Genomic DNA, 60,948 nt, shown 5'->3' on the forward strand with positions numbered 1-60,948 from the left:
GATATGTGGGTCAATGAACCCAACATCATGGATGTTCCTTTTTTTGCATTCCCCAAGCTTCATTCTGCATAATAGCGTACACAACAATATAGTTAGGACAATATATATAGTGCAGGCAATGAACGAGATGATGTAGAAATAAATCACTTACAGAACGTAGCAACTCAGGATTGATTTGTCGAGCTCGCGCAGATTGAACAGCTGGAACAATTCACTCATAAGAACTTGTACAGAGTACTGTTTGAAGTGATGCTCCTGTCTAACTTCCGCATAAATATATTCTTTGCCGGCCTTATTTTTTATGAAATCTTTGTACCAACGTAGCAGTTTTCGTATTTGTGTTGGTAGACTCGCTTCCTGCGCAGGCTCAACGAGAGGCCCATTCAGCACATATGTAAATGCTACCTCACTTATTGGCGCATCCTCAAGGCCTAACAATGCACGAAGAGTCATACCGAACTCGGCCGCTCTTTCTACGGCACCCGTTACAGTCATTCCCTGTGCTGCCGCAGCTGTTATGATAGCGGGGTCCATTAGTTCAAATTCCTTATCCATATCGGCTCTGAAGGACAACGTCATAGCATCCGGACCGGCTTTCACTATTAGCGGGGGGATCGATTGTTTATTCTGTTCCCCGAGCTGGGCAACTTGTTTCCCGCTTTTTTTACTTTCTTCTTTCTTCTCCTCCAAGGCTTTCTTCTCCTTCTCCGCCAAGGGTTTCTTCTCCGCCTCCGCTTCTTCCAATATTTCAACTTGCCTACGAAATTCACATCCATAGTCGTCTGGCAGATTTCGCTCGACTTGGGACGGTGTCGTCAAAAAATCCTTAGCCCACTTCTTTTGATGCTCAGTAAATACTGGCTTGGGCTCAGGCTCTTTTTTCGCCTTCATATCCGCCTTCCATTTCTCATGATGAGCAGCCGCGGCCACGTTGGTTTCCTCGACACTAAGTTCCCAAGGTCTCGGGAGGAGAGGCTTCAGTGATGGCATTGGTACCTTTGTGGTCTTAGGTACATAAAGGTCCGGGTTAATAGTCCAGGAGGAGGTTGCCTTGCTGTCCGCTTGCTTCTGCTTCTTCGTCAGAGGTGGATTGGGGGGCGGCGTACCCGCCGGAGGAGGACTGGGGGGCGGCGGCTGCTTACCCGCCGGAGGTGGATTGGGGGGCGGCGTCGGCTGACGTGAAGGAGGTGTAGGTGAACCACCACCACCACCACCGCCACCACCACCACCACCACCGGAGGGGGGTGGACTTGTTGGCCTTGGCGCCTCGCCTTGAAACACTATGTACTTCTTTTTCCATAGAATGAACTGGCGCTTGACATCTCCAAGTATTTTCTCCCCTTCGGGTGTAGCATAGTCAATCTCCAGGTCCTCAAACCCTTGGACTATGTCTTCCACCGTGACACGAGCATAGCCATCTTCAATGGGGTTGTTGTGGTGGAGTGCTCCAGGTGTACAGGGTAAAGCACTGCCGATCGCTACCTTCAGGGAAATGTTCCCCACTGGATAATGCAGATCACATTCTTTCATCTCCTTTACATCATCCACGGGGTAGTGAGGCTCCGGTGCACGAATCTCGATCGTCGGTGCATTAGCACCAGCCGGGGTGAAGGGTGCACTAGCACCAGCCGGGGCCAGCAAGGGTGCATTAGCACCAGCCGGGGCCTTCGTGGAAGCCACGCTGCTTCTCCGCTGCTGGCTTCCGACATCCGCTGCATGATCTTCATGCGGCCCTACAGCCGATCTTTCTTTTACTAGTTCATTCACAATCTGCTTCACCTCATGGAGTTCCGATGCCAACTGCCCCACAAGATCTGCATCCCGATCCATCTTTCTCTTACGGCTTCTGTAACGGTACGGGTCATTGTCCTAGGAAAACCCTACTTTCCACGGAATGGGGCCTTTGCCTCGTACACGTCCTGGGTGTTCACGATTCCCGAGGGCTAATGTCAGCGCGTCGTTCTCTCTGTTGAACTTGATCTTCCCCTCTTGAGCTTGGGCCATTGCGTCAATAAGGGCTTGGGTGGGAGTAAACACTTTCTTCTGGTGAACACACCTCCCTGTCTCGGGGTCTAGCGATCCCCCATGCCCGTACCACCAGCTTTTGGCCCTTGGGTCCCATCCCTCTGTACCTAGAGGGATTCCTCGCGCCCTCAGGTCGTTCTCCATCTTCTCCCACTTAGGCTCCGAAAGGCGGTATCCTCCTGGCCCCATAATATGATTGTACTCTTTCTTAGCCGCATTTTCCTTATTTTTTTCCGATATGGCCTTGAAATGCTCCGATTTCTTTTGCCTCACAAATTCTGGCCAATCATCTTTCAGTTTCTCATATTGTCCATTGAAATCCGGAGTCTTGTTCTGGTTGACATAATCACGGGCTAAATTTTTCTTGAAGTTCCGGAATGCTTCGGCCATCTTGTGAAGAGCGAACTCTTTGACTAGCCTCCTCCTCTCACGTCCACCCGGAATCTCGATACCGAATTCATCGCGTTTGTTGAATTCCGGAGGTAGAATGAAATGTTCCATAAGCTTTCTCCAGCAATCCTTTTTCGTTCTCTTGTCAACAAAACTGAAACCAAGACGTGTCTTCTTTGGCTCATTCCATTCCTAGACGGTGATCGGGACATTGTCTCTAACAATGACTCCACATTGGTTGATAAACTTTGTGTAGTGCTGTTGGGGCTCCAGCGGCTTGCCGTGTTCACTGACAACATCGATGGTATATGTTTCTCCTTGTCTCATCATCTTGGTTTTGCCACGCTTTGTCGTACTCGATTTTTTCGACGATCCGGCCGAGGGCTAAAAAAAGAAAGAGAGTCGCGTTAATACATATTTATTCAAATCAGTAAGTTTGTATCACCAGAGGCTCAATGTATATATATACCTCGCCGGAGGTGGTTGCTAATTCGAGATCGTCGTTTGTCGTTTGCCCTCCGGAGGCAAACGTTTCAATAACTTCCTTTCTTCCTTGGTCATCACCTTCTCGACCTTCACCTTCACCTTCACCGTCAAGGTTCAGATAAGAAGAGACATCTTCTTCATCTTCTTCCGGCACATACTCAATATCGCTGTTTATGAGGGCGGTTATATGTGCTTCGGCGACCGGATCATAGCTTCTCAGAATCGGGTCAGCTCTATCGTCCGCCATATGTCACTCCTGAAGACATGTAGTAAAAACTAATTAATTAAGTAAAGAAGGGGGCGGTGGCGGTGGCGAAAGGGGGGCGGCGAAAGGGGGGCGGTGGTGGTGGCGAAAGGGGCGGTGGCGAAAAGGCGAGAGAGAGGAGAGAGAGAAACACCGACTACCCCGCGCATATATGGAGGGGGCGGCGCACAAAGTTGTGTGCCGCCCCTCGCCACCCCTTCCGTATACGCGCGGGGTCGGTGTGTTTCTCTCTCTCTCCTCTCTCGCCTAAAAAAAGTGCGCCGCCCCCTCCGTATACGCGCGGTGGTTACGTTCTCCGATTTTGTTTAAATTTTGTTAAGTTAAATTTTTATTAAGTTAAAAATTTTAAGTCAAGATTTTTAAGTTAAAATTTTATTAAAATTTTGTTAAGTTAAAATTTTGTTAAGTCAAAATTTTATTAAGTTAAACTTTTGTTAAGTTAAAATTTTGTTAAGTTAAATTTTATTAAGTCAAAGATTTTTGTTAAGTTAAATTTTTCTTAAGTAAAAAAAAAAATAGAGAGATCGAATTGAAGGGGCGTCGCCCGTGGTACTGGCCGGCGCGTGCTCCCCTCCATCTCGATCTCGATCTCTGTGGCGGCGGCGCGGCTCGGGCAGGGATGACACGTACGAGGGCGGCGGCGCGCGGCGACGACGAGGGCGGCGACGGCGCGGCGGTTGGCGTACGGTACACGTCGAGGCGCGGCGCGAGAGAAGGCGCGGCGAGAGCGTCGAGGCGCGGCGGCGGTTGGCGACAGAGGGGCGCGACGACGGCGACGACGCGGTGACGACAGTGTCCGCTCGGGCAGCCTAACGGCGTAGAGGGCGCGCTGCAGGGCTGGTTCGGCGGAGAAGATGAGATTGTGGCGCGGCCGTTCGCGCCCGCGCGAATATATAGGGCTCCCCTTTAGTCGCGGTTGGTGAGGCCAACCACTACTAAAGGGTTCAGAAAAATAAAAGTAAATCATTTTAAAATCTAAAAAATACAAATAATATATCCAAAAATTCAGAAAATTGAAACTAATTCACTTCAAAATCTTAAAAATGCAAATAATATATCAATAAATTCAGAAAAATAAAAGTAAATCATTTTAAAATCTTAAAAATACAAATAATATATCAAAAAATTCAGAAAAATAAAACTAATTCATTTCAAAATCTTAAAAATACAAATAATATATCAAAAAAATCAGAAAAATAAAACTAATTCATTTCAAAATCTTAAAAATACAAATAATATATCAAAAAATTCAGAAAAATAAAACTAATTCATTTCAAAATTGAAAAAATACAAATAATATATCAAAAAATTCATAAAAATAAAACTAATTCATTTCAAAATCAGAAAAATACAAATAATTTATCAAAAAATTCAGAAAAAACCATTTCTTCCCGCATCTGTCTTCCTGCCTCCTGTCTTCCCGCCCCCCGCTTCCCACCATTTCTTCCCGTCTCAGTCTTCCCGCCTCATGTCTTCCCGCCCCCTCTTTCCGCCATTTATTCCCGCCTCGGTCTTCCCGCCATTTCTTCCCGCTTCTGTCTTCCCGCGTCTGTCTTTCACGGGAGATTTTCCAACCCTTTTCCCAACACTGTTAGAGGAGATGGAGTCTTTTCACGGGCTTGCAGGAAAATTTTCTCGAGGCATATCGAGGCGTCCACCCACGCGTCCTTATCCTGCCGACAGCTTTAGTCCCGATTACACCCACCAACCGGGACTAAAGCTTACCCAGACGTCCTTATCCCACCGACAGTTTTGTTAGATGACACAAAAACCACCTTTAGTCCCGGTTGCACCCACCAGCCAGGATTAAAGGTTAGATGACCAGCTCTGTCTTCCCGCCTCTGTCTTCCCGCCCATATTTTTTCCCGCCATTTCTTCCCGCCACTGTCTTCCCGCCTCCTGTCTTCCCGCCCACATTTTTTCCCGCCATTTCTCACTCTATATATGTAGCCTGGCTTGGCCAGCATTATCACATCTCTACAATCTCTCATCACTCTCTCATGGCTTCCACCGTACCCACTCTAACCTACCAGCAGGTGGAGGAGCTTTGCGCCTCGAACTACCCTTGTCCACCGGGCTACCGCGTCCCCGCCGGCTGGAGCCTAAGCGCCGGAGTCATGCCGGTCCCTCCCGTCCCTCAGGGTACTGCGCGCCGGGCGGCCATCATGAACCACTACTACCTCGACCTCATGCCGGAGCAGCGGATGAATCCCCGCTGGCATCCCGACAACCAGCAGACTTAGGACGCCTTCTTCATCAATCGGCGTGAGAGGGCGCTCGCCAGGTATGAGGAGGACGGTCGCCTCCTGGGAACTTCCACGAGGCCGGCCGTCGGCTATGGTGGGGCGGCCGGACTCTACAGAGCGTCATGGACTACATCACGGCCGGCGATATCCCCCGCCTGTGGTACCCTCAGTACCAGTCGAGGTTCGAGCCACGAGCGCCGCCCGATGACAGCGACGACGACAGCGACGGCAGCGGCGACGACAGTGGCAACTTAGAAGGCGACGACTACCAGTACAACGGCGGCGACTACGAAGACTACGAGTATGCATATTATAGGCCTAGGCAGGAGTATGACTAAATCAATCCAACATTCGAAGATGTACTCCTAGGCCTTTGGATCATCGCATGATGTACTCGTTTTCTACTTATGTCTTTCACATAGAAAACCTGAGCGACATCTTTAGTCCCGCGTTTCACATAGAAGGCACGGCGCTAGCGCGAGGAACTCCGCCTCCTCCAGCTCCGGCGTGGCACGGCGACGACGGCGGGGTGAGGCACGTGGAGCGGCGGCGACACGTGGCATGGGGAAGCGACACGTGTGGCACGGCGACGGCGGCGGGCCAGTAGAAAAGGGGGCTGATCCAAACACATCACATATAATATAATTCACCTGATCCATACAAAGTTTGGAACAAATTTTCCTCAACAAAGGTTGGTACAATAAATTATTACACATCATTTCTTCCCTTGTGTCCCTTGCTTACGATTGTGCCGTAACCATGGAGCATCCTCATCATTTAACCTAATGCTTGGGTCAGTGTTCACTTTGAAGGGCGGAATTTCACCAAACATATTATAATCTTCTGACATGTCTGTCTTGTCCTCCACTCCCACGATGTTTCTTTTCCCTGAAAGAACAATGTGACGCTTTGGATCATCGCATGATGTACTCGTTTTCTTATCTTTCATTTTCCTCGGTTTGCTACTCATGTCCTTCACATAGAAAACCTGAGCGACATCTTTGGCTAGGACGAATGGTTCGTCAAGGTAACCAAGATTGTTGAAATCCACCATTGTCATTCCGTATTGCTCATCCACCTTTACCCCACCTCCTGTTAGCTTGAACCATTTGCATCGGAACAAAGGGACCTTGAAGGAGGGTCCATAGTCAAGTTCCCATATCTCCTCTATGTAACCATAATATGTGACCTTTTGCCCATTCTCGGTTGCTGCATCAAAACGGACACCACTGTTTTGGTTGGTGCTCTTTTTATCTTGGGCGATCGTGTAAAATGTATTCCCATTTATCTCGTACCCTTGGAAAGTTGTTATAGTCGAAGATGGTGTCTTGGCCAACATGTACAGCTGATCTCCAACATCATTGTCATTCATTAAATGTTTTCGCAACCAACCGCCGAAAGTCTCCATGTGGGCCTTTCTAATCCAGGATTCAGGCTTCCCCGGGTTGTCCGAGCGTAAAATATTCTTGTGTTCCTCGAAGTACGGAGCCACCAAGCTGGAATTTTGTAGAACTGTGTGGTGTGCTTCAGTCATAGAATGGCCGTCCGTACATATCGTTGATTTCCTTCTGATCGTGCCTTTTCCACTTAGTCTTCCCTCGTGCCGCGATTGAGGAAGACCAATCGGCTTAAGGTCTGGAACATAGTCAACACAAAACTCAATTACCTCCTCATTTTCATAGCCCTTGGCGATGCTTCCTTCTGGCCTAGCACGGTTACGAACATATTTCTTTAATACTTCCATGAACCTCTCAAAGGGGAACATATTGTGTAGAAATACAGGACCGAAAATGGAAATCTCTTCGACTAGGTGAACCAGGAGGTGCGTCATAATATTGAAAAAGGATGGTGGGAACACCAACTCGAAACTGACAAGACATTGGACCACATCGTTCTGTAACCGTGGTAGATCTTCTGGATTGATTACCTTCTGAGAGATTGCATTGAGGAATGCATATAGCTTCACAATGGCTACTCGAACATTTTCCGGTAGGAGCCCCCTCAAAGCAATCGGAAGCAATTGCGTCATAATCACGTGGCAGTCGTGAGACTTCAGGTTTTGGAACTTTTTGTCCGCCATATTTATTATTCCCTTTATATTCAACGAGAAGCCAGACGGGACCTTCATACTGTTCAGGCATTCAAAAAAGATGACATTCTCTTCTTTGGTAAGAGCGTAGCTGGCACGACCTTGAAACCATTCCGGATGCCGGTCATCTGGGTCTTTCAAACGTTGCTAGTCCTGCCGTGCTTCCTTTGTATCATTTGTCTTCCCATACACGCCCAAGAAGTTTAGCAGGTTCACGCAAATATTCTTCGTAACATGCATCACGTCGATTGCAGAGCGGACATCTAGGACTTTCTAATATTCTAGCTCCCAAAATATAGATTTCTTCTTCCACATGGGTGCGTGCCCGTCAACTCCCTGCGGAACTGATTGTCCGCCAGGACCCTTTCCAAAGATGACTTTCAAATCCTTGACCATATCAAATACCTCAGCACCAGTACGTTTCGCAGGCTTCGGCCGGTGATCTGCCTTGCCGTTGAAATGCTTGCCTTTCTTTCTTACGTTATGATTTCGGGGAAGAAATCAACGATGCCCCAGGTACACGTTCTTCTTACAATTACCCAAATATATACTTTCAGTCTCATGTAAGCAGTGCGTGCATGCATTGTATCCCTTATTTGTCTGACCCGAAAGGTTACTAAGAGCAGGCCAATCGTTGATGGTTACGAAAAGCAACGCTCGTAGGTCAAATTTCTCTTCTTTGTGCTCATCCCACACACGTACACCAGGTCTGCCCCACAACTGTAAAAGTTCATCAACTAATGGCCTTAGGTACACATCGATGTCGTTGCCGGGTTGCTTCGGACCTTGGATGAGCACTGGCATCATAATGAACTTCCGCTTCATGCACAACCAAGGAGGAAGGTTGTAGATGCATAGAGTCACGGGCCAGGTGCTATGGCTGGAGCTCTGCTCGCCAAAAGGATTCATGCCATCTGTACTTAGACCAAATCTTATGTTCCTTGCGTCAGCTGCAAAATCTTTGAACTCTCTGTCGATCTTTCTCCATTGCGTTCCATCAGCGGGGTGTCTCAACTTCCCGTCCGACTTACGGTCCTCTTTGTGCCATCGCAACAACTTGGCATGCTCTTTGTTCCTAAACAGACGTTTCAACCATGGTATTATAGGAGCATACCACATCACCTTGGCGGGAACCCTCTTCCTGGGTTTCTGGCCCTCAACATCGTCACCAGGGTCATCTCCTCTGATCTTATAACGCAATGCAGTGCATACCGGGCATTCATTCAAATTCTCGTATTCACCGCGGTACAGGATGCAGTCGTTAATGCATGCATGTATCTTCTGAACCTCTAAACCTAGAGGACAGACAACCTTCTTTGCTTCGTACGTACTGGCGGGCAACTCGTTATTTTTTGGAAGCATATTCTACATTATTTTCAGCAACTTTTCAAATCCTGAGTCAGATAGACCTTCCTGTGCCTTCCATTTCAGCAAATCCAGCGTGCAGCCCAGCTTTTTCAGACCATTATCGCATCCTGGGTACAACGACTTTTTGTGATCCTCTAACATGCGATCCAAATTCTCCCTCTCCTTTTCAGTTTCGCAGCCTCTCCATGCATCAGCAATGGTCCGACCAAGATCATCAGCGGGCTCATCACATGCCTCTTCTTCACCTTCCCCTTCACCTCCCCCTCCTTCAGCATCCTCCATGAAAGTATCACCGAAATGATCAGGATAGTTGTCATCGATATCATCCCCTTCTTTATCTTCTTCTATTCTAACACCTCTTTCTCCATGCTTGGTCCAACAATTATAGCTTGTCATGAAACCGTGCCGAAGCAGGTGCACGTGAACGTCTCTTGAGGAAGAGTAACCCTTCTGATTCTTACAGGCAGCACATGGACATATAACAAAATCCCCCTTCTTGTTCGCATTAGCCACTACGAGGAAAATCTTTCAAACCCGTAATGTACTCGCCGGAGAGTCGGTTACCGTACATCCATTGCCGATTCATCTGCATTATTATTATATAAAGTACATAATTAACCAGCATGCATTTGTTGAACTAACTAGCTAGAAATAATAGAAATTAAACAATGAACTACACACATGCATATTTTATCAATGACACATGAAAGGTTCAAGTTGCTAACCGCGATCGAGGAGGAAAAATAAATGAGAAAGTCAAGTGCAGCTCGGACACTTCATATCATGTTTGTTTCATGCTCTCGGGCATTTCATCGAACACCTTATGTGTATAAGAGGATCCAAAAGCAAACCCACCACCCCCTTGTGAATAGAAGTGCTAAATGGCTAAGTGAAGTGTGCTGAAGTGCATTTATAGGGATGGGCCTTTAGTCCCGGTTGACCTGGCCAACCGCGACTAAAGGACTTCGGGCCAGGCCTGAGGACCTTTAGTCGCGGTTGTCCTGGCCAACCGCGACTAAAGCCCCGCCCGTCCACTAGCTGTCGACCGAGCCCGCTGGGCTCAGACCTTCGGTCGCGGGTCGCCTCCCAAACCGCGACTAAAGACCCCTTTAGTCGCGGTTCGAATATTTTGGGAACTAAAGGGGGCGTATGGAAGCCTCTTTTTCTACTAGTGTGAATCTCTCGGTTCTTCAATCTATATGGGCACATTTCTCTCTATGTGCCTCTGCATCTCTCTCCCGGGCAACCCTCCGCCGACCCACTCATCCCCTCCGGCCATCACCTCCCCTTCCACCAGCCTCCTCCCATCCCCGCGTGGCCGGCCAAGGATCGGCAGGATCCCCTTCATCACCTTCCCACCTGTCTCCTCGCATCCCCCGTGTGGCTGGGAGTCTCCCCGAGGTGGCAGTCGTGGGCGCCTGAGTCCCCGTAATAGATATACCAGGACATGCAGGCCCACGACGGACCAAAATACGGAATAGGTTCTCCCGGCCAGCGTGGCGAGAAATTAAACAAACCTAGCTGGATGATCAAGGAACCATATATACGTTGATAGATTGCTTGCTCGATGAGATCGGATCACAGCCCCCGACCCGTCATGGCTACCTCCCCGCATGTGGAGCCGCCGTGCGATGGAGGCTGCAGAGACCGCCTGAGCGACCTCCCGGATGGCGTCCTCGGCACCATCCTCTCCTTCCTCCCCACAAAGGAGGCCGCCCGCGCCGCCGCGCTCGCAAGACGCTGGCGCCGCACGTTCGCCGGCGTCGACACCATCTCCTTCGTGCAGCGCGAGGCCCACGACAACGAAAACTACACCTTCATGAAGGAAGCCTTGGAGCGCCGGAGCCGGAACGGGGACTTCATCGACGAGGTCAACGCCGCGCTCCTCTGCCGCCGCCGCTGCGGCGGCCACGCGGCGCCGCGCGTCTTCTGCGTCAACTTCGGCCGCTACGACTGCTGGGACTGGCCCATGCTTGACCGGTGGCTCTACTACGTCCTCAACCGCAGCGCGCGGGAGCTCCACCTTGACCTGCGCCTCCAGCACGCCCTCGTCGGCGAGCGCTACCTCGGCGAGCCCCGTTACTCCGACGGGGCCGACAGCGACGCTGATTTCCCGGCGTCTAGCGAGTGCAATGCGTACGGCTACGACGCGCATGAGTACAAGCTCCCGCGGAGGCTCTTCTCCTGCGCCGCCATACGGACGCTCTGCCTCGGCGCCTGCTCGCTCCAACCACCGGAGCTCATCGCCCTACCTTTCCTCGAGACGTTGGTTCTTAGCAACATCAGGAGATTGGGTACCAACATCCAGCGCCTCGTCTCTAGTTGCCCACGCCTCATCGATCTCACGCTGGAGAGGTGCGGCGAAGAAGCCAAGTGTTTCAAAACCCCTGCTCCTGACCATAGCTACACCATCACCGTCCTCGATAGGCACCTCCGTAGATTCGCGATACGGTGTTGTCACAACCTGGTCAGAGCCAGCATCGACGCTTCGGAGCTAAGAGAGATTGATTACAGAGGCGCCGTCCCCTCGGAGTCGCACCTCGACCTGCGCGGTGTCGACAAGAAGATCTCTTCGTGCTCCATCGGTTTCTGCGGCACGAAGGTTTACAAGGGGGAGTTTCCCCGGTTCAGAAAGCTCCTTGATAAGTTCACCGGTACGAGACATCTGCATCTAGATTCTACTCATCTCGGATCAGACATCGGGAGTAAATCTTTCGCGGGATTCCCCTCCTTACCCAACCTCGTGCGGCTTGAGCTGTCAGGATACCTTCGAATCGGTAGCATTGAGGCAATGACTAGGATACTCGACCAGGCTCCGAGCGTTGAGGTTTTATCGCTGTTTCTCAAGCCAACCTACCAGGAGAGGTTTGAAACCGACTGGCCGAACTTGCACGAGCTCCGCGCTGAGATTGTGGTTCAGGATATTTCGGTATCATGCTTGCGGAATCGAGTGAGGCGCATCAATCTTGTGAACTACCAGGGCCATAAGGCACAGAGAAAAGTGGCCAAGCTGCTATTTTGCAATGCGTTGGTTCTTGAACAAGGGTGTGTTGTGTTCCCGAGGGGTCCCCATGAGGTGCAGTTAGAACTGAAGAATGAAATTGAAGGATGGGTGGTGAACAAATCCGCAAAGATAATTTTCTAAGCAGGGTTCCAGGGTTCTTTTATTCTAGGATGACAAACGATCATACAACTTGAGCCATCTATTTCAATACTCTTTGATTAGAAATAGAACTAGTTTTTCTAGGAGTGATTATTTCTTACTCGACATAGAAATAATTGTATGTTTCTCCGGTTATAGTCATCTGCTTAATATCGTCTCATTTCTTCCAACTTGCAAGAACCATAACATTTAGATTAGATGGTTATTACCAATGTCCTTGAATATTTACGTCTGTCCCATAAGACAATAATTTATGATAATCTAGACAAAAATAATTATCAATAAACTCTAGCATATGGGATAATCCCTCCTAGCCCTCCCTCACCCCATCCCAGCGTAAACAACACAACGGATCCCTCACCCCATTCCAGCATAAACAACACAACCGAAGTAATGGAGATTTTCAAATCATCAGAATGCTCATTTTATTTAGGACATGTATATGTGCATCTTAGAGCATCTCTAACCGATCCAATATTTTTGGTTTTACTCCTCTAACTGGCAACTAACCGATCCCTTATAACATCGTTGGACGAATACTCAACAACGCCGCGCTCCCTTATATTACCTCGACCAAACGGCGGTCCTAATAATTTATTGGGTCAACACAAGTATTGTGCAAGTTACTGACTGTCAAGTTAGAGTAACCTCTTTAGATGTTTGATGTAGTGCATCACTATTCTAACTTGCTAGGCTTGAAGCAATCTGTCATGGACAAAGTCTGGTAAAGCCAAGCAACAATACAACATAAGAAGTGCAAAAGCTGCAGTGGTTCTATCTATTAAACTCAAGGATTGTTAGCGGAAGTTGTTATGCATAAGACCAGATCCATTCAGCGCATGTGATAGCTATTAACACTTTTGGTAGTTGAGGCAAGTAATAAGTGACAAGAAATTTCTACTAGTCACTTCCCCCTACTGTGTATATTCAGGTCTCTCGAACAATCAAGGACAGATGATGTTCAGAATTTGGCTGTTTACTCGCAGTTCTCCAATTCCCTAACAACTTCACAGCTTTAGTGATCTTTTTTACGCCAGCCTAACAAATAGAGCACTTTATCTGCAAATCTAGCTGCCAATGCCTGAATCTCTACTCAGAAAAAAAATGTCATACATAGTATCATAAGAAAATATTTACAAAGTTCGTTCTCTAAAGCTCACTAGTAGGTAAAAGACTCATCAATGACGCACCAAAAATGTCATTATGTGGCACATGGACAGTGCGCCACAGAATCCATGCTACTAAAATTGGTAATTCTATGACGCACCAGCCCATGCGCCACATAATTCCTATTTTCTGTGGCGCACCGTGGTCTATGCGTTATAGAAATTAAGTTTTAGTGGCGCATGTTATAGTGATGCGCCACAGAAATAGGTGCGCCACATAATTGTTTACCTATGCGCCACAAAATTAGTGACATGTATATACAATTTTTATACTGCCCGTTGTACAAATACATGTATATCACATGTTTTACACAGATTTTATACATGTATAATATAAACAATAATATATTTGACATGGTATATGAAAACAGACACATTACTTTGTCATCACAATATTTAGAGCCCGAGATACATATAGTACCAAGTATCAAATTTTTACACAAGATTTAATTGATACAAAGTGGTCTTCATCCGGTTCCTCCTCCACTCCCTCCTCTCTCCCGCCAGATATCGCGCATATCTATCTTCGGCATCCGCTCTAGTGGGGTATCCTTTGTAACTGTTACCACTAAAACGGTGAACCTGTCTCCGACACTCCTCCCTGCCTCCGACACTCCTCTCAGTCGTCGTAGATTCCGGGAACCTTGCACAAGCCAATGAAACATTAGTATCAGTATCAAACTTTAGGGACACACACAAAACAAAAGGATATGAGGTGCTAGGTGCAATCATAGGTCTTTGCAACGAATAAGAGCAAACTCAAATACGAGCCAAGTAGTATCAACTAAATAATATTCCTCATACTTTGTTGGTCAGATGGAGTAAGTGAGACCAAGTACGATGCACTAGAGATTGATATTTGTGTCATCACACCACGCTCACTTACGCCACCTCCAAGTATATGGTGACCAAACATTTTAATCATCGGCACTCTCTAGAAGAAAGACCAAAGTAAATGAAATGACAAAGCCTCATATAATGACACAAGCAAAACAAAAGGAAATCGGCAAGACCAAATTAAATGCGCAAGAAATTTGCATGGACATATGAAATGGTCTTACCCTATCATTTTGTCATTAGATGGTGCTAGTTGTAATCATCGGCCAATGCAATTAATTACTAAGTGCCAACTCAAATAAGAGCCAGGTAGTATGAACTAAATGGCCTGCCTCATACTTTCTTGGTCGAAACAAATATTAACATCCCGGGACGGTGTAAGCGAGGCTAGGTAGGATACGCAAAAGATTGATATTTGTGCCATCACACCAGACTCGCTTGCACCACCCAGAGTATACTGACCAAACATTTTAATCATCGGCACTATCTCGAAAAAAGACCAAAATAAATAAAGAAGTCCAACTCAAATACGAGCTAAGTAGTATGAACTAAATGGCATGCCTCACGGTGGTCTTCATCTTCGTGGTCGACGACATGGTGATGCTTGTGACGGGCATGAACATCAGTGTCATGGTGGTGTTCTTCTTCGTGGTCGGCGACGTGGTGGTGCTTGTGATTGGTTGTGTCATGGTGGTCTTCGTCTTCGTGGTCGGCAACGTGGTGATGCTTGTGACTGGCGTGAACGATGGTGCCATGGTGGTCTTCATCTTCGTGGTCGGTGACGTGCCCATGCTTGTGACCGGCATGACCGATGGTGTTATGGTGCTCTTCGTTTTTGTGGTCGGCGACGTGGTGATGGTTTTGATCGGCGTGACCGACAGTGCTATGGTGGTGTCTGCCTTCGTGATCGCCGACGTGCCGAAGCTTGTGAACGACGGTGTGAGGCTTTGTAATAGGTCAGAAGGTGAGAGGTAAGGTCTTCATGTGGATAAGTGGCTGTGCTCGTATGAAACCAAAAGAACTGAGTCTCATGTTTCTGCTAGCCAAAAGCTTCAGCCCAGGCTGCCAAACAACAATCTTAAACCTATACCGTAGCCCGTTCAGATTAAAATGGGGCTCCCGCCTCACTGCGCCAGTAGTGCAGAAATCCAGTCCAGGTAACCAAACGCGCTCATCACTGATCTGATGGAGCTCATACTGCCATACATGCATTAGTCGCCTGATCGGTCGATTCGAGCTTAAGTGCTTGTTGACCATGACCGCGATCGCTCCTGCGTGTATTGGACCTACCTTGTACGTGCGACAAGTTCAGCGTCCGGGCCAGCCTGCCTGGACGTGGACGCCGATCCCCATCGATTGTGCAAGTCAACGGCAAAAAACTAAACCGTGTTGCCGAATTAATTTTATCGCCTCACCACCCGTCCATCACTCACGCACGTGATTTTCTAGCCACAGAGATATGGGGCTTGGTCATTATGAAAACCTATATATTGTGGAATGGACTTTTCCGGGAAGGAAAGATACTTCCTTCGCTTCAAAAAAAAGCTTCATGACTTTTTACAGATAAAATATATCTGTATACCTCCGTTCATGGGTAAAGTGGAGAAGTTTTTTTTAGAAACAGAGGAAGTACATATTTACTGACCGATATAATCCCTTTGGAGTGACCGGTGAGTGGTGACATGTAGGCAGTTGTATGTTATTTCTTAAAAAACATGTAGATGTGTATATATGCTACTTACACTACAGGAATGGCCGAGATGCTGATGGACGTGCCCTACGCTGAGGGCCAAGTATCGGGGGCGTCAGCATACGGGCCGGCCAGGCCAGCCCCTCGCAAAACCCCTCGGTGTAGGGTGGGCTAGGCCGACGGCAGCCCTTGGCGCCTCTGTGGCCGTTGGCGTAGGCTTGAGCACGCAGCCCAGCTCAGCCGTGCCCTAACAGCCCTGTAACGGCGTCAGGTCTACGTCGAGGGCCACCGAGGGCTGCAGTCGGCGTAGCCCACCTTTTTTTCTTTTTCCTCCCGCCAGGTGATGTCACAGCCAAGGTATATGCCGAGGGCCACCGTCGGCATAGCCTGATGCTATTTTTTTCTTTTTCCCGCCTGATTTCCGCCAGAGTTTCCCGCTCTTTCTCTTCCGCCCTTTCTCTCCCGCCGTTTCTCTCCCGCCAATCTTTCCCGCCTTTTCTCTCCCGCCCTTTCTCTCCCATCCTTTCTCTCCCACCATTTCTATCCTGCCATTTCTCTCCCGCCATTTCTATCCCGCCCTTTCTCTTCCGCCATTTCTCCCGCCAAGTTTTCCCGCCGTTTGCTCCCACCCATTATCTCCCGCCAAGTTTTCCCGCCATTTCAGCCCCTCGCGTCCCTACATATAGCCATGTATTCTCCTCCGACACAACACCACCAGAAGCACTTCTCTCCTCCAACACTACCACAGAATCCTCTGAGCTCTGCTGCCGTTGAGATGGCTCCTCGTCGCCATAGCAACACGGGCTTCCTCGGCGTTCGCAAGCGTCCTACGGTCCATTTCGCGGTTGAAATCACAGTCGGTGGTGTGTGTGTGTGTGGCTCGGCACCTTCTAAACAAAGGAGGCTGCTGCCCGCGCATACGACGTTGCGGCGTGGAGGTTTGCCCGACCGCATAACGAAATGAACTTCCCGGAGGTCAGGTCTCTGACGGAAGTCTAGAGTCTCGCTCCTGAGCTGCTACTTCACTCGGAGGGGGGAGCGCGGTGGTACATCGATGGTTAGCGACGGATTGCTATCACCGAGGCGGACGAGAAGTTCATGGAGCATTGGCGCAGAGACCATCCCGAAGACGTCCAGGCCACGTGCGCATTCTGGAAGTAGAAGCAGTCGATGAGGAGAGAGAAGAGGGCAGGAAAGTGGCAGAGGAGGTCCGAATATGAAACGGAGTACGCAAAAGGAGAGGCGTCGACATGGTCACCAAATGATGAACGATGGTGAAACAACCTCTCAAGTACCGCTTCACAGGGCACCCCCAGCGAGGAGAAAGATTTCGACAACTGATTAGTATGTGCGTGTCGAGTCCGGGTGTCTAGCTCATCATGTGTCGACCGAGTGTTGAGTGTTTTGTTCGTGTGTGGGTCTAGTTCTTTAAGTGTTTTGGTTCATGTGTGGGTCTAGTTTTTTAAGTGTTTTGGTTCGTGTGTGGGTCTAGTTCTTAAGTGTATGGTTATTGTGTATCTACTTCTTTAAATTCAATATGTTTTTGATCCTAATTTTATATATTATGAGTGGTGTTCTATCGGTTTGTGCATCTTTCTTTGCTCGTTTTCTAACCAAGATAAAATGTAGGCATAAGTCCACTGGCTACACACACATGCGCTGACGGCACGTAGACATGTTCTGGACGTATAGGGGGAATTCCCGGGAGGGGCTAACCGGAGGGAACCTTGAGAGCAAATGGGCTGAATTTTGCCACCACATGTCCCCATGACCTAACCAAGCTCAAACTAAGGCACACTGCCACCACGGTACCGCCGCTGGGGTGTAATCAATGCTATAGACTGTGCGGTCAACGGATTAGGGTTTCCCTGGAAATTGAGCATTGGAGGGTGGGAATGGCCAAAAAAAATGTGTGTGTCCACATGGTGTGTACACAAGTGTGGTGGGATGTTGATGGATCCAATAATGGACCCCTAGGGTTGTCCGGCTTCACGCACATGCGCTGACGGCACTTAGGCAGTTCCAGGACGTATAGGGTGGAACTCCCTGGTGGGGTGAACCAGAGGGAATCTTGAGATAGTACGGATCCATCCTGAAGGGTTCGTTGCATAGAAAACAATTTTTTTTTACTGTGAATAAGAACAAAACCAAGATCCAATCTAGGAAAAGCCAAGATCTAATCTATGAAGATCAGAGCAACGAGAAAGAAGAGAGACTAACTCTCGAAGATCTAAAGCCTAAACGAGATTAGATCTCGTGGTTGATGTAGACGATCATTCCGGTGCTGCAATTCGGTAGCACTTCCATACTCGGTCGCACGTACGGTGTCGATGAATTCCTTCCTCTCCCCATTCCAGCGGGTAGCGGAGGTGTGGTAGATCTCCTCAGAATCCCAGTAGCACGACGGCGTGGTGGTGGTGGTGGAGGAGAAGATTCTGCAGGGCTTCGCCAAGCCGGTGCAGAATTATGTGGAGGAGGGAGAGAGGTGGCTAGGGTTGGAGGATGAAGGAGGTCTGCGCCCCCTGGCCCCTCCCCTCTTTATATTGGGGGAGGTCGGCTAGGGTTGCGCCCCCAAGCCCAAACCCATCTAGGGCCGGCGCAAGGGGGAGGGGGGAAACTTTCCTCCCCCCCAAGCCTTCCAAAATTAGGTTTTTCCCTAAACCCTAGGTGGGGCTGGCCGGCCTGAGCCTTGAGGGCTGGTGTGCCTGGCCCATTAGGGCTAGGCTGCATCCCCTCGGCTCAGGTATCCCCTCCCGGGATCGTGGGCCCATGGGTGGACCCTCCGGAACCTTCTAGAAGCTTCCCGGACTTCCACCGGAAAAATCCCGAACTTTTCCGAACCCCGAAAAATAACTTGCCTTATATGAATCTTATTCTCCGGACCATTCCGGACCTCCTCGTGATGTCCTGTATCCCATCCGAGACTCCGAAAAACATTCGGTCTCCATCTCATATTCCAAATCTACTATACGGCATCGAACCTTAAGTGTGTCACCCTACGGTTCGTGAACTATGCGGACATGATCGAGACTCTTCTCCGATCAATAACCAATAGCGGGACCTGGAGATCCATAATGGCTCCCACATATTCAGCGATAACTTAGTGATCGAATGAACCATTAACATACGATACCAGATCCCTTTGTCGCACGATACTTTACTTATCCGAGGTTTGATCATCGGTATCTCTATACCTAGTTCAACCTCGTTACCGATAAGTACTCTTTACTCATACCGTGGTATGTCATCTCTTGTGACCTTGTCACATGCTTGCAAGCTAATGTAATATCCCAGGTTTAGAGGCTATAAAATGAGATAACACCAAAGTGTGCATTGCATTCATGCATAGAAAATCCGGGTAATTTTCGCGCTTTCAAATAAAACTTACCACAGTAACTGAAGTTTCACTTGACTTGCTGGAATTGAAGTAGCTCATCAAGTCAAGCACTATAAACTTCACTATGATCTTTGCTAAAACCTTGTTTTGGGTAGAGATGATTTGATCTATGGGCTAGATCAAATGGAATTAGCCTTACAATAACAACACCTTAAGTAAGGGTCAACTACAAGATCTTATAAAAGATCTCAACATGACATTCCTTACAACAACACATGAATAATTATTCAATTATAAATCAAAGAACATAATCAATTAAGAAACTATTCTTTACTTAACTTTTCCATGTCTTTTACTAAAGCAATGTTCCAACCATGATTCATATGGTATATCTTATCAACTACAATATTGAATTCATGTCAAGGACATTCATATTCATTCTTCATCAACCCTTGACTATTCAATCTTGTTTATTCAAACCTATTCCTATTAAACCTCAGAGAAAGGAGAGGATCATCTATATATATTTCCACCATCCATTGAGTAGAACTCTAGGTTAATATTCAAATTCTATCCTAGTGAAATAAGTCATTGATATTAACTAATGCTATAAAAAGTACAAGTCAGGTACTAAACCCTACTTGACCTAGTCAACACTTGAGGGTAAGTAAGAACCTATTCCTCTAATAATTCAATAGGAGGCCAATGTTAGGATCATTACACCATGGTAATGATCATAACCCCTAAAGGAACCCTACCTAATCAAGAGAGCTCAAGATACATGTGTATACTCAAGTATATGGACCAATACTTGATCTCGGAGAGGAGAACCATGTTTCACCAATGAACCATTATAGGACCAATAAGTTGATCATTACAAATTGAGTAATGATCATAAACCCTAAGAACCTAAGTGAGTGTGTTGAGAGAAATAATAAAGAAGTGAATAAGGAGGAATAAATGGATCATGTCTAATGCATGATCATACCTTGTAGATTTAAATGATAAGATAAACCTAAGTGATACTCAGAGATCATCTACCACATAAAATGATAGATCCCTAGCAATTAAACCCAGACCAATCCTCATGCCGTGTGTAGAGGAGTAATAATATTGTACTTAAACCTTGCTTATCTAAACAATTAAGACAACCCTAGCATTGCCTTGATACAAGGATACTAACTAAGAAAGGAGGAGTAACCCTAGCCTAATAAAACATGATCAAAGCTTATGCCCATATCCTAATTCTTGGTTTGGTATCACTTGAGTGATCACAATTAAAACCCTAGACCACATCTGAATACCAATCCAAGTATCACTTTGGATTATAAGTAGAACCCTGCCATGCCTCATGCCTATTTTATACTTCAAATAGTGAAGCATCACTAAAACCCTAAACCTTTCACATAGGATTCACTCCACATGAAATATTATGCCTTAACTTGTGTATCATGGATCACAAGTATCAACCAAGCCATATATGTCTAAAGACTAAATGCCATTTGGTGAGTAGAGTAAAACCAATATCTAATTTCATTTTTTGCTTTCCAAGTAACTTGTTTAGCTAACCAAATAAAGAAGTGTTCTATAAAATAGAATCATCATATAAGTAGTTGATTTAACTATGAGGAATATAGGATCTATCCTAAATAATTTAAGCTTAAGTTGGTTAATGGAGGTTGATGATTAGAGAGTTTATCTCACCATTTTTTTTAAACCCTAAGAACTATCACCTACATAAAATCATAAACTCACCCCATTCCCAATACCATTTAATTTAAACTTTAGCCATAATGAAAATATGTGTGAACAATCCATATTGCTAAGTATTAGCAAAACCTAATCATATGTTCACTATGCAGTTGTTATAAATTTCAAATCATTTAAATAAATCTGGTTCCTAAACTAAAAAGGGAATTGAGATAAATATTTAAACTCATCTCCATTTTAATTACATCCCACAACAATACCAATTTAATTAAACATTAACCATTTGTTTTAAACAACAAACTTATGCAGTAGACATTACTATCAAATTCTATTAAGTTTTAAATATTTAAGAATCTGCTAGAAGAAACAGATTTCAAATTTGAATTCAAAATAGCAAATTCAAATCAGTAAATAAAAAAAAGCAGAAAAGAGAAATAGAGAAAGAGAGGGAGTTTACCTGGTGGACCGCAGCAGCCCACGGTGCAGCCCACGTCGAAGCCCAATCCGCGAGCAAACCCAGCCCACCACCACCACGTACCGCTTCATCGCTGGCATCAAACAAATAAGAGGTTGTCGTCTTCCTCTTCCTCTCCACGGTCGACAGTGCACAGGAGCTCCCCGGCCACCTCACCGTTGGCGATAGGGATGAAGCCGGACGTTGCAGAAGAATTCAGAGCCTCGCCAAATCTTCTCCACGTCCGTCGATAGTCATCGCGCAGTGATTCGTGCCCAAACACCACACCACCATCACCGACACATCCTGGCCAGACCTCGCCGTCGTGACGTCGTCTCAGGGCTTGCCGTGACCCATAAATACACCGAAAGGGTCACCGTGAAACCCTAACACCACTCCGCCACTTCTTGTTCTCTCACTCCTCTTCTATCTCTCATGTTCTTCCTTGCACCATCGGAGCTGACGTCGGAGAAAATTCCGGCTAGCCATCCCTGTGAACCACCCCGAGGTCTGTGGTGCAGCTGAGGAGGTGCGGAGTGTCCTGCTGATCATCCACAAGCGAGGAATCGGAGAGTGGAGCCTCCAGACGACGCAATCGAGCAAGTTCCTATCGCCGGCCATCGCCGGGATCCGCGAAATACCGCTCGCTACAGTCACCAATCGCCTCCATCGAGCACACCTTCGACGTCATGGTGAGAATACGCACCTCTAGAACCCATTAGTCCATCCTCGCGTGCCCCATAGCTCGGATTCATAGTTCGCAGGAGTTCCCTGCCGCCGCACATGGCCGCCATCGTCGTTCTGGTGGTCCACCGAGAAGGGCGTTAGCACTATCGTATTCAGTAGATCGAGAGGAGTCGGAAACATCCAGTATTCCGTCCTGGGAGGCACTGAAATGGTGGTGCCGCCCTCGCCTGGTCGCCGGCGTTGAGCCGACGGCGAAGGGAGAGTGTCCATCGCCACCTCAGCAGCTTTGACTGGTCTTCTGCCCGCGTGGCAGTTGACTGGTCAAAAGACCCACTTGTCTGTCTCTCAGACTAGATAACGAATCGGTACGTTTAGTTTTTAGTTTTAATTTAAAAACCAGTAAATAGCTGAAACTTTGCAGAAATAAATCAAATTCATTTTAGCTCAGAAAAATATAAATAATATATCAAAATGCTCACAAAAATAAACTCTATTCAATAAAAATATAAAATAAAAAAGTGTGTCAAAATGAAAATTTAATTATTTTAACCTTATTAATTATGTCTTTCCATTTGTTTTAAATACAATTTGAATTCAATAATTAGTTTAGTTTCAAAAATAAATCATAACCAACTAGTAAGTAAATAAAAATATCAAGATTGGTTTTATTTATCATATCTTCATCAATTAAAATATTAGTGGTATTTCATAAACCCTAATTTGTAATTACTATTTCTTTTTAATTAATAATAAAGCATGAAAATGTTAAAAGCTAATATTATTTTGTTAGTTTCAAAGTTATGTACTCAAACATTTTTAGCAAGTTATTATTTTAAAACTTAATCATAACTATAAAACCCTAATTTGCAAATTACTAATTCCCATTTTCTTTAAATAATAATAAAGCAAGAAAATATGAAAAACCAATATTAATTTGGTAGCTTAAAGATTGTTTACTTAAACATTTCTAGTTCACAAGTTAATATTTTGAAACCTAACAATAATTATAAAACACTAGTTTCTAATGAAACCCTAAATAGGAATTACCTTAACTATTAAATCTTGTGAAATTTAATAAAATGATAAACCATTATTAATTTTATTTCAAAGTACTTAACCATATTAACTCTAGCACCAACTATTATTTTAAAATTATATCATAATTTAGAAACCCTAATTCTATGATAAGTAATAATCTTGATCCCATTATTTTATGTCATCATCCTAAATTAGATTCAACTCTAAAACCCTAGTTGTTTATCACATGTGATCATCTCAGTTTCACTTTACATGTAGAACCTTAATAAGCAACCAATGAATGCATGCTCATGATCCACTAAAATAAAACCAATTCACATGAGATCATCATTTCATGTCTTTATTTTTGATTAATATCTATATGATCCTAGTGCTACTTAGGGGCAAAACCCTAACTTGTTACTCTCATTTAAACACCATTAACCATCATTCCTTGTATCCCACCATTAGAATCAACTTCAAGTATCCTACCTTAGTAGAACCATGGTGATCAACCCTAATACAAATCTTGTGTAGTAATTCACATCCCATGCTCTTACACAACTACACTCTACTTTAGGATCATAACTCACCTATCTTAGAAACCATTAGTTATTACTTAGTAAAGCAAATGTGAAGTCATAGTAAACCCTAATAGCTAACTTATGGAACCACCTTGGTAACCATCCTTTGATATGATGCTTATGAGAAACCATAGTAATAAACCTGCCAAAACTTGCTACATATAGACCCATTCTACTTAAGAACCCAACTAGTCCCTATTAGAGAACTAAATGAATCCAATAGTAAACCCTAGTAGCACTTAGCTCCTACTCGTAGTTATTCTTGTTCTTTATCAAACATGTTCTTCAAAGGTTAATCAAACCATAGAAGCCCATAGTTCCTATTTGAAATACTTATTTTTTCTTAATCAATATGTTCTTCAAAAGTTATTCTTTTGAAGTATAATATAAGTAATCATCAACCATATCCTGTAGAACTTAAAACTGACAATTACTCTTTACATGTTATTCAATTATAATTCCTTTGTGTGTATGCTTGTTATGATGCATTATATCACTTGTTTATGCTATAATATCACCAACCCTAATAAGAACCTTGTTTGAGAACCATCCTAAAAGTGCAACACACCCTAAAGAAATCTTTACAACTCATCCATCCTAAATCATCAGGGTTAGGTTACGCTCGGGACGATTGCATCTCATACTATGCATTATAGAATCTTTGCCAGTTCTTTCAACATTGTCCTTACCGGACAATGATGGTATTTCAGAATTTGGAGTTCTCACGTATCGAAGCTTTTGCATGCATAATCTTGCAGTCAAGAAAGGCAAGTTCATCACTTGCTCATGTCATTTGATTATTTTTATCAAACTATATGCAAAGTACTATACTTATCACTCCTGCATTGAAAAGCAAAATATTATTTTACAATTATGAATATGACTATGTGGTGGGCAATGGAACCATGGTATGTGTTGATTGGTGGAGGTTCCATTGCAAGGATACTACTCATCTAGGACTAAGTACCAATGCCGTCCAGTGATTCTAGCTCCGTACATATCGCGTTAACCATAAGATCTATAATGGCTCTGGGGAAGTCAGCTGTATCTTTTCCCTCTTGCATATCAACGGACTTGATGGAGCCTGGCTGGGTGTTGGGGATAACACTGCAGTAGGTTGGTAAATCCTTTAAAATCCACATCCGTGTGGATGAGAGGCTCTATCGTCTATGAGGGATTGTCCATAGTACATCGGAGGTAAAGCCGTATGATCAGGAGAAGTCTACCGGGGATGTACGGATGGACAAAAGGGTGGGTATGCAAGGTCGCGTAGAAGGCGGTGTTTGGCTTGGATCTTACACCTGGCCCCACACCAAGGAAGTGTGGACGGGAAAGCTGACGCCTGGTTGGCAACAAGGATAAGGTCTCTTATGGGAAAACTAACGCACCTCTGCAGAGTGTATCAAATTGTGGCTGTCACTCCCTGTTCCGGGAAGGGAACTACGAACGCGGCAGGAAAGGAACTCCATGAAGCTCTGTTCAACCTGTGAAGACTGACGGGCATAGTTTTGAGAATAAAATGAACCTTTTGAAGAAATGTTTACGAAAACTTGCATTCGCCTATGACTTTCTGGTCTGTGGCTGTAGCTAGTGCATGAGACACCTATTTCCTAATATGAACTTGCTAAGTACGCTCGTACTCATTCCCTCCCATTTGAACCCCCTTCTTAGATCAAGGCACCGAAGGAGAAACTACCGTGGAACTCGAAGACAAAGGAGTCAACTGCAACAAGATGAAGAACCCAAATCAATGAAGTCAATGGAGTCAACTTCTGCACCAGCTAAAGTGGAAACCTAGACTAGTGATAGAAGGGAACATTTCCCTAATCCTAGCACCTAAGTAGCTAGAGTTCTATAGCAAGCCAAGTATCTATAGAGCTAGGGTTAGCAATAAGTTAGACTACGAGTCGTTCTTCTGGAGCTTTATTTGAAGTTTTACCTCAATGTAAAGTAGGAGGCTGTGTTGATCTTCTGTAAACAGTTGTGTATACTTCTATAGACATACCTTGGACTCACATATGTTTCTGTTGTACCACTCTGAGGGAGGTAACATGAGTGGAACAGTGTTTCACTTGTGTTATATCAACGACTTGTGTACTACACCATGCAGTGGTACGCTGGGTCACCACAACTAATTAGATGACACTCCACCGAGAGGGCCCAGAGCATATCTATCCGTCAATAGGATGGACAAATTCCACTCTTGATCCATACGCCTCAACTCATACTTTCTGAATACTTAATCCCATCTTTATAACCACCCATTTACGTAGTGGCGTTTGATGTAATCAAAGTACCCATCCGGTGTAAGTGATTTACATGATCTCATGGCCGAAGGACTAGGTAACTATGTATTGATAGCTTATAGCAAGACGAACTTTATGACTTGATCATATGCTACGCTTATTATGGGTGTGTGTCCATTATATCATTCTCCTAATGACATAACCTTGTTATTAGCAACACCCAATGTTCATGATCAGGAAACCATGATCATCTATTAATCAACAAGCTAGTTTAACAAGAGGCTTACTAGGGACTCTTTATGTTTACATAACACACAAGTATTAATGTTTACGGTTAATACAATTATAGCATGGAATGTAAACATTTATCATAAAAACAAAGATATAATAATAACCACTTTATTATTGCCTCTTAGGCATATCTCCAACATTCTCCCACTTGCACTAGAGTCAATAATCTAGATTACATGGTAATGTACCTAACACCCATGGCATTCTGGTGTAGGTCATGCTTTGCTCTAGGGAGAGATTTAGTCAACGGATCTGCGACATTTAGATCTGTGTGCACTTTGCAAATCTTTATGTCACCATCTTCGACATACTCGCGAATCACATGAAAACGTAGCTTGATATGCTTCAACCTCTTGTGTGACCTTGGCTCCTGTGCATTGGCTATGGCACCCATGATGTCACAATAGATGGTCATCGGGTCCAACGCACTAGGAACCACACAAAGCTCAGTAATGAACCTCTTCATCCATATCGCTTTTGACGAAGCCTCCGAAGCAGCTATGTATTCAGATCCAGTTGAAGATTTCGCCACCACGCTTTGCTTGGAACTCATCCAGCTTACTGCTGCACCATTCAAAATAAACACGTACCCAGATTGAGACTTAGAGTCATCTGGATCAGTGTTCCAACTAGCATCGGTGTAACTGGTTACAACAAGCTCTTGGTCACCTCCATAACAAAGAAACATATCCTTAGTCCTTTTCAAGTACTTCATGATATTCCTGACCGCTGTCCAGTGTTCCATTCCAGGATCACTTTGATATCTGCTGGTCAAACCAACAGCATGTGCGATATCCGGTCTTGTACACAACATGGCATACATGATAGAGCCTACTGCCGAGGCATAGGGGATCTTGTTCATCCTTTCTCTTTCTTTTGCCGTAGCCGGACCTTGAGTTTTACTCAAAGTCTTATCTGGCAACATGGGCAAGAACTCTTTCTTGCTTTCATCCATTCTAAACTTCTTTAGAATATTTTCCAGGTATGTACTCTGTGAAAGCCCTATTAGGCGTCTTGATCTATCTCTATAAATCTTGATACCTAAAATGTATGCTGCTTCTCCAAGGTCCTTCATTGAAAAACATTTATTCAAATAACCTTTGACACTACTTAGAAGTTCTATATCATTTCCAATCAACAATATGTCATCTACATATAATATCAGGAATGCTACAGAGCTCCCACTCACTTTCTTGTAAATACAAGCCTCACCATGAGTCTATATAAATCCAAAGTCTTTGATCACCTTATCAAAGCGTCGGTTCCAACTCCGGGATGCTTGCTTCAGTCCATAAATGGAATGCTGAAGTTTGCATACCTTGTCAGCATTTTTAGGATCGACAAAACCTTTGGGTTGTACCATATACAACTCTTCCTCAATGTCACCATTAAGGAACACCGTTTTGACATCCATCTGCCAAATTTCATAATCAAAAAATGCAGCTAATGCTAACAATATCCTCACAGACTTTAGCTTCACTACAGGTGAGAAAGTATCATCGTAGTCAACTCCTTGAATTTGTCGGAACCCCTTCGCGAAAAGTCGAGCTTTATAGACAGTAATATTACCATCAGCATCTGTTTTTCTTTTGAAGATGCATTTATTCTCGATAGCCTTGCGGCTATCAGGTAAGTCTACCAAAGTCCATACTTGGTTATTATACATGGATCCCATTTTGGATTTCATGGCCTCTTGCCATTTGTTGGAATCTGGGCTCATCATTGCTTCCTCATACGTCACAGGGTCTTCATCATTGTTGTCCACAACCATGACATTTAGACAGGGGTCATGCCAATCAGGAGTGGTACTAACCCTCGTCGACCTGCGAGGTTGAGCAGCAACTTCGTTCGAAGTTTCATGATCATCATCATTCGCTTCCTCTCTTATCGGTGCAGGCGGCACTGGAACATCTTCCGGTGCTGCGCTACTCTCAAGTCCGAGAGAAGGTTCAATAACCTCGTCGAGTTCTACTTTCCTTCCAGTCACTTCTTTCGAGAGAAACTCCTTCTCAAGAAAGGATCCATTCTTGGCAACGAAAACTTTGCCTTCGGATATGTGATAGAAGGTATACCCAATAGTTTCTTTAGGGTATCCTATGAAGACATATTTTTCCGCTTTGGGTTCAAGCTTGTCAGGTTGTAACTTCTTTACATAAGCTTCACAGCCCCAAACTTTTAGGAACAACAACTTAGGTTTCTTACCAAACCATAATTCATACGTTGTCATTTCAACGGATTTAGACGGTGCCCTATTTAAAGTGAATGCGGCTATCTCTAATGCATAACCCCAAAACGATAACGGCAAATCGGTAAGACACATCATAGATCGAACCATATCTAAGAGAGTTCGATTACGATGTTCGGACACACCATTGCGCTGTGGTGTTCCCGACGGTGTCAACTGTGAAAGTATTCCGCATTTCTTTAAATCAAGTGATTCAAGAAGTCCATCAGAATGGAGTTTCTTCATGCGCTTCACTCCAATGTGACCAAGACGATAGTGCCACATATATGTAGAATTATCATTCAGTTTAATTCATTTAGCATCAATGTTATGAACATGTGTATCACTACTATCGAGATTTAACAAGAATAAACCATTCATCTTAGGTGCATGACCATAAAAGATAGTATTCATAAAAATAGAACAAGCATTATTCTCTGACTTAAACGAATAACCGTCTCGCAATAAACAAGATCTAGATATAATGTTCATGCTTAACTCAGGCACCAAATAACAATTATTCAGATTTAAAACTAATCCCGAAGGTAGTGTGCCGATGGCGATCACATCGACCTTGGATCCATTTCCAACGCGCATCGTCACCTCGTCCCTCGCTAGTCTCTGTTTATTCCGCAGCTCATGTTTCGAGTTACAAATGTGAGCAACCGAACCAGTATCAAATACCCAGGCACTGCTACGATTACTAGTGAGATAAACATCAATAACATGTATATCAAATATACCTTTCTTTTTGACTTGGCCGCTCTTCAGATCAGCCAGGTACTTGGGGCAATTGCGCTTCCAGTGCCCGTCATCCTTGCAGTAAAAGCACACAGTATTAGGCTTAGGGCTAGCCTTGGGCTTCTTAGGAGGTGCAACAGCTTTCTTGCCGCCCTTCTTGAAGTTGCCCCTTTTGGTAGGCTTGCCCTGCTTCTTGAAACTAGTGGTCTTGTTGACCATCAACACTTGGTGCTCTTTCTTTATCTCCACCTCAACAGTTTTTAGCATGGAGAAGAGTTCAGGTAACTCCTTGTTCATGTTTTACATGTTGTAGTTCATCACAAAGTTCTTATAACTAGGTGGCAGTGATTGGAGGACACGATGAATACCCAACTGGTTAGGAATCACAATTCCCAAGTCATTGAGCTTCTTCGCGTGCCCAGACATTTTGAGCACGTGCTCGCTAACGGAGCTACCCTCTTCCATCTTACAGCCAAAGAACTGTTCTGAGGCTTCATAGCTTTCCACGGCCGCATGAGTTTCAAATATCATTTTGAGCTCACAGACTATCTCATAAGGGTCGTGGTTTTCAAAACGCTTTTGAAGCTCTGCCTCCAGGCCATATAGAAGGGCACACTGAACTGTGGAGTAATGATTCTTCCGAGTGATGAAAACATTTTTCACATCATCCAAGCAGTTTCTGCAGGTGGGGCACCTAGCGGTGCATCAAGCACATAGAGCAGATGTCCAGCAGTGAGGATAATCCTCACATTACGGAACCAGTCCATAAAGTTGCTTCCATTGTTCTTAAGATTTTCTTTCTCTAGGAACCGATTAAAATTGATTGTGGGGGCCACCATGATCTACAACATATTTGCAAAGAGTTTATACTAAGTTTATGATAAATTGAGTTCATTTTAATTCTTAAATTAACTAGGTGAACTCCCACTCAAAACAATATCCCTCACATTGTCTTAGTGATTACACGAACCAAATCCACTACACCAAGTCCGATCTTCACGAGAGAAAATGTCGCTTCAAAGGCGAACATTCAACATGTTCATCATATCATTCATATGACTCATGCTCTACCTTTCGGTATCCCGTGTTCCGAGACCATGTCTGTACATGCTAGGCTCGTCAAGGTTAACCTTAGTATTCGCATGTGCAAATCTGGCTTGCACCCATTGTATGCACACATAGAATCTATAACATCCGATCATCACGTGATGCTTTGAAACGACGAGTCTTAGCAACGGTGCTTACTGAGGGCTGGACGAACACTTTATTATCTTGATATTTAGTGAGGGGGGTCATCTTATAATGCTACCGTCGCGATCTAAGCAAAATAAGATGCATAAAGGATTAACATCACATGCAATTCATAATATGTGATATGATATGGCCTTTCTTCTTGTGCTTTTGATATCCATCTTCAAATCACGGCCATGATCTCCATCATCACCAGCATGGCGTCAAGGTTAGTGGCGCCGCTTCATGGTTCTCCATCACTAATAGCAACTATAACAACTACTTGAAATAAAACTATTACATGATGAATAGACACGCATGTCTTAACAAAATTAAAGACAACCATTAGGCTCCTGCCGGTTACCATAATACAATAGTGAACATCTCATACATCAAATATAGTCACCATCACATAGCCATATCACATCACATGCCCCTGCAAAAATAAGTTAGACGCCTCTAAAAAGTGTTTGCATGTTTCACGTGGTTTGGGGCTTTTGAGGAAGATCTGATCTACCTACGCACAAGAACCACAACGTTGATACAAGTGTTGTCAAGTGCAGATTGCAAATTGGATCTTAACTATGGTGGGAGAGACATACACCCGCAAAGCCACTTATGCAATACAAGTTGCATGGCAAGCGTGGAGCAAGTCTCATGAACGAGGTCATGTAAAGTTAGCTCGGGCCGCTTCATCCCCCCGTCCCGCAAGATGCAAAGTGCACAAAAACAAGCGACAACAAAAGCATCAATGCCCACAAAAACATTGTGTACTACTCGTGCAACAAATCTATGCATAGACACGGCTCTGATTTCACTGAAGGGTTCGTTGCATAGAAAACAAAAAAATTCTACCGTGAATAAGAACAAAACCAAGATCCAATCTAGGAAAAGCCAAGATCTAATCTATGAAGATCAAAGCAACGAGAAAGAAGAGAGACTAACCCTCGAAGATCCAAAGCCTAAACGAGATCAGATCTCGTGGTTGATGTAGACGATCGTTCCAGTGCTGCAATCCGGTAGCACTTCCGTACTCGGTCGCACGTATGGTGTCGATGAAGTCCTTCCTCTCCCTGTTCCAGCGGGCAGCGGAGGTGTGGTAGATCTCCTCGAAATCCCAGCAGCACGACGGCGTAGTGGTGGTGGTGGAGGAGAAGATTCTGCAGGGCTTCGCCAAGCTGGTGCAGAATTATGTGGAGGAGGGAGGGAGGCGGCTAGGGTTGGAGGATGAAGGAGGGTTGCGCCCCCTGCCCCTCCCCTGTTTATATAGGGGGGAGGTCGGCTAGGGTTGCCCCCCAAGCCCAAACCCATCTAGGGCCGGCGCAAGGGGGAGGGGGAAACTTTCCTTCCCCCCAAGCCTTCCAAAATTAGGGTTTTCCCTAAACCCTAGGTGGGGCTGGCCGGCCTGGGCCTTGAGGGCTGGTGCGCCTGGCGCATTAGGGCTAGGCGGCATCCCCTCGGCTCAGGTAGCCCATCCCGGGGTCGTGGGCCCATGGGTGGTGATGTGGGCATTACCCTTCAGGTAACTAGTATTACGCTACCTCCCACGGCCCGACCAGGGGCCCATGAAGATTATTCATCGACCAAGGTGGGCCGTTATGTCGGTTCCAAAGAAGGATTCTTGAAGAACAAGGCAAGAAGACGAAGAAAGAAGGAAAGTTTAGACATAGGACACTTTGTAACCTAGTCGTACCCGGACAGACCTCTCGAGACCTGGCTCACAATATAAGGGCCAGGAGAGGGTCTGCCGGGGGACACACAATCAATTGAGCCATAACCACCGTAAGTCTAGAGCGAGGACATACGAAACCTTAGCCTCTCGACGAGATCATAGTCGAAACCTTCGGCACCCCATTGTAATCCGATATTCTCAATAATCAAGATCAGACAAGCAGGAAGTAAGGGTTTTACCTCACTGAGGGCCCCGAACCTGGGTAAATCTCTCTCCCCGTTTCTTTGGTATCCGATGTCTCGTGTTAGCCTACAGGATTCCATCAACCCTAAGCCCCAAAAGGTGGGCATTGCCGAGGAGTACCCTCGACAATTGGCGCCGTCTGTGGGGAGCCTGTCGGTACAAGGCACGTCATCGGCAGCTCCGGTCACATCAGTAGCGTTTGTGCTGACTTCACCAACACCTTCAAGTCCAAGAAACTCGGTTCGATGTGGTTCATTCGAATACGCACCGTGCGTTGAGGCCTCGCATCCGATCTCTTCAGAATTACGCGACGATATAGATACAACCTTCGGAGGGGTTCACTTCATCATCGACACCAAAGGATTTCTCCGACTTCCTAGTTCAAACGCGTCAAGCCTAAGGACTTCGGCTCCAGAAACCATCGGTCCACTGACAGCTTCAGTAGGTTTACACGGAAACAGCGGCGAAAGCAGAAGTCGCTTCGGTAGCAGAGAGGAGCAACGGAAGAGGCGAAGGAATCTACGCCGTGAGGAAGAAGAACGAGCCGCAAATCGCCCTCGACAGTGCGAGAAGGGATGCTACAATACGCAATCCAGCAAGAACCGTCTCCGAACGCCCTATCTATCGGCTACGGAACAGCTTGACGCACCATGTTATATGCACTCTTATATCGACCCGAAGGATGGCGTCGAGAAGGCCACTCATTTACTCAGAGATTGCCGGCAGTTCATCGACATCCAGCAATTCTGTGACGAGTTAAGAGCCGAATCAGAGACAAGAGCTCGTTCGGCAGAAAAAAGAGCAGTAGCTTACAGCTACCCGCAACAGTATACACCGGGCAAAAATATCTACATACCAACTAAAGTTTATCCTACGTCTCAAGGTCAAGTGAACATGATTCATAAGACCAGCTTTTCGAAGAGAGAAGCCAAGAAGTTTTCACGAGAAATAAAAATTGCAGAGGTAGCTATGGCAGAGGTACCCGACTACATCGATTGGTCCGATCAGAGCATCCTATTTAGCAAAGCAGACCACCCGACAGCCGTTCCTAGGCCCGGCCATGCTGCTCTAGTTCTTGAAGCACAGATTGGAGGATATAACATGAGCAAAGTATTCATGGATGGAGGAAGTGGCCTAAATCTCTTGTTTGCAAGCACGATGAAAGCAATGGGGTTATCTGCCGATATGCTAAAAGAATCCGATACTGGCTTCCATGGCATCATCCCAACCCGACCCGCTTATCCCCTCGGTAAAATTTCACTGGATGTCATCTTCGGTACACCGAGCAACTTCAGAAAGGAGAAGCTCGAGTTCGAGGTAGTTGATTGGGAATCACAGTACCACGCTATCCTCGGCAGACCGGTGTTCGCAAAGTTCATGGTGGTTCCTCATTATGCATATTTGAAGCTAAAGATGCCAGGCAACAATGGGATAGCTTTAACTGTTCACGGGAGTTTTTCTCGTTCTGATAACTGTGATAGGGAATTTCAGAAGATCGCCTCCAAGTTTGGAGTCAGGGAGGAGCTCAATGCAATCGATGCAATCACTAATCATACACAACCACCTGCTGATAATCGAAACACCAGACCCGATGAGTTCGACATCATGAAGGAAGCAAAGAAGCATCAAGTACACCCCTATGACCCGAAGAAGACGGTCAACATATCGGCAGACCTTATTACTGCATAGGAAAGCGCGCTCATCGAGTTCCTCTGTGAGCGCTGGGAAATATTTGCATGGGAACCATCCGACATGCCAGGTATTCCCAGGGAACTCGCTGAGCACGCCCTTAATGTTGACCCCAAAGACAAACCGGTGCAGCAAACATTACGTCGTTTTTCAGAACCAAAAAGAAAAGCCATCGGCGAAGAAGTCAATCGGCTCCAAAAAGCTGGTTTTATTCGAGAGCTCAAGGAAGCTGAGTGGGTAGCCAATCCAGTCATGGTGCCAAAAAAGGATACAACGGCTCTTCGCATGTGTATCGACTACACAAGTCCCAACAAACATTGCCCGAAGGACCACTTCCCGTTGCCTCGCATTGATCAAATAGTCGAGTCTACGGCAGGCTGCGATCGCCTCTCTTTCCTCGACGCGTATTCAGGATACAATCAGATCAAGCTCAAGAAGGAGGATCAGGAATTAACTGCATTCATAACTCCACATGGTGTTTACTGCTACAACGTCATGACCTTTGGATTAAAAAACGCAGGCGCAACCTATCAGCGGTGCATGCAAGCTTGCCTCGGAGAGCAGATTGGCCGTAATATCGAGGTTTGCATTGATGACATCGTCGTCAAAACCAGAAACGCGACCATGCTCATTGACAATTTAAGGGAAACTTTTAATAACCTCGACAGATACAAAATCAAGCTGAATCTGAAGAAGTGTTTCTTCGGGGTGCCAGGAGGCCAAGTACTTGGGTACTTTATTTCAGCAAGAGGAATAGAAGCAAATCCCTTAAACATTAAAGTTGTTCTTGATATGGAGCCACCCAGAAGTTTACAGCGAGTGCAGCAGTTGGCAGGACCTTTGGCAGCTCTTAGTAGGTTCATTGCAAAACTAGGAGAAAAGGCCTTACCATTCTACCAACTGATGAAAAAATCTGAAAAATTTGAGTGGACAGCAGAAGCGCAAGACGCCTTCGACAAACTGAAAAAGGTCCTGTCGACCTCTCCAGTTCTCGTAACACCAAGGGATAAGGAGCCAATGCTACTTTATATAGCTGCAACTGTTCAAGACGTCAGCTCCGTCCTCGTCGTCGAACGCGAAGAAGAAGGAAGAGTACATGGCGTGCAACGCCCCGTTTATTACCTCAGTGAGGTCCTCACACCCGCGAAGCAGCGATACCCTCACCATCAGAAGCTGGCATATGCAGTATGGAGGGCAGCATGGAAATTACGGCATTACTTTGCAGAACACCCAATTGTTGTCGTCTCAGAAGCTCCATTGAAAAACATACTCACCAATCCAGAAGCGACAGGCAGGGTATCTCAATGGGCTATCGAGTTAGCACCGCACGATATTACCTACGTCAATCGAACAGCAATCAAATCCCAGATCCTTCCCGATTTCTTGGTTGATTGGATACAGTCGCAAATCTCAGCAGCACCCGATATGTCGGGTTCATGGACAATGTACTTTGACGGGTCTAAGCGCAGTTCAGGTGCAGGAGCGGGAGTAGTGCTAATCTCGCCACAAGGAGACAAAATGAGATATGTTCTAAGGATGAACTTTTTGTTACCAACAAATAATGAAGCAGAGTACGCAGCATTACTACACGGTATGCGTATGGCCAAGGCATGTGGAGCTACTCATTTAGATATTTACGGAGATTCGAACCTCATAGTACAGCAGTCGATGAATCTGTGTGATGCTATTAGTGACAACATGATAGCCTATCGCCAGATGTACCAGTCAATGGAAGCTAAATTCGAAGGCTGCGAGTTAAAACATATTGGCAGGGCCAGCAACGAGGAAGCCGATGCTCTGGCTAATATCGGTTCCACATGTTCTCCTATACTAGATGGAGTCTTCTATGAAGTCATCACTCAAAGGTCTATCAAAGTACAAACTTTGGCAGCTCCAGAAATATCGGCTACTGGCGTAGGGGCTACGTCCCATGAAGCTGCCGAAGATGTCATTACTGGATCTAACCAGCAAGTCCTTCTCCTTGAACCTTTATGGACTGAACCTTTCTTGGCATACCTGATGGAGCAAAGGTTACCGGATGATCCAGTAGAAGCAAAACGCATCATGCACCGGTCTAAAGCATACACCGTGGTCGATGGCGACCTCTACAAACGAAGTATCTCTGGCATCTTTCAGCGGTGCATCGCCATCGATGATGGAAATGCTCTATTGCGTGAAATACACGAAGGGACATGTGGCCATCATGCCAGTAGCAGAGCACTTGTAGCCAAAGCTTTTAGAGCAGGATTCTATTGGCCAACAGCGGCAGCCGATGCAAGGGACTTAGTTCGGAAATGTGATCCTTGCCAACGTTTTGCGCCAAAGCCTCATGCACCCGCCACAGATTTGATGACAATACCTCTGGCCTGGCCTTTTGCACAATGGGGACTTGATCAAGTTGGTCCGCTGCCGAAATCATCACCTGGTGGCCATACTCATCTACTAGTCGTAGTCGATAAATTCACCAAATGGATTGAGGATATACCAGTCATGAATCAGACAGCCAAAACCGCTGTCAAATTCTTCAGAGGAATAACTTGTCGTTTTGGTGTGCCTCATAGCATCATTACAGACAATGGAACTAATTTTGATTCTAAGGAATTCCACCAATTCTGTGACAACAATGGTATCAAGCTCAAATTTGCTTCGGTTGCACATCCTCAGACCAACAGGCAAGTGGAAAGGATCAATGGCCTAATATGCGACGGTATCAAAAAGCGCCTCATGGGTGTAGCTGGAGCTTGGGTCGAAGAATTACCATCAGTACTCTGGAGTTTGCGGACTATGCCAAATAGGCCTACGCAATATACTCCGTTCTTCCTTGTCTACGGAGCCGAAGCAGTTTTGCCAGCCGATGTTCGCTTTGAAGCACCACGGGTGGCTGCATATACAGAGACAACTTCAGTTCACGCATTACAAGATGCTGTAGATCTTCTTGATGAGGCTCGAGACATCGCCCTAGCCCGAACAACAGTATATCAGCAAGCAATACGGAACTACCACATTCGAAGAGTCCGCAATCGAGGATTTAGAGTTGGTGATTTAGTATTACGGCTGAAGCAAGAAAGATCCTTGAAACTGAAATCTCCATGGGAAGGGCCGTTCATCGTCACCTAAGTAATACCGGGTGGAGCCTATCGCCTCAAGAACCCTGCTTCGGGAAAAGATGTTGGAAATCCTTGGAACGTTGCATACTTGCGACGATTTTATGCACAGAATTTGACCTCTTTTCTTCACTACATGGAGGCTTATTAGCCTGATACACATTATGAATAAAATTTCCGGTTCAGTTTGCATTATTCTTCATTTCCAACAAATGTTCGGGCTTTTTATCGACTACTACACCCATCGGGAGCTTCGGCTAAACTACGCGTCAAAAGCTTACCCGATAATACTCGGGGGATGCGAGAAATTATTACAATATCGATAATTAATTAATACTCCCGTCAGGAGCTATGGTTATCGATATAAATTTTTACAATGTTGATAATTAATTAATACTCCCGTCGGGAGCTATGATTATCGATATACTACAAATCCATCCAAGCCTCAGATAAATCATCGAGTGCTGCAGTTGATGGCAACAGTACAACTTACAAAAAGGCTCATACCGGTGCACCGTGTTACGAAGCCAAACAAAAAGCGTCTAATCCCTCATTTACTCGAAGGGTGTCGCACTTATAAAACTTACAAAACGACTCTGCAAAACTTGCGATTAGAACAGGGTTGTCGAGTGAGCAAACTGATTTGATCACTCAGTTGCCTTCGACAAAATATTTCAGCCGGACTTACAAGTTCAACAATTCATAATGATGTCTAAAAAGAACATCAAATACATACGGTATTACTCCTTGCGACGCAAGGTTATCATAAAATGGAGAAGATCTTTACAAAAACTATACTATATATTACAGCAAGGTCCCTTGATCTTCCTGGTTCTTTGCATCCCTTTCAGTACCTACTTCCATCCTAGAGATAATAAGATAAGCAGGATGTCTAGCTATGGGATAATATTGATCTAATCTTACATCAACGTTCACTATGGATTCCAAATCTATGGTCTGGTGGCATGCCAAAACTGAAGCAAGTGCAAGCTCGGCTCCAGCAAGAAGTTCTTTACGCACCAAAGATCGGATTCTAGACGGGGCCTTAAATCGATTGAATAAAGCAGACAAAGTTTCGGGTGCTGGATCCAACGGAAACATAGTCTTCCATACCATGGAGAGATGAGCATGGTACTTGTCAAAGTAATAGTGGACCTTCTTAGCTCGATATTCAAATTTCGCCACAATCACGGCCTTTGACTGAATGGACCACAACTCACACTTCGGGTGAGTAATATCGGTCATCGCTGCAATCTTCTCATGGATTTGCTTATTCTCTGCTGATTCATCGAAAGCAACGACTTGTGAAGACAAAGAACAAATCAGTAGAAGATCATTCAGCAATAGTAAAACAAAACGAAGTGGTTGACTGCTTACAGCTCAAGCTCTCGGTGGCCACTCGAAGGCGATCCAAAGCATGTTGCTCGACTGCAGCAGCAATTTCATTCTTTTTCTTCACCAAAGCCGCCATGGTATGAAGACTAGTTATGTCTTTGTTCAGCCGGGAAATTTGATCATGTAAGCTCCGTACAAGCTCCGATTCATCAACAGCAGAAGAATTTAGAGAATTTTCGGCACAAAAAGAAGTCGAAGGAATCTGCAACAAGATATTTTACTCTCAAAGGAACATCGATAAAAGGTGGAAAACTCCCATCGGGAGTGCACACAAATAGCATTCAAAAGATTGTCAAATACTGGCAACAGAGCCAGTCAGCTTAATTCGATACAGGTTAAGACTAGAATGTATTCGAGTTACAACTAAAAATAAGTAGGCCAGGCTTAATCAAGCATGTGTCGATGAACCAGGAGCAGCTTCGGATGCAGTTTTGTTCTTGTCCTCTTCAACCAGTTTAAGAAGCCGATTAGCACACAGCATTGAGGATTGCTTAAAAGGCTCAAGGTCGATGAGACAGTTGTCAGCATCCACTGGTAGCGCCTTGGATAGCTTTTCCAGATCAGAACCAAGCCCGTGCCCCATCAAAAGCTAGAAAGTAAGGACTGCTCCGTAAAGATGAGAGCGTCGCTTCAGTACCTCAATGGCGTCAGAAGATTCGACGAAGAAATTTTCTGCCATCTCTCCAAGGGTTTTATTTTGATCCAACTTTGGGAACCTCATCGAAAATAGCTTCGATAAAGCCCCTTTAGCTTTCTTCAAAAGACCTTGGAGTTGGTCACTGGATTCAGTCGCAAATGACAAGGCATCCAACATTGAGTCCACTCGAAGCTTGCTTCTACGATCGACGGGCATATCGGCCGTGCCTGGAAAATTATAAATAAGCAATTCATCGCATCTAGGAGATATTCTGGAAAAGTATCATACAAGTATGGAGGAAAACTTACTCAGCAAATTCGTAATGGACTCTCGAAGGGCACCCTCCTTTTCATCGGCCTCCATGAAAGCCTTGTGCTGTGCTTCTTGATCGTCCTTCATCTTCTTCTTCAGCTTCTCCAGTTCCTCCTTTAAGCATGTATTTTCGCCTTGCACTTCAGCTGCTAGCTTGTTGGCTTCCATTACTTGGTCAGCCGAAGCTTTAACAGCTTTGCGAAGCTGGATGTTCTCTGCTTCTAACCGACTGAGTTGATCAGCAAAATCTGCTACAGCATCAACTGTGGCATAGATTGGCTGCAACAAAGGAATTGAAAAAGTATGTCAGAACAACAAGTATATCTTAGCCTACACTTGACTCCTTTCAAAAAGCCAATCATCGGCTCGGGGGCTAGCAGGTACTATGATTATTATCTATTACTTACGTGATCACGCGAAGATGAAGGAGTGGAAGCAGTTGTTGGAGGGATAATCGTTGACATAGGAACCTTGGCCACAACTGATCGTGGCGGAGGAATGGTCATTCGATCAACCTTGGGCATCGATTCCTTCGAAGATTCTGCCTTTTCAGACAATATTTTTTCCCTCTTTGAGAGAGGAATCTCGTCATCGTCTTCAGAGCTGAATGGAATAAAAGTCAGTGAAGCCGAAAGAAATTAAATACAAGCAAAAAGAAATAAGAAGACAATTACGATATGGATTTGATGTCATCTTCATCTGCAAAGACCCTTGATGGCCTTTTCGAAGGTTGAGGAGCCGAAGTATCTCGAGAAGGAGCAGGAGAGACAGCTGTATCGGCATCATCATCTCGTCCACTAAGACTCGAATCCGCCGTCGTTATCAGCTCCTCATTAATCCTCCTGTGACGCATGGATTTAACATGTGCATCGTCTTCAGGAACTTCATCTTCCAAAGCATCGCTATCCTCCAGGATGTGCTGATCATCTTCAGTTTCCTCAGAAACATCATCATCTTCTGGAGCTATTCCACTTTCGGGTGTAGGTGGATAGCATTGAGCAACAGTAGAAGCCTGTCGAAAAGATAGGGCAAACAACTTTTGCCTCAGAAGGAAGGTGTTTAAGATCAAGAGGAGGGCGAGCCGAAGTCATAACAATGTTGTCCTTCTTGCTGCGGCAAGTCAGGGGCCGCACCTCATCTCGAAGATCCTCATCAGATAAATCGGTTGGACTGATCCTCGACTTATCCGACGCGCCAGTGTACAACCACAACTGATGAACCCTTGACATCGCTGGCTACACCCGATGCTTCAGGAACACTAAGACTACCTCAGTGCCGCACATCGTCTGACCACCTGCGTTCTTCAGGTCAAGGACCTTGTCATACAGTTGATCAGCTAGAGCGTTTTCTTCGGTAGTCATAGTGTTTTGCCAGGATTTCTTCGGCACGGCAGCAAGGACATCTTCAAATGGTGGCAGATTGGAGCGCCGTCCTGGTACCGAGATATCCCAGAGATAAAACCACTTCTTTCGCCAGCCCTGAACTGACTCCTTCATCGGATAGTTAAAGTAGCTGACCTCCTTTCTGACGATGAAGCCAACGCCGCTGATGACAGGAGGGCTGTCATTGCCATTGTGGCGTTTGACGTACAAAATCTTCCTCCACAAGCCCCAGTGAGGGTCAATGCCGAGGAAAGCCTCACATAAAGTGATAAAGATCGAGAGATGAAGAATGGAATTGGGAGTCAGCTGCCAAAGCTGGATCCCGTAGAAGAAAAGGAGAGAACAGAGAAATTCATGGGCAGGAAGAGAAAGCCCGCGGAACAAGAAGGCAGCAAACATGACAGTAAAGCATTTTGGAGGCCTTGGGCGAGAGGCAGAACCTGGGTAAATGAAATCCGATTCGACAGAAGAGATGAGGCCAAGCGTCCTCATCTTGTTCTCCTCGCGCTTGGAGATGGTGGAAGCACACCAGTCAAGACCGACCTTGGCCGAGCTTGCAGTAGCGCTGGAGCTAGTGGTTCCCTTCTTCTTGCCCATGGTCGCTGAACTCGTGAAAGCAGAGGCAATGGCAAGGAGGAGGCAAGGAAGAAGATGAGCAGTATGGGGGCGTAAAAAGTGAATACGGGGAAAAGTCCTCTATTTATAATAGTGAATGACTGGAGATCGTGGCCGTTACTTTGACAATCGTGGGAAGATGGGCGAGGATCTAGTCATACACGTGTCCTGAAGGGAAGGTAAAACTGGCGGCCCATTACTTCCACTACGCGCGGAAATCGAGGAGGCACCTCGGTCAATGCACAAAGACTAGTCATTTCCTAACTGACCGCGCAGAAGTAGGGTGGGCCCGTCAGGTCACGTCCTATCAATCAAGCCGCCGCGGTAGTGATGTCATTGATGATGTCACAGAAAATATCGACTCATCATGAAGCATCCGAAGAGAATTAAAACGACGAGTTGCTTGACTTGAGTCTACGCACGGTTGCAAGCATCCGTCCCTAGACTCGGGGGCTACTCCCATCGGGAGCGCTGGACGCGCACCCGATAAAAAACTACGGACTCGAAGATTTCAAATCATTTCCAGAATCATGTCCGGGGACTTGATTCGGAGTAGAGTAACGTTGTTTTGTCATCGGCAGTTAACCAGTATTGGTTTATCAAGTAAAACTGGGCACGTTACTCAGAATCATTTACGTACTATCAATGGGCGTGGCCTAATTCGAAGATATTGAAGACCCGATATACAAAAGTTATCGGATGAACACGATGGTTTACAAAAGGTATCGGCAGTGAAAGAAGCAGTCGAGTAGTACAACTTGAGTCTACGCGCGGTTGCAAGCACCCGCCCATAGACTCGGGGGCTACTCCCATCGGGAGCGCTGGACGCGCACCCGATACAAAAGACGTTTATGATTCGAAGAAGTTCAAGATCTTCCGGCAATTATGAATGTTCGACAGAAGACAATTTTAGTCCCTGCCCGAAGCTTCTACGGCCAGACACTCGGGGGCTACTGATGTGGGCATTACCCTTCGGGTAACTAGTATTACGCTACCTCCTACGGCCCGACCAGGGGCCCGTGAAGATTATCCATCGACCAAGGTGGGCCGTTATGTCGGTTCCAAAGAAGGATTTTTGAAGAACAAGGCAAGAAGACGAAGAAAGAAGGAAAGTTTAGACATAGGACTCTTTGTAACCTAGTCGTACCCGGACAGACCTCTCGAGACCTGGCTCACAATATAAGGGCCAGGAGAGGGTCTGCCGGGGGACACACAATCAATTTAGCCATAACCACCGTAAGTCTAGAGCGAGGACATACCTTGGGCTCGCATATGTTTCTGTTGTACCACTCTGAGGGAGGTAACATGAGTGAAACGGTGTTTCACTTGTGTTATATCAACGACTTGTGTACTACACCATGCAGTGGTACGCTGGGTCACCACAGCTAATTAGATGACACTCCACTGAGAGGGCCCAGAGCATATCTATCTGTCATTAGGATGGACAAATTCCACTCTTGATCCATACGCCCAATGTTCAAGAAATCGTTAATCGTTAACATATCGGTCAACCCAAAAATGAAGATTAATCGCTTATCGGCCGATAAATCGATTTTATCGGTCGGCCATTTATCGGCATTTTTTCTTGTAAATCCTAAGTTTTAGCATACCAATTTCTATATTATGCTATGTAAAAACAATATTGGAGCATTGAAAAGAAGTATTACCTTGATCCCTTGCATTTGAAAGAATATTAATGGAAATTTTGCGCCAATCCACAGTTCTACAAAACTATATGGGACAAAAATATCGACTTCTAGACCGAATTTTAGCGAAATTTCAGCGAAAATCGGGCGAAATATCGGCTATCACACTGAAAATCGATGCAATATCGGTGCCAGCGATAAATCAACCGATATGCCAAAATCTTATCGGTTACCACCCGATTCACGATTAATCGACCGATAACTCGTTATCTCGGTCGATTTTTTGAACAATGCATATGCCTCAACTCATACTTTCCGAATACTTAATCCCATCTTTATAACCACCCATTTACGTCGTGGCGTTTGATGTAATCAAAGTACCCATCCGGTGTAAGTGATTTACATGATCTCATGGCCGAAGGACTAGGTAACTATGTATTGATAGCTTATAGCAAGACGAACTTTACGACTTGATCTTATGCTACGCTTATTATGGGTGTGTGTCCATTATATCATTCTCCTAATGACATAACCTTGTTATTAACAACACCCAATGTTCATGATCAGGAAACCATGATCATCTATTAATCAACAAGCTGGTTTAACAAGAGGCTTACTAGGGACTCTTTATGTTTACATAACACACAAGTATTAATGTTTACGGTTAATACAATTATAGCATGGAATGCAAACATTTATCATAAAAACAAAGATATAATAATAACCACTTTATTATTGCCTCTTAGGCATATCTCCAACATTCTCCCACATGCACTAGAGTCAATAATCTAGATTACATGGTAATGTACCTAACACCCATGGCGTTCTGGTGTAGTTCATGCTTTGCTCTAGGGAGTGATTTAGTCAACGGATCTGCGACATTTAGATCTGTGTGCACTTTGCAAATCTTTATGTCACCATCTTTGACATACTCGCGAATCACATGAAAACGTAGCTTGATATGCTTCAGCCTCATGTGTGACCTTGGCTCCTGTGCATTGGCTATGGCACCCATGTTGTCACAATAGATGGTCATCGGGTCCAACACACTAGGAACCACACCAAGCTCAGTAATGAACCTCTTCATCCATATCGCTTTTGACGAAGCCTCCGAAGCAGCTATGTATTCATATCCAGTTGAAGATTTCGCCACCACGCTTTGCTTGGAACTCATCCAGCTTACTGCTGCACCATTCAAAATAAACAAGTACCCAGATTGAGACTTAGAGTCATCTGGATCAGTGTTCCAACTAGCATCGGTGTAACTGGTTACAGCGAGCTCTTGGTCACCTCCATAACAAAGAAACATATCCTTAGTCCTTTTCAAGTACTTCAGGATATTCTTGACCGATGTCCAGTGTTCCATTCCAGGATCACTTTGTGTTGGGGGGATAACCCCCGGTATGCCAAAGGCATGCCAAACCGGATGGTTTGAGCCATCGAGATACCGGTTTAATGTTCTTACCGGAAGCCTAGCAGGAATCCGGGAGAGCAAGGCTAAGCCGGTATCCCCAAAGGGGTATGCCGGAACCCGGTATAGAAGATACCGGAAAGGAGTGCCTGTCGGCAGGACTGGTCAAAGATTCTCTTCAGAGCAAGAAGACAAGGATGAGCTAAGCAAAGTAACTTTATTCAGAGCCCTGGCGCCAAAGAGAGAGGTGACGGAGAAAGAAGCCGGAGGACGTCAGCCTCTATGATAAAAGAAGGCCCCGATGTCACCTATGATTAAAGTAGCTTTGTACAGTAACTCTGTAAAGTAGTTTGTCCAGTCAAAGATGCCATTAGGGTTTCTTGCACTGTAAGCCACCCTCTCCCCTATATAAGGAGAGGGGGCAGCCCTCCTTGCGGGCACGATATGTTGAGATAGACATTACGAGGCGCATGTATGTAAGAAGGCAGAGCCTGTAACCTGTGTGAATCTATGAACATGGTGATCTAGAGGGAGTCTTTCCTTGTGTCTTTCTTCTTCAACCTCTGGCCCTGGCCAAGTTCTTGAGGAAACCATCCGGAATCTCTTCCCACCTGATCACAAACCCTCCCCCGAATCCTCTTGCGTCCATTCGGCCCCAATCTAAGCCATCCTATGGCATCTGCTCGTTCACCACGACGACAGTTGGCGCCCACCGTGGGGCATGAAGTGGCGCTTGATGGAGTTCACATTCGGGCGGGCGTCCTCGAGGTCTCCGGCGAGCGTACGGTGTCCGCGTTGGTGCAGAGCATCTACGCCATGGACTTCATCAACGACAACGCGGGCTGCTTCGCCAACGGCGGCGTCTTCCCCAAGAACGGCCGCATCATCGAGTTCGGCAGCCACCGCGTCTACTTCGGCACCGTCCCCGTGCGCCAGCGCCTCTCGCCGGTGCTGGTGGCACCGGACCCGCCAAGATGGCTCTGTGCTGGCCGCGCCGCCGGCAGCGTCGAGGTAATGATGACCGGTGTGGCTGGTGCAGGAAAGGAGGTTGCGGCTGAAGGTGCCGGTCGCGCGGTTTCGACCCGTGCGGCTAAGCCACCGCTGGAGCGCGGCGCAGGCGCAGCGGGAGCATCATACGCGCCACCGGAGACACCGCTCCAGGTGGCGATGAACGTCCTCGCCACCCCCATCGCGCAGAACATCGACCCGGCAGCGGCTCAGGCGGAGCTGGAGGCGCAGCGCCAGAAGATGCTGGAGAGCGGCAAGGACATCGTCAGGGCGCAGCGCGAGCTGAACCTAACCGTACGTGAGTATAACGCTGCCCATGGCTTTGCTTCTGTTAGCGCGCATGCTGCTAGGATGCCGGAAAACCGGCTAAAAGCTCGCAACCTAGATCAAGATTTGCGCAAAGAGATTCTTACCGGCAAGAGCGCCTCTGCATCTGTTAGCATCGTGGAAAAGCCTAAGTATAGCAGCCCGGATAAAACTATAAAAGCTGCTAAGGCTGCAGTAGAGCTGTGCGAGTCGCTTTCCGGAGAGGCTTTGGTAAAGCAGCAAGAGCGTGTTAGAGAGCTGCTGGAAACCATAGAGCAGCAAAATGCTGAGCAGCTGGCTAAGCTGAACAAGGCAGCGGCCTCAAAATCCGCGCGTTCGACCAAGAATGCCGGTAGCAAGTCCCATGGGCAGGCTTCGTCCCCCCATCCGGATAGAAGAAGAGAAAAAGATGTGAATGCGCAGCAGATGACTGTGTACGATCCGGTTCTTGCCGGAAAGCAACAAGCCGGGCAACATGATGCGGGTAGAAAAAGCCAAGGGGCAGAGCGCGGCTACGCCAGAGGCTATGCCGGAAACAATCATGCCGGTAGATATGAGACCGGGCAAAACTATCGAGCTGCAAGGGCAGCGTACGATGAGGAGGAAATAGATCCCCCAAGGTACCGGCAGGCAAGGGCCGCGGTACCGGAATGTTACGATGAAGCCGATTCTACAAGACCGGCAGCATACCGGAACCCATTGGGAGAACGCCTGGGAGAAAGATACTTACCGGAGCGGGATGCGAGGCACCGTCTGGATAGAGTGTACTTGTCAGAAATGATCGAGGAGGAAGGTCCTCCAGGTCCAAAGTGCTTTGGCCCAAGGATCATGAAAGAAAAACCACCAGTTCGCAACTTTATGTTGCCCCGTGACACAAAGACATATGATGGCACCACAAAGCCGGAAGACTGGCTCGCGGATTACGTGACCGCGGTATACGTTGCAGGTGGTGGAGGAACCGTAGCAGGAGGAGGAAACCGGCGTTGGGCCGTGAGGATCATACCATCGTTTTTGGTTGGACCGGCAAGAATCTGGCTAAACAACTTGCCGGCAGGAAGCATAAACGGCTGGCTGGATTTTGAGGAGGCCTTCATGAGCAATTTCAGCAGCACCTACCAGAGGCCAAACAGGCCGCAGCAACTTGCTCTGTGCGTGCAGCGCCCGAATGAAACAGACCGGGATTATTTGGCCCGGTGGAACACCACAAGGAACTCCTGTGAAGGGGTAATCGAGGCACAAGCCATTGCTTGGTTTAGCAGTGGATGCAGAAGAGGTTCACCGTTGTGGCAAAAGTTGCAGCGCAACATGCCAACAACGCTGGCAGAGATGATACGTGTGGCTGATAGCTATGCGTTGGGAGACCCAACGCAGCCGGCGGTGCAACCGGAGCCGGAACAGCTACGCCACGAACAGCACCGGGATAACCGGAATAACAAAAGAAGAGAAGATTTTCCGGATCGAAGGTACGGTCCGCAGCAAGTTGCTGCTGTGCAGGAAAACTTCGAGGCCAGCGACAGCCAGAGGCAAAAAACCGGATCGCAGCCATGGGCGGGTCCTAAGAAACAATGGGTGGAAAAGAAACCCTGGGTCCAGAAGAAAAACTGGCAAGAACCCGCAAAATACACCATGGAAGCTGCCATGGATCAACCTTGCCGGTGGCACACGCCGAATCCGGCACACCCGTCAAACCATCTGACGAAGGACTGTACCTAGACCAAATACTTGATGCAAAAAGGAACGGTAAAAGATGCACGGCCGCCACAAGACATGCCGCAGCAGCAGCAACAGCTACCGCCACCACCGCCACTTACCGGGGCAAACGCCTTACCGGTGCAGCCAAACCGGCAGCAGTACCAGCAAGTTAACCGGGTGGAGCAAAATGATAACCAGCCACCTCCACCGGCACCTTTGGGCCGGAATGTTTACGAAGATCCGCATCTGTGCTGTGTTGTCTTTGTCACTGAGCCAACAGACCGGCAAAGTGTACACCGGCGCTCCATGGAGGTCAATGCTGTGATGCCGGCAGTTCCCAAGTACATGATGTGGTCCAATCAGGAAATTACCTGGTCATCTAAGGATCACCCTAAGATCATGCCAAATCCGGGTGGATATGCTCTTGTTGTGGACCCAATCATGAAAGGGCCGCAAACTCGAGTGAAGTTCAGCAAGGTGCTGATAGACAATGGCAGTAGCATCAACATCATGTACAAGCACACCATGCACACGCTGGGCATAACAGAAAACATGCTTCAGCCAACGCGCACAACGTTCCACGGGATTGTTCCTGGCTTGTCCTGTGCCCCGGTAGGAAAAGTTCGGGTGGACGTGGCATTTGGAGGACGTGACAATTGCCGGGTGGAAAATCTGGAGTTTGAGGTGGTGGATCTAGACAGTCCCTACCATGCATTGCTGGGGAGACCGGCGCTGGCAGCCTTTATGGCCACAACTCATACGGCTTACCTCAAGATGAAGATGCCGGCACCTCGTGGACCACTGACTGTGGTGGGAAACTATAAGATCTCACTGGAAACTGCATCTGCCGGATCGAACTTGGCGGAATCGCTAGTGATCGCGGAGGAAAAGAAAAGAATGCAAGCAGCTGTTGCGCTGGCTCAGTCCTCACAAATGAGCTTAGCGGCAATGAGTGAAAACATGGGTTCGCCGGCATTCAAGCCAACCAATGAAACAAAGGACATCGTGCTGGATCCGGCTTACCCAGAGCGCACCGTTCGTATCGGTGCCGGCCTTGACCAAGCATAGGAAAGCGCGCTCGTCAGCTTCCTCCGTGAGAATCGGAATATCTTTGCCTGGTCAACTGATGATTTGGTAGGTGTTCCGAGGGAGCTGGCTGAGCACTCTCTTAACGTCCGGAAAGATGCCAAGCCGGTGCGACAAACCTTGCGCCGGTTCGCTGAAGACAGAAGAAAGATCATAGGAGAAGAGGTAACCAAACTGCTTGTGGCCGGATTCATTGTGGAGGTCACGCACACAGAGTGGCTGGCCAATCCGGTGATGGTTGAAAAGAAGAAAGATGAGAACCTGGAGGCAAAAGCTCCGAAGGTGTGGCGCATGTGCATCGACTACACCAACCTGAACAAGGCTTGCCCAAGAGATCCTTTTCCTTTGCCACGAATCGATCAAGTGATTGATTCAACTGCTGGCTGTGAGTTGTTGTCCTTCCTGGATGCCTATTCCGGTTTCCACCAAATTCCCTTGAAAAAGGAAGATCAAATAAAAACTGCGTTCATTACCCCGCACGGGGCTTATTGCTATGTCACAATGCCTTTTGGTTTGCGCAACGCTGGTGCAACGTACCAGCGCTGTATGCAAAAATGCTTGTTTGACCAAATCGGAAAGAATGTGCAAGTCTATGTGGATGATACTGTGATAAAAACTAAGGTAAAGAACACCTTAATCGATGACATCCGGCAGACATTCGATAACCTAAGACGGTTCCGGATGAAACTCAATCCGGCAAAATGTACCTTCGGTGTCCCTGCCGGCAAGCTGCTCGGTTTCCTCGTATCAAGCCGGGGCATAGAAGTTAATCCGGTAAAAATCCGGGCAATAGAAAGAATGGCTATTCCTCGGGAGTTAAAAGATGTGCAAAAGTTTACCGGAAGCTTAGCATCGCTAAGCCGGTTTGTAAGCAGATTGGGAGAAAAAGCTCTGCCACTCTATGCTCTCATGAAAAAATCCAACACGTTCGTCTGGACCCCTCAGGCAGACGCAGCGTTTAAAGAGCTAAAAACAATGCTAGCCACAGCACCCATACTGGCTTCACCTCTAGAAAGGGAGCCTATGCTGTTATACATAGCAGCAACAAACCGGGTTGTGAGTGTAGTGGTTGTAGTTGAAAGAGAAGAGGAAGAAAAAACCGTCCAGAGGCCGGTATACTACCTGAGCGAGGTGCTTTCCCTCTCAAAACAAAACTACCCTCACTTCCAAAAAATGACCTATGGCGTGTACATGGCCGCCACAAAACTCAAGCACTACTTTGAGGAGCACCCCATGAAGGTGGTGAGTGAAGCACCAATTTCCGACATCATGTGCAACAAAGATGCCAGCGGCCGGATTGCAAAATGGGCAATCCAGATATCACCATACGTGCCGGTGTATGAAAGGAGAGATGCCATAAAATCACAGGCTTTGGCTGATTTCCTTGTTGATTGGGCGGAGATGCAATACAAACCGCCAGATCAAAGGATAGAGTACTGGAAGATGCACTTTGATGGATCTAAGCTCAAGGAAGGTCTAGGTGCCGGTGTGGTGCTCACTTCACCAAAAGGAGACCACCTCCGGTATGTTTTGCAAGTACATTTCAGGGCATCAAATAATGTCGCTGAGTATGAAGCTTTGATCCATGGGCTTAAGGTCGCAAAAGAAATCGGTGCACACCGGATCATTTGCTATGGCGATTCAGACCTTGTGGTACAGCAGTGCTCCGGAGATTGGGATGCAAAAGATGCAAACATGGCCTTGTACCGGTTTCACGTGCAAAAGATTGCCGGATTCTTCGAAGGGTGTGAGTTTCACCATGTGCCGCGAGCAGAAAATGAAGCCGCAGATGCTTTGTCCAAGCTGGGCTCATCTAGGCAAGAAATCCCTCCCGGAATAGCTTTGGCTCACCTAAGAGTGCCATCGATCAAACCGAGCCCGGAATCAGAATCAATTTTTGTACCGGAGTCACACGTAGTACCCATGGATATCGATGAAGGGAACCCGGGGACTGCTCCGGCAGGCTCGGGGACTGCTCCGGTAGGCTCGGGGACTGCTGTACCCATACCGGAAGAAACGATGCTGGTGGATAGCATGGAGATAGATGCACCGGTGTTTTTGGTTCGAGAGATACCATCATGGGTTAAACCTATTAAGGAATTCTTGATCAGCGGCATCTTGCCGGCTGACGAAAATGAATCAAGGAGGATACAAAGAAGGTCCAAAGCTTACACATTCATCAATGGTGAGGTGTACAAGAGAAGCGTTACCGGTGTCCTTCAAAGATGTGTGGAACCGGAGGAAGGAAAAGAAATGCTTGAGGAAATTCACCAAGGAGAATGTGGGCATCATGCTTCATCAAGGGCGCTAGTAGCAAAAGCATTCCGGCATGGGTTTTATTGGCCCACTGCTTTGGAAAACGCTGAGGATTTGGTAAGAAAATGCAACGGCTGCCAGAGGTACGCCAAGCAAAATCATACCCCAGCATCCGGTTTAAAGACAATACCGTTAACATGGCCATTCGCCGTTTGGTGCCTTGACATGGTTGGGCCATTCAAAACTGCAAGAAGCAGCATGACTCACATCTTGGTGATGGTGGATAAGTTCACCAAATGGCTAGAAGTAAAACCTATCGCAAAGTGTGATGGGCATACAGCGGTGAAATTCCTAAAAGATGTCATTTTGCGGTATGGATACCCGCACAGCATCATCACTGATAATGGAACCAACTTTGCTCAAGGTGAGTTCAAAAGGTTCTGTGAAGAAAAAAACATCCGGTTGGATTTGTGCTCAGTGGCACACCCACAAGGCAATGGCCAAGTGGAAAGAATGAATGCCTTGGTGCTTTCCGGTATCAAGCCTAGACTCATTGATGCGGTGGAAAAGTCACCGGGATGTTGGCTCGATGAGTTACCATCAGTACTGTGGAGTATAAGAACAACCCCAAACCGGTCTACCGGATACACTCCTTTCTTCATGGTTTATGGAGCAGAAGCAGTCATACCAACCGACATCATTCATGATTCACCAAGGGTACAACTCTATACTGAGCAAGAGGTCAAAGAGGCCAGAGAAAATGATGTCGACTTGCTGGAAGAAGCAAGAGAGCTGGCTTTGGCAAGAACAGCCATTTACCAGCAAAACCTAAGACGCTATCATAACCGGAAGGTTAACCCAAGAGTTTTCCGGGAAGGAGATCTTGTACTTCGCCTGGTGCAGCGCACTGAAGGCCGGCATAAGCTCTTGCCACCATGGGAAGGTCCCTTCATTGTAAGCAAGGTGCTTCACAATGATGCATACTACTTGATCGATGCACAGGAGTGGAAGAAAGGAAAGGCGGACAGGTCCGGAGAGGAGAGCAAGCGTCCATGGAACGTAGCTCTGTTGCGTCCTTTCTACTCTTGAAGTGGTGGTGTAAGAAGTTCCTTTTTGTACCTTATATGCTATGAATAAAAGATGCCGGAACCTTGAATGAATCTCGGGGACTACCCCAACTTAAGTTGCATGTAACCTGTCTATTTTTTCAGTTTACCGGTTGCTTATTGAATGTTTTTTCTTTCCGGTTTAGTAGTGTGCTAAATCCTACCGGAGTCTTCGACTCTGCTGCTGTCCGCAAACCGGCTTCATGGCAAGCAAGATAAACCGGTAGGGGATAAGCACATGAACTGCGAGAAGGGAGAGCAGGAAAGAACAATCCGGAAAATTTAACTAACCCCGGTTAAACCGGTTTTTTGCAAAATTTCAAAGTTATTTCTAAGTTCAAGAAGATGCTTGTTTGGTGAAAGAACCTTGTGCTCATACGCCAAAGAACGCCCAGAGAAGGCAGGCAGAGCCAAGGCAAAAGAACCAAGTATGCATCAAATTGGATGCGGAAGCAATTGAGAAATCTTTGCGGTGCAGGATAAAAGCAGAACCAAAAGCAATTATGCTAAGACAAACTCATAAATACTTAGCTACCGGTATAACTTACCGGCAGGAAATGTTGTAGCACAACCACAGGCAAACTTAAAGTCTTACATCATAGACCCCGGCATTCCGGGGCAGAATTTAACAAACATTGTTTCAAAGATAAGCAGGACCAACAAACAGATAGCAGGCAAACACTTCAAAGAGAATAATCACGCAGCAGGGGCTTCCGGAGGAGCAGCGCCGGCATCAGCATCGTCCAGGACCTCTTCTTCGGCTTCACCCTCCTCCTCGTCGAGATAGTCCGTGACGCCAGGAGGGGGAGGGATGAAGGTGCGCATGTCGGCATACTCCGCGATGCGGTACGCGCGATCCTGCCGCTTGGCGGAGAGGATCGGGTCCAGATCCGTTTCTGCGTCTTCACGCACGCCGGTAAGGGCGTCCAGATCGAGCTCCGGGTACCAAGAGCAGGCGACGCGGAGGGCGGAGTCCGCTCCAGCGCGGGCAGCAGAGCACTGCCACTCGCGGATTCTTTTGCCGGCACCCTTCAGACGGTCGCTGATGAGGGAGAAGGTGTCCGGCACCTCCTCGCCAGGCCATAAAGTCCTGTATAGCTGGGTAGCTACATCAGGGATGTCCGAAAGATTGCGGTCTATGCAGCGCATATGGGACACCCGCGCGTTAAGCGCGACCAGATGGTCCTTGGGCGTCCATGGCACGGTAAGATCCGCTTGGCCTTTGTCCTTGCGCTGCGCGTCGACCTTCTTGACAGCGTACCTCTGCGAGTCCGGAAAGAGGCCTATGCAAAGAAAGAAAAAGTTTAAGGAAAAGAGTCCGGAAGAAAAAGAGACCGGAAGGAAAAGAGTCCGGAAGAAAAAGAGTCCGGAAGAAAAAGAGACCGGAATGAAAGATAACGGAAAGAGAATGGGGTCGAAGGAAAAAAGGCTCGTATGCAGTAGTCAAAGTGTAAAAGAAAAGAACTTACGGAGGGCGAGTGTGTCGGTCTGCAGGATCAGCTGATCGCACTCCTTATGCTCCTCCTCCAGCCGCGCGGCCTTCTCCTCGGCACCCTTCCGGGCCTTAGCCATTTCCTCCAGCTCTGCCCGCAATACCACAGTGGCATTGCAAGCATTCTCCAGAGCCTCGTCCAACTTGGCCGCTGCGGTCACTTCAGCGGCCTTGAGGGCCTTGGCGTGGTCAAGCCCCAGCTGAATCAGCTGAGACTTGAGCTCCTGGTAGCTGGTCTTGAGGGCGTTCAGCTCCTCCTGGTGCTGCCGGCTGAGCTGGTCCTTCTCCCCTGTAACTGGAAAAAAGAGTGTTAACAAGGATACACTAGTAAAAATGAAAAGAAACCAAGTTCAAAGGAGAAAGGAAAAAATAGTACGTTGGGCCGCGGCGAGCTGCTCTTTGAGAGCGTCGATGGAAGCTTCCGGGATCACTGTTGAACAGAAATTGTAAGTGTCACAAGAAAAAAAAAGGTTTCCGGTAGCAAAGATGCCGGTAGAACAAAAAACTTACCTTGGCACTTGTCGTGTGCCTCAGCGAGCTCCCGGTGCTCCCATAAAAGCTCCTCGAAGAGGGCCTTCCGAGTGTCAGCGGTGACCTGTTCAAGAAAAAGAAGAAATGAGTTAAGTTTTGCGCTAAGAACAAAGTTCTTAACCCGAAACTCGGGGGTAGCAAGGCCGGTTTTGCGCGTTTTTAAGATAAGTTTTGCGCTAAGAACAAAGTTCTTAACCCGGAACTCGGGGACTGGCAGTGCCGGTTTTGCGCGTTTCTAAGGTAAATTGTGTGTTAAGAAGAAGGTGTTCAACCCGAAACTCGGGGACTGGCAGTGCCGGTTTCACGCTATATTCTTAAGTTAAGTTTTGCGCTAAAAGCTGCGCTCTCACCACAAAACTCGGGGACTGGGAAGATAGACAAGAGAGAAACCGGCATGAAACTAAGGGAAAGATAAAACAGAGTCGGAAACGAAGGAACCGGCAAAGATTGAAAGTTAGTAGAACATACCGTCAGATTGTTCGTGGAATCGTACCACGCGCTGTCAAGCTCTTTTACGGCAGCCCGGAGCCGCATGAAGTGCTCCTCAGAACATCGATCCCCGACAGGATCAGGTGCCGGCAGCCGGTCCTTGCCCATTCCGCGGGTCGCCGGAGTGATGTCCGCAGCGTTCCACTTTTGAGCATAGGGCAGGAGGTGCCCCAGGTCCCGGCCTTGGCGCTGGAACTCCGTGATGCGGCCGAGGAGGCCGGTGGCCTTCATACTGGCACCTTTGGCGGCCTTGGAGACGTGCAGCACCAAGGGCTGCTGACCGCCCGAAGGGGCACTGGAGGCCGTCGCCTTCCCCTTAATGAGCTTGGAAGGCTTGGGCGGCGGCGCGGTAGAGGAGGCCCCGGAGGTGTTGGCCGGCGGCGCGCTAGGAGCGGCCCCGGAGGTCTTGGCCGGCGGCGCGCTAGGAGCGGCCTTGGAGGGCTGGGCGCGAGGAGCCTCTGGCGGAGGCATGAGGATGGTGCGTGGAGAAGGGGGAGCGCCAGGAGCGTCACCCGTGTTGGAGCCTTCCGGCGCGGAAGATTCCGGCGCGGAAGTTGTCTTTTCAAGGACGGGAGGAGCAGAAGGCTCCGCCCGCCCGGCAGCTTCTTCTTCTCCGGCGCCGATGTTGCTGGCGCCGGTGTCTTGGTGTTCCGGGAGGAAGGAAAGATCCTCCTCCGTGCGGTGATCTGACAGTGAAGGGGCCGCACGCCCCGAATTTGTTGTGCCCCCCGAAAGGGAGGCAGAGGTGTTGCCGGCACCAGATGGTGCCGGGCTTGAACGAGGAGGAGGGGTTGAGGTCCTTGCGGATCCCTCAGAGCCCGATGGCCTTGGGCCAAGCTTGAGAGCGGGGCTGAGAAAAAGAGAAAAAGACCAATGGTTGAGAAAAAGCAACCGGAAAAAGAACTTAGCAAAAAAGAGGCAAGCCGGAAAAGAAAATTACCCGGAAGCGGTTGGCATCGCTTTGCGCCCGTAGCGGCGCACGCCCACTTCTTTCTCCCCCACGGGCTCCGTCCGGAAGCGCTTGGAGGGAGGAGCATGGCTGGAGCCGGCAGTAGATGCCGGCTGCTTGTTCTTTTGGCCCTGGGCCATGAGTTTGTCCACAAACTCAGAGCCGGCCTCGGCGCGCAGGGGCGGCACGCGCTCGTGGATCTGTGAGTTGAGTATGGCTAAGAAGCAATTCGCAAGAAAGCGATAGTGGCAAAGTATAGGAAGCCGGAAAAGAAAGTACCTCGAGCACAACCAGGTCCTCGGGGTTTCCGGTGGGCTCCGGCGGGTTCCGGCCAAGGCGCGCAGCCGGAGTCTTCCCCATCTTCAGATCCTTCCAAAAAATGTAGGGATCCGGGTCGAAGGAGTCAAAGGCGCGCTTCCGGAGAGTTCTTCGCGGAAGTTACCGGCAGAAGACAACCCTAAATTGCGCAATCTCTTACTTCTTGAGTCGGAGGGTTAGAGGAACTGAGGGGAAGGAGGCCCCATTCCCACGCAAAAGGCATAGCAGTTTGACAAATCTGCTTAGCCTTGCGAACAACGTCTTTCTTGCTGAGAGCACGGCCTGTGATCTTGGTAGGATCGCCTGGGCCATACATCTCGCTCATCCTATGTGCGCGGCGCTTCAGAGGAAGCACCCGGCGCGATATGAAAGTCCGAATGATATCATCAGAACAGATGTTGGTCTCCTTCTTCAAAGAGGCCAAGAAGCGCACTACCCGGTTGGTTTCGGCGTGTTCCGTCCTCGGGTTGTAGCTCCAGTTGGTTCTGCTGGGGGGCCCCTCTTGGTATGGAGGAAGATTGATGCGATCGGCGCGGCCGGTGTTCTTCACATAGAAGAAAGTTCCTTGCCAGGCGCGGCAAGACTCGAGACCGGAAAACTTAAGAAAAGTGCTCCCTTGGCGGGAGCCGACGATGCAGGAGCCGCACTGCACGGGCGGTTTGGGCTTAGGGATCTCCTTGCCCTGGACGGAGTTGATCCGCAAGTTGAAGAAACGGGCAAACGTCTCACAAGTGGGACGAATGCCGATGTAAGCCTCCATGAAGGCGGCATAGCAAGAAAGATAGAAAATGGCGTTGCCAGGAAGGTGGTGAGGTTGGAGTTCGTAGAAATCTAGGAACTCCCGGAAAAAAGTAGAGGCAGGAAGGCCGAAGCAACGCTCAAAGTGAGCAAGAAAAACAACATACTCGTCGTCTTCCGGATCCGGTTCGATCTCGTCATCCGGAATCCGGCAGGTAACTCCTTCCGGAATCCTCCGAGACCGGTACAACCAATCGATCTCAAACTCAGTAACGTTGGAGCCCATCCAGGCTCCGCGGGTGGTTGGGGAAGGCTCCTCGCCGGAAGATTGGCTGGAGCTGCTAGAGGCTTGGCCAGAGCTACTGGCTTCTTGGCTACCGGAAGCTTGGCTAAAGCTACCGGATTCTAAGTGGCCGCCGGACTCTTGGAGGCTACCGGATTCCTGCTGATTGCCGGAATCGGTCTCCATTGGATCTGAGGCCGTAGATTCACCGGGAGAAGGTCTACGGCGCTTGAGAGAAAGGGAAGAAGAAGATGCGGAGGAAGATTCCTCGTCAGACATGGCGAGGATGGGCGAAGAAACAGAAATCCCAAACTTGAACCCCGCGTGAAGATCTACGAGTAAGAATAAAACCAAAGAAAAAGAGCAAATAAGAACACCAAAGGCTCAAGATCTGGAAAGCAAGCGAACCGCGAGTAAAGCAAAATTGGTACCAACCTTGAGCGGCGCGGTCGCTGAGGGGAGTGTTTGCTGGCGGTGAAGCGGGTCTGCGGTCGCCGGTGAGCACCACCGACGGCGAGGCGGAGAAGCTCACGAAGAAACGCGAATGCGGCGGGCGCGACGGAGTTGCTGCCGAAGATCTCCGCACAGCGAAGTCCGGCGGGGGGCGCGGCGTGAGTTCGCCGGGCGCCGGAGCTTGAACGAGCGACGGCGGACGGAGAACGGCGGTGGCGCAAAGGCGTGGAGCTCTGTGCGCGAAGGAGGAGAATGCGAAAAAGATGAAGAGGAACGGGCAGTTGTGTTTATATAAGAGAGAGAAAGTGGGCAGGGAACCGCTGGGCCGCGGCGGTTCACCTCGCGGCCCGCGACGGTTCGCGCCTTGGGCCGCCACGTGGCGGAGGGATACACGCGAGAAAATGGAGGCCACACGGAGGCGCACACGGGATCCCGAAGAGGTAGTGGGATCCGCAGCGGTGCATTAAATGCGCGCGCGGGAGTCGAAGCGATGTGACAACGGACACTGGCGCGTTAGTTACAGTGCGCATGTCTCTGACAGGCGCGGGGCCCGAAATATTCTCGACTTCGCCGAGGAAGGAGTAAAGACACATGGTGCCGGAAAAAAGAGATGCCGGAACGAGCCTTGCAAAGAGAAGAAAAGGAACAAGGGTAAAGGTGCCGGAACTAAGCTCAAGACATGAGTGATTAAACCGGTATCTTAAAAAGATGAAAACCTGGCATGGTCTGTAGGATAGAATCCTCCAGGCTATACCAGCTTCGGGGACTAATGTTGGGGGGATAACCCCCGGTATGCCAAAGGCATGCCAAACCGGATGGTTTGAGCCATCGAGATACCGGTTTAATGTTCTTACCGGAAGCCTAGCAGGAATCCGGGAGAGCAAGGCTAAGCCGGTATCCCCAAAGGGGTATGCCGGAACCCGGTATAGAAGATACCGGAAAGGAGTGCCTGTCGGCAGGACTGGTCAAAGATTCTCTTCAGAGCAAGAAGACAAGGATGAGCTAAGCAAAGTAACTTTATTCAGAGCCCTGGCGCCAAAGAGAGAGGTGACGGAGAAAGAAGCCGGAGGACGTCAGCCTCTATGATAAAAGAAGGCCCCGGTGTCACCTATGATTAAAGTAGCTTTGTACAGTAACTCTGTAAAGTAGTTTGTCCAGTCAAAGATGCCATTAGGGTTTCTTGCACTGTAAGCCACCCTCTCCCCTATATAAGGAGAGGGGGCAGCCCTCCTTGCGGGCACGATATGTTGAGATAGACATTACGAGGCGCATGTATGTAAGAAGGCAGAGCCTGTAACCTGTGTGAATCTATGAACATGGTGATCTAGAGGGAGTCTTTCCTTGTGTCTTTCTTCTTCAACCTCTGGCCCTGGCCAAGTTCTTGAGGAAACCATCCGGAATCTCTTCCCACCTGATCACAAACCCTCCCCCGAATCCTCTTGCGTCCATTCGGCCCCAATCTAAGCCATCCTATGGCATCTGCTCGTTCACCACGACGACACTTTGATATCTGCTGGTCAAACCAACAGCATGTGCGATATCCGGTCTTGTACACAGCATGGCATACATGATAGAGCCTACTGTCAAGGCATAGGGGATCTTGTTCATCCTTTCTCTTTCTTTTGCCGTAGCCGGACCTTGAGTTTTACTCAAAGTTTTACCTGGCAACATGGGCAAGAACCCTTTCTTGCTTTCATCCATTCTAAACTTCTTTAGAATATTTTCCAGGTATGTACTCTGTGAAAGCCCTATTAGGCGTCTTGATCTATCTCTATAAATCTTGATACCTAAAATGTATGCTGCTTCTCCAAGGTCCTTCATTGAAATTTTTTTATTCAAATAACCTTTGACACTACTTAGAAGTTCTATATCATTCCCAATCAACAATATGTCATCTACATATAATATCAGGAATGCTACAGAGCTCCCACTCACTTTCTTGTAAATACAAGCCTCGCCATGAGTCTGTATAAATCCAAAGTCATTGATCACCTTATCAAAGCGTCGATTCCAACTCCGGGATGCTTGCTTCAGTCCATAAATGGAATGTTGAAGTTTGCATACCTTGTCAGCATTTTTAGGATCGACAAAACCTTTGGGTTGTACCATATACAACTCTTCCTCAATGTCACCATTAAGGAACGCCGTTTTGACATCCATCTGCCAAATTTCATAATCAAAAAATGCAGCTAATGCTAACAATATCCTCACAGACTTTAGCTTCGCTACAGGTGAGAAAGTATCATCGTAGTCAACTCCTTGAATTTGTCGGAACCCCTTCGCGACAAGTCGAGCTTTATAGATAGTAATATTACCATCAGCATCTGTTTTTCTTTTGAAGATGCATTTATTCTCGATAGCCTTGCGGCTATCAGGTAAGTCTACCAAAGTCCATACTTGGTTATTATACATGGATCCCATTTTGGATTTCATTGCCTCTTGCCATTTGTTGGAATCTGGGCTCATCTTTGCTTCCTCATACGTCACAGGGTCTTCATCATTGTTGTCCACAACCATGACATTTAGACAGGGGTCATGCCAATCAGGAGTGGTACTAACCCTCATCGACCTGCGAGGTTCAGCAGCAACTTCGTTTGAAGTTTCATGATCATCATCATTCGCTTCCTCTCTTATCGGTGCAGGCGGCACTGGAACATCTTCCGGTGCTGCGCTACTCTCAAGTCCGAGAGAAGGTTCAATAACCTCGTCGAGTTCTACTTTCCTTCCAGTCACTTCTTTCGAGAGAAACTCCTTCTCAAGAAAGGATCCGTTCTTGGCAACAAAAACTTTGCCTTCGGATCTGTGATAGAAGGTATACCCAATAGTTTCTTTAGGGTATCCTATGAAGACGTATTTTTCCGCTTTGGGTGCAAGCTTGTCAGGTTGTAACTTCTTTACATAAGCTTCACAACCCCAAACTTTTAGGAACAACAACTTAGGTTTCTTACCAAACCATAATTCATACGGTGTCATTTCAACGGATTTAGATGGTGCCCTATTTAAAGTGAATGCGGCTGTCTCTAATGCATAACCCCAAAACGATAATGGCAAATCGGTAAGACACATCATAGATCGAACCATATCTAAGAGAGTTCGATTACAATGTTCGGACACACCATTGCGCTGTGGTGTTCCCGGCGGTGTCAACTGTGAAAGTATTCCGCATTTCTTTAAATGCATGCCAAACTCGTTACTCAGATATTCACCTCCGTGATCAGAACGCAGAAACTTAATCTTCTTGTTACGCTGATTTTCTAATTCACTTTGGAATTCCTTAAACTTCTCGAAAGTTTTGGACTTATGTTTCATAAAGTAAATATACCCGTATCTACTCAGATCATCCGTGAAGGTTAGAACATAACGATAACCACCGCACGATGCTACACTCATCGGTCCGCACACATCGGTATGTATGGTTTCCAATAAGTCTGTAGCTCGCTCCATTATACCAGAGAATGGAGTCTTAGTCATTTTACCCATTAGACATGCTTCGCATCTATCAAGTGATTCAAAATCAAGTGATTCAAGAAGTCCATCAGAATGGAGTTTCTTCATGCGCTTCACTCCAATGTGACCAAGACGATAGTGCCACATATATGTAGAATTATCATTCAATTTAATTCGTTTAGCATCAATGTTATGAACATGTGTATCACTACTATCGAGATTTAACAAGAATAAACCATTCATCTTAGGTGCATGACCATAAAACATAGTATTCATAAAAATAGAACAAGCATTATTCTCTGACTTAAACGAATAACCGTCTCGCAATAAACAAGATCTAGATATAATGTTCATGCTTAACTTAGGCACCAAATAACAATTATTCAGATTTAAAACTAATCCCGAAGGTAGTGTGCCGACGGCGATCACATCGACCTTGGAT

The 60,948-nt window shown here is 47.0% G+C and overlaps 2 protein-coding genes across 2 annotated transcripts; both read left to right on the forward strand.

Annotated features, from left to right (window-relative positions):
• Positions 1 to 10,456: 10,456 nt before the first annotated feature.
• On the forward strand, positions 10,457 to 12,157 carry LOC127310348 (F-box/LRR-repeat protein At4g14103-like). Its single transcript, XM_051341032.2, has one exon. The coding sequence runs from the start codon at positions 10,467 to 10,469 to the stop codon at positions 12,012 to 12,014; it is 1,548 nt and encodes a 515-aa protein (XP_051196992.2). The 5' UTR covers positions 10,457 to 10,466; the 3' UTR covers positions 12,015 to 12,157.
• A 22,485-nt stretch (positions 12,158 to 34,642) lies between these two features.
• On the forward strand, positions 34,643 to 36,967 carry LOC127310748 (uncharacterized). The gene has a single exon (XM_051341393.1). The coding sequence runs from the start codon at positions 34,643 to 34,645 to the stop codon at positions 36,965 to 36,967; it is 2,325 nt and encodes a 774-aa protein (XP_051197353.1).
• The last annotated feature ends 23,981 nt before the right edge of the window (positions 36,968 to 60,948 follow it).

Source organism: Lolium perenne, chromosome 6 (assembly GCF_019359855.2).
Source record: "Lolium perenne isolate Kyuss_39 chromosome 6, Kyuss_2.0, whole genome shotgun sequence".
NCBI classification, from domain to species: domain Eukaryota; kingdom Viridiplantae; phylum Streptophyta; class Magnoliopsida; order Poales; family Poaceae; genus Lolium; species Lolium perenne.

What these genes read in the sequence shown, in the direction of transcription:
- LOC127310348 (XM_051341032.2), top strand. Translation starts at nt 10,467, where the DNA reads ATGGCTACCTCCCCGCATGTGGAGCCGCCGTGCGATGGAGGCTGCAGA.
- LOC127310748 (XM_051341393.1), top strand. Translation starts at nt 34,643, where the DNA reads ATGGAGCCACCCAGAAGTTTACAGCGAGTGCAGCAGTTGGCAGGACCT.